At 44.1% G+C, this 72,089-nt stretch overlaps 1 protein-coding gene across 1 annotated transcript; it reads right to left on the reverse strand.

Annotated features, from left to right (window-relative positions):
* Nucleotides 1-329: 329 nt before the first annotated feature.
* Nucleotides 330-16,972, reverse strand: NUDT7 (nudix hydrolase 7; the record flags this gene model as incomplete). The annotated part of the gene is made up of 4 exons (XM_082271040.1): nt 330-731; nt 11,964-12,122; nt 15,405-15,552; nt 16,920-16,972. 4 exons carry the CDS (start codon nt 16,970-16,972, stop codon nt 363-365), a joined length of 729 nt encoding a protein of 242 aa, XP_082127166.1. The 3' UTR covers nt 330-362.
* Between the last annotated feature and the right edge of the window lie 55,117 nt (nt 16,973-72,089).

A 72,089-nucleotide genomic window follows, 5' to 3' on the forward strand; every position in this document is an offset into this window, starting at 1 on the left:
TTTCAGAGCTCAAGTGATTAAAGAGTTAGAATTTCCCAAAACATTCATGGAAGTAGCTCAGTTCTTTTCCTAGAAAGCCACAGTTTAGCATACATATTACATTTACACCGCCCTGGTAATGTCCCCAGAGTAACTGCATCATGGAAAATGATGGTTAGCGCACATCTAAAGGGATGGGGAGGATCCAGTCTTTTACAGCATAGGGTCTGGAGTGATCACAGGAAATACAGAATCTTCCATTTAAAACTCCATGTGAACCTTTTGAGCAAACACACTGGATTGGCCTAGTTCTGGGCATACAGAACACGTGCTGGTAAGAATCCTTGATAAGATTTGGCACCAGTCATTTATCCCTTGGACCGCTACAGCTTACTTAGATTATGATAGTTCAAGATGGTTTTCTCACAAATCTGCAATGTGGTCTCCAGATCAAACTCTGGGTCGAACAATGGACGTCTTTCTAGGAGGATGACTGAAACCAGTAAGGCAAAATGTGCCGTCAACCCCCAAATGTGAAAGCTTTTCTTGGTTTTTGGATCCTGATGCTCGAACTTATGAATGTTTTGCTTTCCAAAAGGGGGTATGTTATATGGTATTGCAGTGTAATGATCCACGCTGATAAACAGATCCAAGGGAACATGGAGGACATCTGTGACCTCATTGGGGTTAGGTGATGGCTGAAAGGTCTCTTCCACAATCCCAACCACTGGAGTGACCAAGTAAACTGGAGACTGGAAGAAAAAAAGAGAGACATCAAAAGGATAGAAATACATAAAACAGGATAGTAATCATTATAGTAATATAAATTCTTGCTGACATCCTTCTAAAATATATTTGCCTGGCTTTTATGTTCATCTTGCAATACTTTGAGGTCTATGAATAAAATATTTTTTTTTAAATCAAGAAAAAGCTTTATTGAGAAAAATTCACACCATTACATTAAATAAAAGAAACATTGTCGGATGACAACAGCAAACCATAAACAATGCCTAGGCCACACCATGCCACTCACCCCCCAAGTTTATCATATATAAAAACAATTCAATCCATATAAAAGAAAAACAGAGCATACGGAAATGCAAGAAACTCTCCCAACCCCGTCAAGTGAACCAAAAATTAACAATTAACCTGAGTGCCACCTCCAGGAATTATAATAACAAACGGTCCAGAACTAGATCATCAGGGGCCATGCCCGGACTATTTAACCATGCCCCCCATACCTTAGAGAATTTCTGTGGCACCCCCCTATGTTGGTATACAACCTTCTCCATACGTAAAGTGGAAGCCATCTGTTCCAGCCACATCCTATACGTAGGTGCTTCTTGTGCTATCCAATGTCTTAGGATAAGTAAACGGGCCTGAAAGAGCGCCTGAGTGGCGGCCATGAATAAAATATTTGATGTGCAGATGTCTTAACCATTCACACGAGCACCACAAATGTTTCTAATGTGATTAGCTCCTATGCTCATCAGCTCCATCTAGTGGCCATAATGTAGTATTTTAATGAGGGACTGTATTTTAGGAAATACTGCATTGCGGCCACTGGATGGAGCCGATAGTTATAGGAGATAGTCATATTACCAACAATTTGACAAACATTTGTGGTGCCAATGTGAATAGGTAAGAAATCTGTAAAGCAAATTTAGAAAAATCCCCGCTTATTCCTATCCTGTCCACGTGGTTAACATGTGTAAGTTGGTCTCAGCCTTGCACCACTCAACACGCCACGTCCTCTGATATGTTTCGCCCCACCCACCGGGGCTTAGTCATAGACTAAAGCCAACTTACTAAGGCCAGCTTACACGTTAACCATGGATAGGGTTGAATGGCGATTTTTCTAAGTATGCTACACACTTTTGGATGTGATATTTTTCACTAGCCCCCCATTCCTGAGTACCAGCGGGACTGCTATATATACACAGTGGGTACGGAAATTATTCAGACCCCCTTAAATTTTTCACTCTTTGTTATATTGCAGCCATTTGCTAAAATCATTTAAGTTCATTCTTCTTCCTCATGAATGTACACATAGCACCCCATACTGACAGAAAAACACAGAATTGTTGACATTGTTGCAGATTTATTAAATAAGAAAAACTGAAATATCACATGGTCCTAAGTATTCAGACCCTTTGCTGTGACACTCATATATTTAACTCAGGTGCTTTTCATTTCTTCTGATCATCCTTGAGATGGTTCTACACCTTCATTTGAGTCCAGCTGTGTTTGATTATACTGATTGGACTTGATTAGGAAAGCCACACACCTGTCTATATAAGACCTTCCAGATCACAATGCATGTCAGAGCAAATGAGAATCATGAGGTCAAAGGAACTGCCTGAGGAGCTCAGAGACAGAATTGTGGCAAGGCACAGATCTGGCCAAGGTTACAAAAAGATTTCTGCTGCACTTAAGGTTCCTAAGAGCACAGTGGCCTCCATAATCCTCAAATGGAAGACGTTTTGGACGACCAGAACCCTTCCTAGAGCTGGCCATCCGGCCAAACTGAGCTATCGGGGGAGAAGAGCCTTGGTGAGAGAGGTAAAGAAGAACCCAAAGATCACTGTGGCTGAGCTCCAGAGATGCAGTCAGGAGATGGGAGAAAGTTGTAGAAAGTCAACCATCACTGCAGCCCTCCACCAGTCGGGGCTTTATGGCAGAGTGGCCCGACGGAAGCCTCTCCTCAGTGTAAGACACATGAAAGCCCGCATGGAGTTTGCTAAAAAACACCTGAAGGACTTCAAGATGGTGAGAAATAAGATTCTCTGGTCTGATGAGACCAAAATAGAACTTTTTGGCCTTAATTCTAAGCGGTATGTGTGGAGAAAACCAGGCACTGCTCATCACCTGTCCAATACAGTCCCAACAGTGAAGCATGGTGGTGGCAGCATCATGCTGTGGGGGTGTTTTTCAGCTGCAGGGACAGGACGACTGGTTGCAATCGAGGGAAAGATGAATGCGGCCAAGTACAGGGATATCCTGGACAAAAACCTTCTCCAGAGTGCTCTGGACCTCAGACTGGGCCAAAGGTTTACCTTTCAACAAGACAATGACCCTAAGCACACAGCTAAAATAACGAAGGAGTTGCTTCACAACAACTCCGTGACTGTTCTTGAATGGCCCAGCCAGAGCCCTGACTTAAACCCAATTGAGCATCTCTGGAGAGACCTAAAAATGGCTGTCCACCAACGTTTACCATCCAACCTGACAGAACTGGAGAGGATCTGCAAGGAGGAATGGCAGAGGATCCCCAAATCCAGGTGTGAAAGACTTGTTGCATCTTTCCCAAAAAGACTCCTGGCTGTATTAGATAAAGAGGGGGCTTCTACTAAATACTGAGCAAAGGGTCTGAATACTTAGGACCATGTGATATTTCAGTTTTTCTTTTTTAATAAATCTGCAACAATGTCAACAATTCTGTGTTTTTCTGTCAGTATGGGGTGCTATGTGTACATTCATGAGGAAGAAGAATGAACCTAAATGATTTTAGCAAATGGCTGCAATATAACAAAGAGTGAAAAATTTAAGGGGGTCTGAATACTTTCCGTACCCACTGTATACTCCCCTCTTTTGCTTAGAGCGGCACTACAAGTTTTAGCAAGTCATCCATACAGCAAATGTTTTATACATAGACCCCACTGACCCAGAACATAGACCCCCACAAATACAACTACTTTTATTGTCAGCCCATTTCAAAGTAGACCATAACCTAATCCTCAGGGATTTAACAGCATTGCAGACATACAATAACACTAGCACACATTGTCTTTAAAACGTTTAAAACTTTGAACAATAGGCAAGCTTGCAGGTTATCAATGAGTTTATCCATTCATTTGAAAAAAAACGATATCAAAAAAACATCAAAATCTGTAATATAAATGTCTTAATAGGAGAAGTCCACCCTAAAACTAAAATCCCTGCATCTATGGATCTCCACATTCTAACACTAACCTATCTAGCCCTGTAAAGAAGAAATCCGTGTACTTTCCTTTTTTGAAGCCGATCCGACTCGATCTCCAGCGGTGGAAGCTCTAAAGAGGACACGGCTGACAACAGCTGTGAAATGAATGACGTCACCCATAGACTTACTATGGAGCTTTCGTTGTTGGCTGTGTCTTCTGCACCCGCCTCCACAGCGAAGCGGCAGCTGACAGGTCAGCGTGGGATCGGGTCAGATTGGCTTCAAAGGTAAGTAAACTGATTTCTTCTTTACAGGGATGGATAGCTTAAGGTGACCAGACTTCCCCGGATTGAGGACACTGTCCCCGGTTTTGTCCCCTGATTCAGGGCCGGATTAATGTAGACAGGGCATCCCATGCTGGCTGAGAAACAGCCTGGTGGCTCAAATACAGACGCCCCCTGCTGGACAATCTCACTACCGCTCCTGCTGCTATTCAGTGGTGTAGGGGCAGAGCCAATAATTTACTGTGTGGAGGGCTGCTGAGAACGGGAGATGAGCAGATGGGTGGGGGGTGTCTGTTTGTACACAGGTGAGGGCAGCGGGGGAGCAGGGGTCAGAGCTGATGCAGCTGCATTGAGAGATGGAGAGTTTAGCTGTTGTGGGGGAAGGGCTAAGAGGTGGCTGCAGAGATAATCTGTGAGAGAAGGGTGCAGAGGTGAGCTATTGATGTGGGGGCAGCAGTGTCCTCTGTGCATAGCAAACCTCTGAACCCTGTACTCTATGCCCAACACTCTCCTCTATAATATGTAGTCCTGTGCCCAGCGCTCTGTGTATTATGCAGTCATGTGGCCAGCGCTCTGTGTATTATGTGGTCCTGTGCTCAGCACCCTGTGTATTATGTAGTTCCTGTGACAAGCGCCCTGTGTATTATGTGGTCCTGTGCTCAGCACTCTGTGTATTATGTAGTCCTGTGCCCAGCGCTCTGTGTATTATGCAGCCCTGTGCCCAGCACTCTGTGTATTATGCAGTCGTGCCCAGCACTCTGTGTATTATGCAGTCCTGTGCCCAGCTCTGTGTATTATGTAGTCCTGTGCTCAGCGCTCTGTGTATTATGCAGTCCTGTGCCCAGCGCCCTGTGTATTATGCAGTCCAGTGCCCAGCGCCCTGTGTATTATGAAGTCCAGTGCCCAGCGCCTTGGGTATTATGTAGTCCTGTGCCCAGCGCTCTGTGTATTATGCAGCCCTGTGCCCAGCACTCTGTGTATTATGCAGTCCTGTGCCCAGCGCTGTGTATTATGTAGTTCTGTGCTCAGCGCTCTGTGTATTATGCAGTCCTGTGCCCAGCGCCCTGTGTATTATGCAGTCCAGTGCCCTGTGTATTATGCAGTCCAGTGCCCAGCGCCCTGTGTATTATGTAGTCCTGTGCCCAGCGCTCTGTGTATTATGCAGTCCTGTGCCCAGCACTCTGTGTATTATGCAGTTCTGTACCCAGCGCTCTGTGTATTATGCAGTCCTGTGCCATTTGCCAATAAGAAAAAAAATAAGTCCCCGGATTTAATTTAAAATATTTGGTCACCTTAGGATAGGTTAGTGTTAGAATGTGGAGATATATAGTTGCAGGGATTTTAGTCTTAGGGTGGACTTATCCTTTAACCAGTTGCCAACCACCCACCGCAGATTTACTGCGCAAGGTGGCTCGGCTGCGCGAACCAATGTAACTGTAGGGCGCCGTCCCCGCGATGTGCTGATTAGGTTCAGAACTGGTCAGTCATCAAGTCCAGGCCAGTGCAGAGCATCCTGTGCCTGTGTAATGTAAACACAGGCACAGGAAATTATGCAATCTTCTCTCCTGGAGCCCTTTTCGGTTCCAGCGTGAGAGAAGAGAGCATCAGACTGTGAGTACACAAGCACTACACTGACACCAGGACACATAGGCACACATTTAACCCCCTGATCACCCCCCAGTTAACCCTTCACTTCCTGTCACAATGTCACTATATACAGTATACAGATAATTTAGTGATCACTGTATTAGTGTCACTTGTGACTTCAGTTAGTGTGAGAGACAGTTAGTGGTAGTTAGAGGCAATCCTAGATAGGTTTAGGGTACCCGCCATATATACCCTTTTTTTTGGTCAAAGCTTAACTAAACAAGCTAAAATTAAAAGCTGTTTGGCTAGAATGCACAGCTGCATCAGATTCTGAGTACTGCCGTTTTAGTAAATACTCTCCATTCTATCCATGTAAAAAGTGTCAGTTCCATTTATTTAGATCACAAAAAAGATCTGCTGAAATAAGGAATTACTCATATTTACAAGATTTTCCCAACAAACGAGATTAACTAATTTCAACAGCTCAAAATCACGAAGATGGGCAGCATTCATAAATTAGGAACCCCCTTTTGCAGAATGTTTTTATTCATATTTGGAAAGCTGTCATTTTATTACTTTACCACTAGATGGAGCTGGTGCTCTACATGTATGCAGTTCTGATAAGAAACAATGTTTCAGTAGCAATATAAAAGGGTTTATTTTTATTTTTATTTTAATTTTTCAAATTATGACCAATTGATGCATAGTGTATTAAAGTGGAGCTAGGGGCAAAATCAAAAATAACATCTATGTGCAGTCTGTCAATAGCATTAACACAGGATTTTTTGTGTAATGGTTTTATTACCAAGTTGTACTGCCAGAAAATGAATTATTTTGCACTTCCTTTAATAGGCCTAGCAAAAGTGACACTTGGGACAAAAAGGGGGCTGCTCACACAGAGCATTGAGATTGAGCAGATTGGTGTGCGGGTACCTGTCTGTTGCAGCTTCAGTGAGCTGGTGATAGGTGGGCGGTGTAATGGGTATTTTACCAAATCACACAGCTCCCTTTTTTTTTTTTTTTTTGGGGACCTTTATGTCAATTGACACTTCATTCACGTCATCATACAGCAGCGTAGTGCATTGCGCTCCTGTACCGTGACATGCAATGCCTTCTTGTGTACTGTGATAAAATACTGCATGTCTTCATTTTATCGCAGCATATTGCAGTGTGATCAGTGTACATAGAAAGCAGCTGTTTTCTGTGTGTCCTAGCAGTGACTGGCATTCTTCCAGTGTGGAAAAACACCAGCCACTGAACTCTGTGTGAACAGGCACTTAGGGCCCATTCACACCTACTTGCTTTGTGGTGATGCAGTCTAATCAATCAATTTCCCATTGTGGTGCACTGCACTAATACAGTCCATTCATTTTCAATAAGGCACCCAAAGCAGGAAGACTCTCTCCGATCCCATTTGTTTCTACCACAATGCATTGCAACATACATCATTCATTATGCAGCTATGTTTTGGAGCGCCATTTCAAATGCATAGCACCATAATGCATCCCAGCCTGCTTGGTGCACTACCACAGTGCTATGGTGTGAAGGAACCCTTATTCCAAGGGTTGCTGTAAATGCTTGTGTTGACTGAAGTTAGCCTTTCATGTTTTTTTTTTTTTTTTTATATTAACCATTTCCCGACAACCCGCTGCCCTTTTACTGCGGCAGGGTGGCTCTCCTGTGCAAACTGACGTAGATCTGCGTCGGTCGTGCGCGGGAAGCTAGGAGGCGAGCGTGCACCGCCGCCGGCGCGCTCCCGCCCCCACTCAGCAGTGGGGAAGCCGATGCGTGTGTCAGTCGGCTCCGATTGCCGCCTGACACCCGCGATCGCTCCCCGCTGAGAGAGAAGGACGGTCAGCTGTTGTAAACACAGCTGACCGTTCTTCTCTCTGAAATGATCATAGAGCCTATATGATCCTTGTATATAGGATCACATGTCTCTATGGTCATTTCAGAAGCCACACCCCCCCCCCAGTTAGAATCACTCCCCTAAGCTCACGTTTAACCCCTTGATCACCCACGGGGTTAACCCCTTCCCTGCCAGTGTCATTATTACAGTAACAGTGCATCTTTTTAGCACCGATTACTGTAGTAATGTCACTGGTCCCCCCAAAAGTGTCAAAAATGGCTGTTAGGGGTCCAATCTGTCCGCTGCAATGTCGCAGTCCCGCAAAAAAACGCAGATCACCGCCATTACTAGTAAATTTAAAAAAAAACTATAAAAATGACATAAATCTTTCCCGTAGCTAGTAGACGTGATAGCTTTTGCGCAAACCAATCAAAATACACTTATTGTGATTTTTTTTTTACCAAAAATATGTAGCAGAAAACAAATTGCCCTAAAATGTTAAAAAATTTTGATTTTTACATATTTTTTTTTTTGAGAATGTCAAATAGCACAATATGAAAAATATTGTTTTTTTTCCCAAAATTATCGCTCGTTTTTTGTTTATAGCGCAAAAAATAAAAATGGAACAGGTGATCAAATACCACCAAAATAAAGCTCTATTTGTGGGAAAAAAGGACATAAATTTTATTTGGGTACAGTGTCGCACGACCGCGCAATTGTCCGTTAAAATAACGCAGTGCTGAATCGCAAAATAGGGCCTGGTCATTAAGGGGGAAAATCTTCCGGTCTTAAAGTGGTTAAAAGGGTCTAGCTAAAAAATAGTTGCCTCAGTATTCACACAGCTGTCAAGAATAATCCTCATAAGGTGTCTAAAGGGCCGTACACACTTGACGAAAATCGGACGAAATATCCTCTGATTTTTCTCTCTCATGCTCGCGTTCACAACCGTTTTTAGTAGACAGTGCATAAATGTTCACAAAATTTCTCGTCCGAATTTTTTTTTTTTTTTGGGGACATTTGTTCCTAGACTTTCGGGTCGTCAGCAACTTTAGATCATGCGCGGCCTTTCGTATCCCATTTTTCACGGACGTACTGCATACACATTAAACGAAAATTGGTTGTCTGGGGACAGACGATAAAAATTTTGGTGTTTGTCAAAAATGTCGGTGTTTGGCTGAAAATCGTACGATTTTACCTCGGACGGGAATTTTCGGCAGATTTTCTACTAGTGTGTACCCCACTTTATCTATGCATTGCCTAAATTAGGTATTTCAGGAAACTGAATGGCCACTGAATGGAGGGGATGATCATAGGAAATACACATATTAGACACATTACGGGTATTCTTTTTATAAATACTGTAGACCCCTAAAGTCAATTTATAATTACACATATATCTAAGACTATCCTGTCCAAAAGGTGACAACACTGCTGTGACGGAACCTCAGACCACAGTCACAACTGCAATGTGATTTTGTTGCAGAACACCCGGCTGTATACTCAGTTTACTGATTGGAAAGACCAGTATGCTCTGTAAATTGTCATGGGATATTTTAAAACCCAAGAGTTTAAAAAAAGTGATGAGAACATTATACACTGCTCAAAAAACAAAACAAAAGGAACACTTTGAAAACACATCAGATATTAATGGGGAATTATATCATGCTGGGTATCTATACGGATATGGACTGGGTAATGTGTTAGCAATGAAAGGATGCCCCATCGTTTGATGTAAATGAACATTTTCAAGCTACAGAGGGCTGAATTCAAAGACACTCCTGAAAAAATTATGTAGCACGCTAGTCTTTTTTGCTGAAATTTCATTGCAGCAACTCAAAATGGTACTCAGTAGTTTGTATGCCCCCCCACGTACTTGTATGCATGCCTGACAATGTTGGGACATGCTCCTTTTGAGATGACAGATGGTGTCCTGGGGTATTTCCTCCCAGATCTGGACCAGAGCATCACAAAGCTTGTGAACATACTGAGGTGCAACCTGGTGGCATCAAATGGACCAAAACATGATGTTCCAAACAGGGCCGCCATCAGGGGGGTGCAGCCAGTACTCATGTATGGGGCCCTTGCACATAGGGGCGCCCGGACAGCAGGAAGATCGGTAGAATGACAGCATACCTCCCAACCTGGGCAGGACTGTCCCGCTTTACAGAGGCTTTGTCCGGCATAATTCTGGTGATAAATGTTACCTTCTAGCTCAGAAGGACCTGCAGCAGTGGGAACATTTAGAACAGCCAGGGATTGGCTAACAAACCAGCTGGGTGTGTACTATGCAGAGACTGCACTTGTCGAATTCATGCTGTGATGTCGGTAATGGGCGGGACTGCTACTCAGACCCGCCCCCTGTGTCAAGCAACACGTGCATAGGGAAGAAGGAGAAGGAAGATATGGCAGCCAGCAACAGAAAGGTATTTTAGAAAGGTAATCATGTGGAAGATGGGGGACCTTTGGGGAAGTTGAGGGCAGAGGAGAGGTGTGTGTGTTGCAGAGGTTGTAGCAGCTGGGAAGAGGTTCAGTACAGAGGCATTTGCGTACATTCGCTACTATGGACAGCTTGGTATGGCACTGCTCCCAATTTTTAACATTGGCCTCAATGGGAAATCTTGGTCACCTTGGTATAGCGCTACTCCCGATTTTTAACATTGGCCTCAATGGGAAATCTTGGTCACCTTGGTATAGCACTACTCCCGATTTTTAACATTGGCCTCAATGGGAAATCTTGGTCACCTTGGTATAGCACTACTCCCGATTTTTAACATTGGCCTCAATGGAGAATCTTGGTCAGCTTAGTAAGGCACTACTCCCTATCTAGCACTCTCCTGAACCCTTTGCATAATGCACTCCAGAACCCTGCATTCTGTATCTAGCATTCTCCTGAACGTATTCCTGACCCCTGCACTCTGTACGTAATGCATTCCTGACCCCTGCACTCTGTACGTAATGCATTCCTGACCCCTGCACTCTGTACGGGGATGGGGTTGTGAATTTGTGGAGGGATTCGAGGGGTTGCGCTGTGAGGAGGGATTGGGGGAGGGGGTGATAATATAATTTTGATATTTTCGGTGGAGGGGGGGCCCTGTCAGGTAGGCTGTATGGGGCCCCAGGATTTCTAGCGGCTGCCCTGGTTCCAAAGAGGTTCTATTGGATTTAAGTCAGGCGAGTGTGGGGGCCTTTCAATGGTATCAATTCCTTCATCCTCCAGGAACTGGCTGCATGCTCTCGCCACGAGGCCGGGCATTGTTGTGCACCAGGAGAAACTCAGGACCCATTGTACTAGCGTAGGGTCTGACAATGGGTCCAAAGATTTCATCCCAATACCTAATGGCAGTCAGGGTGCCAATGTATAGCCTGTAGAGGTCTGTGTGTGCCTCCATTGATATGCCTCCCCAGATCATCACTGACCCACCACCAAACGGGCAATGCTGAACAATGTTACAGGCAGGATAATGTTCTCCACGGCTGCTCCAGACCCTTTCACGTCTGTCACATGTGCTCAGGGTGAACCTGCTCTCATCTGTGAAAAGCACAGGGTGCCAGTAGTAGACCTGCCAATTCTGGTGTTTAATGGCAAATGCCAATCGAGCTCCACGGTGCCGGGCAGTGAGCACAAGGCCCACTAGAGGACATTGGGCCCTCACGCCACCTTCATGAAGTCTGTTTCTGATTGTTTGGTCAGAGACATTCACACCAGTGGCCTGCTAGAGGTCATTTCGTAGGGCTTTGGCAGTGCTCATCCATTTCCTTCTTGCACAAAGGAGCAGATACTGGTCCTGCTGAAGGGTTAAGGATCTTCTATGGCCCTGTCCAGCTCTCCTAGAGTAACTGCCTGTCTCCTGGAATCTCCTCCATGCTCTTCAGACTGTGCTGGGACTGGGAGACACAGCAAACCTTCTGGCAATGGCACGTATTGATGTGCCATCCTGGAGGAGTTGAAATGCCTGGGAAACCTCTATAGGGTCCAGGTACTGCCTCATGCTACCAATAGTGACACTGACCCTAGCCAAATGCAAAACTACTGAAAAACAGTTAGAAAACACGAGAAAGGGAAAAAAATTTCCATGGCCTCCACCTGTAAAACCATTCTGTTTTGGAGGTCGTCTCATTGTTGCCCATCTGGTGCCCCTGTTGTTAATTTCATTAACACCAAAGCAGCTGAAACTGATTAACATCCCCCTCTGCTACTTAACTGACCAGATCAATATCCCAGGAGTTTAATTGACTTGATGCTATACTCTGATTAAAATGTGTTCCTTTAATTATTTTGAGCAGTGTATAGAACATCAGTTTATTACCAATGAGAGTCTAATACTTCAGAACATTTACTGACCCTGGTAACATAGGGAAGAAGCCTGCAAATGACTTCCACTTGGTTAGGACACAGTCCGATCTCCTCTTTAGATTCCCTTAGAGCGGTTTCTATTTCATCTTGGTCTGATGGATCCTGTCTTCCTCCTGGAAAGCAAACATCTCCCGGCATTGTGTTCAGCTGTAAAAAAATGCAAGACTCTTACTTACAGTTTTTTTTTTTTTTTTTTATAATATCCTTATGTAAACATATTTAAATTGCAATATATAGGTTTTTATGTTTCAGCAATGCCACACCTTGCATTATTAGCCAAATATTCAGATTGTAGCTACTGGACCCGCGGTGCAAAATATTAGCCAGAACCCTGCTCCTAACCAATACCACCTACCCCATATATATCCCACTTGCCCAGTACAATCCGTGTGTAGCAGATCTCATCCACTTGGGAGATGAGAGTTGCAGGAGATGATTTTCCAAATTTGAAGGTTAAAGCTCAACGCCAGGCAGATATTACCTGATCTTTCAGGGAACTTAAAGTAGATGTACAGTAAACCCTCACATATATCCAGTGAAGTGAACAGCCTCAGATGATACACAGAGAGGAAAAAAATCCTCCTACATACATTTTATTTGTATATCTGCTGTCTTCTGCTTTTTACACTCTTTAGAAAGTGAACATTGTGTTAGAATTTTTTCTTACTGTTCCAGCACTGGGTGTGGAGTCTTGGCATACAATGTATGACAGCTGATTGGAGGAAAGGCACACACCCCCCTCCACATAGGCAGAGGAAGGAAAAAACATGCAGAGCTGTGCTGTGAATACACCAGCTCTCTGTTAATCTATCTCTATGCTCCCTCCCGACACAAATTTCCAGATGCTTTTATCTCCTGTGTTGGAGAACTTATCAGAAGTTATCATGCTGATAATAGAGGAACGGAGCAGTAGAAAGACACAGGACTTAGGGCTTTGGAAAGAGATAAGTAAACACTACAGATATATGTGCCCAGGTCAAATTTCACGAATGGGGTTTACATTCACTTTAAGGCCATTTTTTGACTATAGAAAGGCAAGAAAATGGCACATAGAACAATGACAATAGCGGAAGTTCCTTTGCTTACACCTGTGGAAAAACATCTTCCAGATATGATAGTATTCATCTGCATCTTCACGTTGGTAGAGTGAAACGCGTCAACCTTCCATGGTCTGCGTCCTTGTCCTGTTGGCAGTTTTATGCATGTTTCAATAAATCTACTGGACAGGCGGAGGTGTGCAGCCAATTTCTTTCCCAGGTTTAAACTTTTGATACCACCTCGTAAGTAGGTAGTGGTCTGGTTGGGATTCAAACCCCTAATGCTGCAAGGCAGGAGTGCTAACCACTAAGCCACTGTGCTGGTTTTCCCTTACTATAAAATATGTAAACATTGTAACAAAGTGGTAGATTTGGCACACATGTTTTCTTTGCCAGCAGTATTTAATGTAGCACTGCCCCCTAGGGAGAATGGATTCCCCTGGGTTACCCATAGCAACAGTCTGTAAAACCATATCACTTTATCGCTTGGCTCAGAAAATTAACAGTCTAGGGGATTTTGTTTTTTTTGTTTTATTTTGGAACTTGGATAGGAGAAGGGATGAGTGGGATACTGAAACTTGAACTATGCACAATCTTGAGGACAACTATCTGTAGTGTATGCGGCAAGGCCGCTGCTTCACTCTGCCACCACACTTTTGATCCACTAGGCCGACCGCCTGTGACCACCTTCCACACTGACAGGAGGAGAGACAGCCATCACCCTCCTCCTGGGACCTGGCTTCCCGCCCAAAGACGCCCTATCACATGTGCCCTTGGCTTTTATCACCAATCCCAGGATGCACTGCGGTTGTGCCCTCCCACTGGGACAGCCACAAAAGCCTGTGTGTCACTGGCTGGGTTTCCTCCACTGTCCAACAGGCTCCCCTATTGGATACAGTGGGGACACTCCCTGAGACCAAGTGAATCACACATGGACACATGCGACAAGCCTAACTAGAAATCCTGCTCCCTAATAAGCAGACAGAGCAACTATGGTTTTCCTGCTGCTTTCCTGTTAAGCAGAAATGCCAAAACTATATCTACTATCTATCACCTGACTAGGAGGGTGCTACATTAACCACTTGCCGACCACCGCAAGTACATATACTGCGGCGGTCAGCCCTGTGCAGGCAAAGTGACGTATGGGTACGTCACTCGCCTGCGAGCCAATAGGGGGCGAGCGCACGCCGCCGGAGGCGCGCTCCCGCCCCCGCTCGTTCACGGGCATCCCCGCACGAGTGGCCGGTGGCTCCAATGTCCGCCGGTCACTCGCGATCTCCCGCTGGAGAGGGAGAAAGGCAGGTGGCTAATATAAACAAAGCCGCCTGTCATTCTCCCTGATGTAACAGCAGAGATCATACGATCCTGCTATGTAGGATCGTATGTCTCTGTGGTTACATCAAAAGCCATGCCCCTTTACAGTTAGAAGCACTCCCCTAGGGACACACTTAACCCCTTGCTCTCTAATAAAGTTAGCCCCTTCCCTGCCAGTGTCATTTTTACAGTAACAGTGCATATGTATAGCACTGATTACTGTAGTAATGTCACTGGTCCCCCCCAAAAGCATCAAAAATGTCAGTCAAGGGTCAGATCTGTCCACTGCAAAGTCGCAGTCCCGCAAAAAAAAAAAAAACGCAGATCGCCGCCATTACTAGTTAAAAAAAAAAACAATAAAAAATGACAGAAATATTTCCCGTAGTTAGTAAACGCAATAACTTTTGCGCAAACCAATCAAAATACGCTTATTGCGATTTTTTTCACCAAAAATATGTAGTGGAAAACAAATTGGCCTGAAATGTTAAAAAATTTTAGATTTTTACATTTTGGAGGGGGGGGGGGAATTTCATATAAAAAAAATGTGAAAAATATTGTTATTTTCTTCAAAATTGGCACTCCTTTTTTGTTTATAGCGCATGATCAAAAAAAAAAAAAAAAAAAAAAAATCGCACAGGTGATCAAATACCACCAAAAGAAAGCTCTACTTGTGGGAAAAAAAGGACATCAATTTAATTTGGGTACAGCATCGCACGACCGCGCATTTATCCGCTAAAGTCATGCAGTGCCGAATCGCAAAAGAGGCCCTGGTCTTTGAGCAGCCAAATCCTCTGGGGCTTAAGTGGTTAACAAACTGGAATTTACCTTTAACTGAACCAGGAGATTTTCACAGCTACACTGCAGATAATCACCTTTAAAGGAGATTATAGAAAAAACGAAAAAAGCAGATGTGCATTTAAATGATATAACTGCCAGTTTCTCACCATAAGCAGCAAAAAGACAATTTGCCCCGGAGAGACGATGAGCAAATTATCATATTTGTGGCAGTTTAGCTGTGAGCGAGGGGTAATGACGCATGATGTTCAGCACACAGTCCCAGAACAAATAGTGAACTTACCTTCATTGATCTGACAGTCAGAAGCAGGTAGAGTCTGCCTTGTCTAATTTGCAGAGGGAGCAGAACTGAGGCTTTCTGAAGAGGAATGTGGTTGTATCGGCTGCCAACATCATATCTGCTTAAACTGTCCTTGATCTTCTTCCTGAGACTTGTAAGAAAGCAGACAGTGAAATAAAATTGCAAATCTTATGTGAAAAGGTGACAGAATTATGGGAAGGAACAATGCATGAAGAAAATTTCTACAGAGAAAATATAAAAACTGCCATTGCTGGTCTCTTGTTCTGAAAATGCCAGCTGCATGGCTGCCAAACTGATCCATAGACCTTCATACACTAACCCAGAATATGTATACAGATCAGGAGCTCTGACTTTACTTTGATTTTCCTGATCTGAATGCTGGCTGCTGGTAAGTATTGAAACCAGAGACAGCCAGGCAACCAGTATAAAAGCCGCCATATTTAACTTAACTAAAGATGGGCATACACAGAATGAATTGGAGACACAGGTGGGCCCCATCTTGCCCAACATCTTTGGAGAGAAGAAAAGAGAAGAAGCCAGGTGTAATATTGTCAGGCAAACAGCATCTGGATCCAGTCAAATGCAGTCACTTTTGGGGTTTTTTGACAGGTGCCAGGAGTCAGAATACAATAGCTGGCAAGGACAGTTCCTGTATCTACACTGTTTAGAATGGATGGGGGGAATAAATTGTTTCAGATCTTACAGTGTATGGCTATCTTAAAGTATAACTAAAGGCAAAACTTTTTGTTTTAATTTTGGACAGAGTGGAGAGGGATTCTCCTGTCATTCTCCTGCTCAGCGGGGGATCGGCAGATCGATCCCCCGCTGAGAAAAGCGGAGTCCGTTTGACGGACTTACTGTGTGAAAGGAGCCTAAAGCAGGCCATAGACAATTCGAATTTCGTACGATTTATCGTTCGATAAACGAAAGCGGCACTCGTGCACATCATCGAGTGTACCATCAATGTGAGCCGAAAATCGTACGACAAAACACTATGTTTTGTGCCTTTTAACCACATCTCTACCGGACACACTCCCTACTGTTCTGTGTTTTGTTAGGCGAAATCATACAACTCCCCCACTAATGATACGAAATTCGGCCGATTTTCACAAAAAAACCCAACATGTTGGATATGTGAATTTTTGCTGTCGTACGAAAATCGAACGTTTTACATACCACACTAACGATACGAAAATCGTTCGATAACACTGCCATTTACGATTTTCGAACGAAATTCGAATCGTCTATGGCCTGCCTTAGTGAGTTTAATTACCACCTTAATCAGCCACAGAACCCGTGTAATTAATGTGTGTCCTGGTTTAAAGGGATGAGGTAGCAACCCTACCTTAGTTCTGCTTTCACTTAGCAAACAGAACTAAGATCAAAGGACACATTAATTCTTTTAGGTCTGTTAATTATTAGCAACATATCTAAATAAATTCAATTCTCGCAGCTTTGTAACTGTCAGCGCTGCGTTAATCTATAAAACAGAATTACCTGTGCTGATCGCTGATCTCATCCCCTGTACAGCCACTGCTGATGGAAGACATGCCTGCTTGTAGCTGACTCTTCCTATTTTGTTCAGTCTCTGCTTGACAGGTCATGTGATGTGATGACGCTGCAGTCACGTGACCGTGCTAGAGGACAGCCGAGGAGAAACAATGCACAGCCAACATTATAACAGATGGTTATCAGTCCTGTATGAGTCAATGCATTAAAGTGGCACACATGCGTGATTTTCCATAACAGTCGTTATCTGCAAATGGTTAAAATTGGAAATGAACAGTCCCCAGGACAAATAGAGTGGGGGAATCTCCCTAACGGGGACACAGACAGCAATAAAAACTGACAGGGGTTCTAATACACCGCCGCAGGTTTTTTCCTTCACTCATACTTTAAATCAGGGGTCCAAATGCTTAACTACAAGGGCCACATCCTATATTTTATAAATATTACTGGCCGAAAAAAAAAGTGTTGTAAAATGAAGTTAAACGAATGAATAACATCGCTCCAAGAAATAACATCATATCAGAAGACCCCCCCCATCACATCAGAAACCCTCCTTCAAATCAGAAACCTCCTCATAATTTTACATACCCTTACATTTTTAGGATCCCCTTACGTCGGGGTACCGCCTTACAACAGGGTCCACCTTTAAATCAGGCTCCCCATCAGAGCCTCCCCCCACATCAGGCTCTCGAATAGAGTCCCCCCTTATATCAGGGTCCCCATCAGAGCCCTCCCACTTACATCAGGCTTCCTATCAGAGTCCCCCTTTACATCAGGGTCCCCCTCAGAGCCCCCCCTTTATATCAGGCTCCCTTTCTGACCCCCCCCCCCCACATCAGGCTCCTTGTCCGAGTTCCCTTTTACATCAAGGTCCCCATCAGAATCCCCCTTATATCAACCTCCCCATCAGAGTCCCCTTTACATTGAGATCCCCATCAGAATCCCCTTTACATCAGGCTCCCCATCAGAGTCCCCCCTACAATCATCTCCCCTTTAGAGTCTCCCTTACATTAGGCTCTTCATCAGAGTCCCTCTCCTAAAATATATCAGGCTCCCCATCAGAGTCCCCCCTTATATAAGGCTCCCCATCAGAGTCCCCCCTTACATCAGGCTCTCCAACAGAGTTCCCCTTACATCAGGGTCCCCATCAGAGTCCCCTTTTATAATATATCAGGCTCCCCATCACAGTCCCCCTTACATCAGGCTCCCCATCACAGTCCCCCTTACATCAGGGTCCCCAATATTAATTTACGGGTTTTATATAGTGGCATCTAATGGGTTTGCTCAGCGCAACCCATTAGAGTCTCCCTTACATCAGGGTCCCCATTAGAAGCGAAGACCAACTGATCTGATTCCTCAGTTTGTGCATTGAGTCTGAGGTTACACCACTGACCCTAGCTGCCGGCCTTAAAGTGGGCCGGATGTAGCCCGTAGGCCATTTGGGGACCCCTGCTTTATATAAATATTAGACCATGCACTATAATGAAATCCATGTATAATACTTTAGTGAATTCACCCAAACGATGCAATAGTTAACGAATGGATAAAGTAAAAACTTCTTTTTTTAGTTTTGCATAGAGTAATGGTGGCCATACATGTAACAATCTGATTGAATGATTCTTCACAGAATCGGATACTATGATTGAATCTATGAATTATTAAAAAAGACACATACTGTCTCATCAATTGATTTTGGGCAAATTGAAATCATTCTGATCAGTCTGGATAGAAAATACGATCATAGGAATGTGGTTAAATCAAAACAAGTGTATAGCAGATTATACGATCTTTGCAATCTTCCTATCATATTTTTTCTCCCAGACAGTAAATTGACAATACAATCATATATAAAACTGTTCCGAGTACTGCCACCATGGAAATTGTTAAACCCGTCAGTTTTTGTTTTTCTGGGAAGATTTATCCTCACTTCCTGTCAAGGAGACACAACAGGAAGAGAGAGGAAATCTCTACAAAGTAGATGAAACGCCTTCTTAGACAGTTGTCACCAGAACAACTCTTTTCCTGTTCTGGTGACAACTGCAAATTTTTGGACTTCCCCTTACATGTTGACAATGATCACCTGGTCTAATAGAGAGGATAAATCTCTGCAGTGGTACACAGATAGCAATCAAACTATGAAAAACAACAACAAGAGAAGGGCGCACCAACCTCATGCATTACTACTAAAAAAGTTTATTAAAATCCAAAAAGGTAGCATATATTGTACTCACAAATGCATGATATTTGCACGCATGTAAGAAATTAGGACCAATCGCCTTCAGGACTACCAGGATGCTCCTATGGTGCTGAATGACGTGTTTCGAGGGAGAATCCTCTTCTTCAGAGCCAAAAGCATTTAGTGTGTTCTCCCTCGAAACGCATCAGCCAGATGTAGCACTGCCCCCTTGAGGACTGCTGGATAACACACTCTCGGGTCCCCCTGCGTTACAATTAGCAATACTGGCATTCACAGATTAACACTTTACTTCTTGGCTCAGCCAATGATCAGTCCAGGCGTATGTAGTTGTTTTTGGTGTTTTATTTTAAATAGGGATGGGAGAAGTGAAGAGTGGGATACTCCAGATTAAACTATTCACAATGGATGAGGACTCCTGTCTGAAGATGCAGCCCGGCTGCAGATTCACCTTGTCACTAGATGAATTTAGGTTAAGTCTCTGTACAGACGACTTAGTTGGGTAGATTATCCTCAGGATACCTGCCTAGTATCCACTTTCACTCCACAGACTGACACCCGTCCTCTGACTATCCTACACCGGGATGGCCCCCCCTCAGGTCAGGCCCCTAGACACGATCCCCTGTACTCACAATACTGTTTTTCGAGGGTCTCCAGTGTCTCTGCCCCTTCAGTCAGTTCTCCTGAACCTCTGGGTTCAGTTCCTTTCCTCTGGTCCCCAGGCTGACTGCCTGTGACCACATGCCACTGCTACAGAGGAAGAGGCAGCCGCCACCATCCTTCCGGGACTCTGCTCACCAGCCAAAGACCCAGCAGCACATGTGCTCCTGGCTTTTATATAGTATCCCATATGTACCGAGACAGCCAGTCTCTACCAACCACTGGGACTGTATCAAAGCCTGTGTACCCATTGGTCAGGTTTCCTCCCACTGTCCAACATGCCTCCCTATTGGACCAGTGTGAAACACTATCTAGACCCAATGAATCACACACTGAGCACACAGAGCAGACCTAACTCACAGATCCTGCTCTCTGGCAGGCAGAAAGCAATATAGATTTTCCTGCTGCTCCTCTGATAGGCAGACAGAGCCAAAACTATACTCTCTCCCTAGCACCTACCTAGGAGTGTGCTACAGAGACATTTGTGGACACTAACATTTCATCCAGCACCATAGGAGCATCCTGGTAGTCCTGGAGGCGATTGGTCCCAATTTCTTACATGTGTGCAAATATCATGCATTTTGGAGTACAATATATGCTACCTTTTTGGATTTTAATAAACTTTATTTTTTTTGGATGAGATACGCCAGGAGCTTAGCTGCTGTTTGCAAAAAAAGAGTTTTTGTTTGGCTTTCTCGTAAAGCAGTTGTTTGACGAGTCGGGTTTGGGACTTAAACGCCGATATATTCTCAGGAGAGGGATCAGTGGAACAAGCATCCGTCAGGGATATTAGTTGGGCTTGTGCATTCTGGAGGAGGGACTGGGACGTTTTTTTCAAGCGGTTAATGAGTCTGGTGAGGGTGGCCCGAACATGCAACTTGAAGGCCTCCCAAACCGGACCTACAGTAGCCAAACCCTTAATAGAGGTAAAGTAAAACAACCACTCGCGGGCCAGGCCCTCCTGATCCTCCAAGGCGGTAAGCCAGAAGAGATGGAGCCACCAAGGATAGATTAAAGCCTGAGGGGCCAGGCGGAACGAAGCCCAACATGGGGCGTGGTCCGATAGAGATCTGGGCTCAAACCCTGTGTATTGTAATAGGGGGAGTAGGGGATCAGAGACAACTATGAAATCTATGCGTGACATTGTGGAGTGCATGACTGAAAAGCATGAAAAGGAGCGTGTGTCAGGGTGTTGGTAACACCAGGTATCTGTCAAGGCAAAGTCCCTAAATAAATGGCCAAGGCGGGTAGGGGGGCCCAGGGATCAGGGGGCAGTGAAGGCGGTCCAAAGTCGGGTCTAATACCATATTAAAGTCACCTAACCACAGGGCCAGGACAGTGGGGTATTGGGCCATAAAGGATAGACCCTCATTAATAACCACTGAGCTATACAGAGGAGGGATATAGAAAGCCAGAATCAAGTACTGTTTTGCATATAAGGTCACATGCATAAAAACAAACCTACCCTGGGGGTCCGTGCGTATAGTTATAACAGATAATTGGGTATTTTTAGCAAAAGAAATGGAAACGCCCCTGGAGTAAGCTGTGTGGGTGGCATGGTAGGCCCACCCTATCTGTGGGCGCTTCAAAGCTAATTGAAGTTGACCTATAATGTGGGTCTCCACCAAGACCACTATGCCAGCTTTGTAGGACTTAAGACAGCTGAAGACAGTGGAGCGTTTTAATCCATACCTGAGACCACAAACGTTCCATGTAAGAAACTTCACGGTGGCCATTTGGGGTGGGTGTAGTGTGTGAAGGGAGGAAATACGTAATGGTGGTCCCCAAAGCAGGTTCGCGCAGGCTGTGACACACCCAAGTAAAGTAATGCACCTGGATCACTAAACATCTCGCCCGATAATACAACATTAAAGATAAAGCAACATAAACCAACAGTAAAAAACTATTCCCTCCCCCCTTGTGCGGGAACATAAATCCAAAACCCAATGAAGAGTAGGCAAACAGGAATAGAGGTAGAAGGGGCCGCAGACAAAGTGCCATCCCCATAGGCAAGGTGAGGGAAGGCCATCTCTTTGTTTAGTCCAGCCGCTAACTGGGGAGAATAATCGCTGGTAGGTAACAAAACGGTAGTACGACTCACAGTGCAAACCAAGTTCAGTTTGTGCATCAAAGAGGGCAACAGTGCTCCTAGCGTAGACTCCCAATGCCTGAGACATGGTATAGAAGGACGCTGGTTGTTACCAGCTAAATGAATGTCAATAAGTACACCGGAAGCCAAGCAACGTGGTGCCCTTAGGGTCCTAGAGTCCAGAAGAACATTACAGATACAGAGGTCAGAAGGGCAGGAACAACGAACAAGACAAGGTCAAGCAAGCAGATAGGGATCAGGCCACAAATAAGGACAGGTATGTCAGCCATAGGAGGCGTCACGCTATCCCAGCAAAGGGGATAGGGCACAACAATTTTCCAAGAGGCACAGCACATTGAAACATACCGTTGCAGGCGGGTGGCAGGGTATATAGCACAGGGGCGGTCCAATCAAGGTATATGTCAACTTACTCCAAGGGTGGTAATCGAACCCTTTCAGGCAGGGCAATTTCTATCCGCATCCCTCTGATCCATCCATTTTGATGCAAGGTCTGGATCCTCAAAGAAATGCGCTCTGTCATCACATACCACTCTCAAGCGGGCAGGCAAGAGCATGGCATATTTCAAATGGTGCACGCGAAGGCACCCTTTGACATCAGTGAAGCGGGAGCGTTGATTCTGGACTTCCGCCGGGAAGTCTGGGAAAGCTGCGATGTGGCCATTTTGGAATGGTATGTTGCCACGTTCACGTGTCAATCGCAGGACTGCATCGCGGTCTCGATAATTAAGAAGGGGGGGGGGCGACGGGCTGGCATCCGGTGGGCACGCTCCACTGCAAAGGGCTGGAGAAAGGCATCTCTTGTCAGTACATAAATTGTGTAGCCCTCTTTTTAGGGGTTTATAAGAAATGGCCCTTCTCAAACAGGATATTGCACTACACTTGTAGGTAAAAACCAGAACCATTGCTAAGGCTAGGTTGGCATCTATGCAGGTAGTGGTTGATAGGTTGATAGGTTGTAGGCATTGCTGGGTAAACAGAGACCGAGGATGACAGGGAGTTAGCCAGCTCAAAGTATGGATATTAGCAGCGGCATTCTAGGCTGCACACGAGGATGACAGCTGTCAAAATACCTGGTGGATGTCGGGAGAGGGTGTGCATGGTGCGTTTCCAGGGACTTGCCATCTTCTTCAAATGCATGGCTAGCAGCCTAGAAGGCCGCTGCTAATATCCATACTTTGAGCTGGCTAACTCCCTGTCATCCTCGATCTCTGTTGCCCCAGTGATGCCTACAGCCTCACACTGGTTACAGCTGCTTGGTCCCAGGTGTTCCCTATCCATGCCGTTTCATGCTAACTTCTATGTAAGTGTGCTACTTATTTTAATAAAGTGGTTTTTATATGACCTCAGCGCCCTGCTATTCGCTTTCTTCCACATGTAAGCTCCTGAGAGCAGGGGCTGATGTGAATGTACAAAATATGCCATGTGCTGCATAAATTGTTAGTGCTAAATACATACCTGATACATAACACAAGCGAGTTCGGGGAACAGGTTGTACCTTGCTTTCTCTTTATCAGTGTTTTTTTTTTTCACTCTCTTATCCTCTTGGTGAAAGTCCACAGCAGTCCATTGCTACAATATGAGAGTTTAAAGAGGAAATAAACTGTGCCCAATTTTTTTTTTTTTTTTTAACAAACCCTGCAAAGTAAAGGCATAATGTGCTAACATGCATAGCATACTAGCACATTATGAAATACCTTAGAACGAAGCCCTGCACTGCTGCACTGTCAGCTCTGACAGACACTTCCATCTTCACTCGGTCTTCCGGGTTTGCATCCTCCGGCGGTCTGATTGGCCACCATGCGCCACGGCCCGTGTCCCGGAAGAGGGGAAGGGGTACCTGTCAAAAACGGGTACCCGTTCCCCCCCCTCCCCTCTAAAAGGTGCCAAATGTGGCTAACCCAAGTCTGCTTTTTTTTTTTTTTTTTAAGAAACCAGTCCAAAAAAATTACAGACAACTTTTTTTTTTTTTTTTTGTGTACACTTTGAAGCAGCAACATTCAACTTTGCAAGTCTCTACTGCCAAAAACTTTGTATTCCTAACTAGGGTTGAGCGGACACCTAGATGTCCGTGTTCGACGGGTTCGGCCGAACTTTAAAAAAAAGTCCGGGTCCGTGTCCCGGACTTTTACCGAACTTTTCCCGGACACCGAACCCCATTGAAGTCAATGGGGACCCGAACTTTAAGGCACTAAAATGGCTCTAAAACACCAAAGGAAAGGGCTAGAGTGCTGCAAATGGCAGCAAAACGTAATTAAGAGCATGGCAAGTGCTCTGCAAACAAATGTGGATAGGGAAATAACTTAAAACAACAAAAAAAAACAGAAAAATAAAACAATGTTCTTCTTCATCTCTGAAGGACGAGGCCCATATGGAGTAGGAGGGAGGTTGAGGTGGTGGTGGATGTGGCGGTGACATAGGCGTGCGCACAGGGTGTGCTGGGTGTGCCTGGGCACACCCTAATCACCTAGGGCACATAGCATTGCCAGTGAGGAGATGGGAAAGATCTCCCTGGGACCTGCTCTGCTCTATTTCTCCTTGCCTACAGGTACATGGCCCCGATACATTACTCTCCCTGCTGGCAAACACATGCATGTGTATTTCAACTTTGGGGTGCACACCTTAATGCAATAGGCTGCGCACACCTATGGGCGGTGTAGGTGGAAGCGGCGGTGGAGGAGGACCAGGGCCGGATTAACAGCATCATGGGCTTGGTGCTGAGGATTTTGAAGGGCCTTAAGGGCCGTGCCTTGCCATGCACCCAGAGGAGGAAGGGTGCAGCCATGCATGCCTAATTCAACATGGGATGCTGTCTCTGAAGCCCATAAACACATCCATGCATCGCCAACTGTCCCTCCTTGTCCGGCCTTCACGCTGTGTGGGGAGGTTCTGAGGGTGCTGCCTGGGGAAGCGAGCATAGAAGCCAGACTTCTGTGTTTACAAGTGACAGAAGAGCGGTAACAGTGAATATGGCCAACCCGGGGCCTATATAAAAGGTAGGGGCCTGGAGCTGCAGCTCCAATAGCCCCTACATTAATCTGGCCCTGAGGAGGAGGACGAGGTAGCCAACACTGCTTCTTTTCAAAAATTTTAAATGAGGGTACACCCCAAAAGAGTGAGAAAGAGCAAAAATGGAACAATGGGTGGGTAAGGTCGGTATCCATTGCTATTCTGCATAAGGTACGGAAAAGTCCCGTGGGATCCATGCCTGGTTCATTTTAATGAACGTGAGCTTGTCCACATTGTCTCTGGACAGGCGGCTGCGCTTGTCTGTTATAACGCCCCCAGCCGTGCTAAATACCCGTTCAGATAATACACTGGCTGCAGGGCACGCCAGCACCTCCAAGGCGTAAAGGGCAAGCTCAGGCCATGTGCCCAATTTGGAGACCCAGAAGTTGAAGGGGGCAGACCCGTCATTCACTACATGTAGGCGTGTGCACACATACTGCTCCACCATGTTGGTAAAATGCTGCCTCCTGCTAAGACGTTCCATCTGAGCTGCTGGTGCTGCTGTTTGTTGTGGCGTGCTGACAAAGCTTTTCCACATTTCGGCCATGCTAACCCTGCCTTCTGAGGTGCTGGCGGTGCCCTGGTTGCGTTGGCGACCTCCTCCTCCTCCTCCTCTGCCTTGTGCTTCCACTGTGGCCCCGCTGTCAGATGGGAATGCCAGCAGCCTGGCGTCTACCAGCGTGCGCTTGTACTCGCGCATCTTGCGATCGCGCTCCAGTGAGTGAATTAAGGACGGTACGTTGTCCTTGTAACGGGGATCCAGCAGCGTGGCCACCCAGTAATCAGCACAAGTTAGAATGTGGGCAACTCGGCGGTCGTTGTGGAGACACTGCAGCATGTAATCGCTCATGTGTGCCAGGCTGCCCAGAGGCGACGAAAGGCTGTCCTCTGTGGGAGGTGTATCGTCCGTGTCCTCTGTATCCCCCCAGCCACGCACCAGTGATGGCCATGAGCTGGCCTGGGTGCCACCCTGCTGTGAACATGGTTCCATCTCCTCCTCCAGCTCCTCCTCCTCCTCATCCTCCTCATCCTCCAGAACTGTGCCCCTGCTGGACAATTGCGTCCCTGGCGTTTGCGTGTGCAGGAACCCACCCTCGGAGCCCCTTGCGAATGACTGCCCTGAAAGCCTTGGAAATGTTACCTCTTCATCCTCCTCCTCCTCCTCATCCTGTGCCACATCCTCTTCCATCATCGCCCGAATTGTTTTTTCAAGGAGGCATAGAAGTGGGATAGTTAAGCTGAGAACGGCGTCATTGCCACTGGCCATGTTGGTGGAGTACTCAAAACAGCGCAACAAGGCACACAGGTCTCGCATGGAGGCCCAGTTATTGGTGGTGAAGTGGTGCTGTTCCGCAGAGCGACTCACGCGTGCGTGCTGCAGCTGAAACTCCACTATGGCCTGCTGCTGCTCGCACAGTCTTTCCAGCATGTGCAAGGTGGAGTTCCACCTTGTGGGCACGTCACATATGAGGCGGTGAGCGGGAAGGCCGAAGTTACGCTGCAGCGCTGCCAGGCGAGCAGCAGCAGGGTGAGAACGCCGAAAGTGCGCACAAACGGCCCGCACTTTCTGCAGCAGCTCTGACATATCGGGGTAGTTTTTAAGGAACCTCTGCACCACCAAATTCAGCACATGCGCCAGGCAAGGGATGTGCGTCAAACCGGCTAGGCCCAGAGCTGCTATGAGATTTCGCCCGTTATCGCACACCACCAGGCCGGGCTTGAGGCTCGCTGGCAGCAACCACTCATTTGTCTGCTGTTCCATGCTCCTCCACAACTCCTGCGCGGTGTGTGGTTTGTCCCCCAAACAGGCAAGTTGTAAAACTGCCTGCTGTCGTTTACCCCTGGCCGTGCTGAAGTTGGTGGTGAAGGTGTTACGCTGTCCGGATGAGGAGGCGGTAGAGGATGAGGAAGCGGAGTAGGAGGAGTTAGGAACAGGAGGCAAACTGAAGCGCCCTGCAATCCTCGGTGGTGGAAGGACATGCGCCAAATTGCTATCCGCCTCAGGCCCATCCGCCACTGCATTTACCCAGTGTGCCGTTAGGGAGATATAACGCCCCTGACCGTGCTTACTGGTCCACGTATCCGTAGTTAGGTGGACCTTGGCACAGATGGCGTTGCGCAGTGCACACCTGATATTTTCCCCCACTTGGTTGTGCAGGGAAGGGATGGCTTGCCTGGAAAAGTAGTGGCGGCTGGGCACGACGTACTGTGGGACAGCCACCGACATAAGGTTTTTAAAACTGTGCGTCTCCACCAGACGGAATGACAGCATTTCAAAGGCCAATAATTTTGAAATGCTGGCATTCAGGGCCAGGGATCGGGGGTGGGTAGGGGGGTACTTCCTCTTCCTCTCAAGTGTTTGGGAGATGGAAAGCTGAACGCTTCCACGGGACATTGTGGAGATGGTTGTTGGTGACCCAGGTGGTGGTGTTGCTGACAGATCGTCTGTTTGCGGGGTGGCAGGTGCCGGTATCACTACAGATGTGGCTGGAGCGGCCGAGACTGCAGCAGAAGAGGAAGCAGGATGAGCCAGAGACGTTTCTTGGTTTTGAAGGTGTGTACTCCACTGCAGCTCGTGCTTTGCACTTAGATGCCTGATCATGCAGGTTGTGCTCAGGTTGAGAAGGTTTATGCCTCGCTTCAAGCTCTGATTGCACAGGGTGCAAACCACTCGTGTCCTGTCATCAGCACATTTTCTAAAGAACTTCCACGCTAGAGAACTCCTTTGAGCTGACTTTGGTGCGCTCGTTCCCTTGCTGCGTTGGGCAGTAGCGGGCGTAGTGTCTAGGGCACGGCCGCTCCGCTTCTGCACCCTGCTCCCTCTTCTGCTGTGCTGGTGGCTCTGTGCGACCACCGCCTCTTCCTCCAAACTACTCAGGTCACCTGCATGACGTTCATTCCATGTGGGGTCGAGGACCTCATCGTCCTCCACATCATCTTCCACCCAGTCTTCACCCCTGCCCTCCTTGTCGGTCTCCACAATGCTGAACGCCGCAGCAGTTGGCACCTGCGTTTCGTCATCATCGGAGACGTGCTGCGATGATCCTTGCATGTACTCATCTTGAGAAATAAGTGGTTGGGCATCGCTGCACTCAATCTCTTCCACTTCTGGGGCAGGGCTAGGTGGATGGCCCTGGGAAACCCTGCTGACAGAGTCCTCAAAAAGAATAAGAGACTGCTGTATGGCTTGGGGCTCAGACTGCTGGCCTGATTTGCAAGGGGGTGAGGTGAAAGACGGTTGGACATTGGCTGCAGGTGCCAACTCTGACCTTTCTGCAGTAGACTGGGTGGGAGACAATGTGAAGGAACTGGAGGCACTGTCAGCAGCAAACCAATCTACTATCGCCTCAACTTGTTCTGGCCTCATCACTTCTAGGGGCGTTTGATGCCCTACCAAATACTGATGCAGGTTCTGTCGCCTACTCACACTTGAGGAAGGTGTTTCACTTGTGCGTGTAGCTGGCACAGATCGACCACGTCCTCTCCTTGCAACAGGAGCTCTACCAGCAGCACCACGACCCAGGCCACGGCCCTTATTTGACGGTCTCCTCATATTTCTGTAATTTAAGATCTTGCCCTAGAAAGGTTTTTATTGAATAGCGGAATAGGAAATATGATCCAAAAAAGTGTATGTATCTCGCACGTACAAAACCACACTAGGCCCCAATTACTATTGTTTCTACCCCTAAAAGGATGGATGAGGAGTAGGAGGAGTATGGAACAGACAGCACCCTCAAATCTTCAGAAGTATGAGATGAACCCCAAAAACTTGGAAAGGTGGATCTCACACGTACCGACACAGACTATCCCGCAATTCAATTGATCCTCAAAGGTTTTTATTGAATAGCGGAATAGGAAATATGATCAAAAAAAGTGTATGTATCTCGCACGTACACAACCACACTAGGCCCCAATTACTATTGTTTGTACCCCTAAAAGGATGGATGAGGAGTAGGAGGAGGAGTATGGAACAGGCAGCACCCTCAAATCTTCAGAAGTATGAGATGAACCCCAAAAACTTGGAAAGGTGGATCTCACACGTACCGACACAGACTATCCCGCAATTCAATTGATCCTCAAAGGTTTTTATTGAATAGCGGAATAGGAAATATGATCAAAAAAAGTGTATGTATCTCGCACGTACACAACCACACTAGGCCCCAATTACTATTGTTTGTACCCCTAAAAGGATGGATGAGGAGTAGGAGGAGGAGTATGGAACAGGCAGCACCCTCAAATCTTCAGAAGTATGAGATGAACCCCAAAAACTTGGAAAGGTGGATCTCACATGTACCGACACAGACTATCCCGCAATTCAATTGATCCTCAAAGGTTTTTATTGAATAGCGGAATAGGAAATATGATCAAAAAAAGTGTATGTATCTCGCACGTACACAACCACACTAGGCCCCAATTACTATTGTTTGTACCCCTAAAAGGATGGTTGAGCAGTAGGAGCAGGAGTATGGAACAGGCAGCACCCTCAAATCTTCAGAAGTATGAGATGAACCCCAACAACTTGGAAAGGTGGATCTCACACGTACCGACACAGACTATCTCGCAATTGAATTGATCCCCAAAGGTTTTAATTGAATAGCGGAATAGAAAATATGATCAAAAAGAAAGTGTATGTATCTCGCACGTACACCACCACACTAGGCCCCAACTACTATTGTTTGTACCCCTAAAAGGATGGTTGAGCAGTAGGAGGAGGAGTATGGAACAGGCAGCACCCTCAAATCTTCAGAAGTATGAGATGAACCCCAAAAACTTGGAAAGGTGGATCTCTCTCACACGTACCAACACAGACTATCCCCCAATTTAACTGATCCCCAAAGGTTTTTGATTAAATAGCGGAATAGAAAATATGATCCAAAAAAAGTGTATGTATATCACACGTACACAACCACACTAGGCCCCAATTACTATTGTTTGTACCCCTAAAAGGCTAGATGAGGAGTAGGGGGGGTATGGAACAGGCAGCACCCTCAAATCTTCAGAAGTATGAGATGAACCCCAAAAACTTGGAAAGGTGGATCTCTCTCACACGTACCAACACAGACTATCCCCCAATTTAACTGATCCCCAAAGGTTTTTGATTAAATAGCGGAATAGAAAATATGATCCAAAAAAAGTGTATGTATATCACACGTACACAACCACACTAGGCCCCAATTACTATTGTTTGTACCCCTAAAAGGCTAGATGAGGAGTAGGGGGGGTATGGAACAGGCAGCACCCTCAAATCTTCAGAAGTATGAGATGAACCCCAAAAACTTGGAAAGGTGGATCTCTCTCACACGTACCAACACAGACTATTCCCCAATTTAACTGATCCCCAAAGGTTTTTGATTAAATAGCGGAATAGAAAATATGATCCAAAAAAAGTGTATGTATATCACACGTACACAACCACACTAGGCCCCAATTACTATTGTTTGTACCCCTAAAAGGCTAGATGAGGAGTAGGGGGGGTATGGAACAGGCAGCACCCTCAAACCTTCAGAAGTATGAGATGAACCCCAACAACTTGGAAAGGTGGATCTCTCTCACACGTACCAACACAGACTATCCCCCAATTTAACTGATCCCCAAAGGTTTTTGATTAAATAGCGGAATAGAAAATATGATCCAAAAAAAGTGTATGTATATCACACGTACACAACCACACTAGGCCCCAATTACTATTGTTTGTACCCCTAAAAGGCTAGGAGTAGGGGGAGTATGGAACAGGCAGCACCCTCAAACCTTCAGAAGTATGAGATGAACCCCAACAACTTGGAAAGGTGGATCTCTCTCACACGTACCAACACAGACTATCCCCCAATTTAACTGATCCCCAAAGGTTTTTGATTAAATAGCGGAATAGAAAATATGATCCAAAAAAAGTGTATGTATATCACACGTACACAACCACACTAGGCCCCAATTACTATTGTTTGTACCCCTAAAAGGCTAGATGAGGAGTAGGGGGAGTATGGAACAGGCAGCACCCTCAAACCTTCAGAAGTATGAGATGAACCCCAACAACTTGGAAAGGTGGATCTCTCTCACACGTACCAACACAGACTATCCCCCAATTTAACTGATCCCCAAAGGTTTTTGATTAAATAGCGGAATAGAAAATATGATCCAAAAAAAGTGTATGTATATCACACGTACACAACCACACTAGGCCCCAATTACTATTGTTTGTACCCCTAAAAGGCTAGATGAGGAGTAGGGGGGGTATGGAACAGGCAGCACCCTCAAACCTTCAGAAGTATGAGATGAACCCCAACAACTTGGAAAGGTGGATCTCTCTCACACGTACCAACACAGACTATCCCCCAATTTAACTGATCCCCAAAGGTTTTTGATTAAATAGCGGAATAGAAAATATGATCCAAAAAAAGTGTATGTATATCACACGTACACAACCACACTGGGCCCCAATTACTATTGTTTGTACCCCTAAAAGGCTAGATGAGGAGTAGGGGGAGTATGGAACAGGCAGCACCCTCAAACCTTCAGAAGTATGAGATGAACCCCAACAACTTGGAAAGGTGGATCTCTCTCACACGTACCAACACAGACTATCCCCCAATTTAACTGATCCCCAAAGGTTTTTGATTAAATAGCGGAATAGAAAATATGATCCAAAAAAAGTGTATGTATATCACACGTACACAACCACACTAGGCCCCAATTACTATTGTTTGTACCCCTAAAAGGCTAGATGAGGAGTAGGGGGAGTATGGAACAGGCAGCACCCTCAAACCTTCAGAAGTATGAGATGAACCCCAACAACTTGGAAAGGTGGATCTCTCTCACACGTACCAACACAGACTATCCCCCAATTTAACTGATCCCCAAAGGTTTTTGATTAAATAGCGGAATAGAAAATATGATCCAAAAAAAGTGTATGTATATCACACGTACACAACCACACTAGGCCCCAATTACTATTGTTTGTACCCCTAAAAGGCTAGATGAGGAGTAGGGGGGGTATGGAACAGGCAGCACCCTCAAACCTTCAGAAGTATGAGATGAACCCCAACAACTTGGAAAGGTGGATCTCTCTCACACGTACCAACACAGACTATCCCCCAATTTAACTGATCCCCAAAGGTTTTTGATTAAATAGCGGAATAGAAAATATGATCCAAAAAAAGTGTATGTATATCACACGTACACAACCACACTGGGCCCCAATTACTATTGTTTGTACCCCTAAAAGGCTAGATGAGGAGTAGGGGGAGTATGGAACAGGCAGCACCCTCAAACCTTCAGAAGTATGAGATGAACCCCAACAACTTGGAAAGGTGGATCTCTCTCACACGTACCAACACAGACTATCCCCCAATTTAACTGATCCCCAAAGGTTTTTGATTAAATAGCGGAATAGAAAATATGATCCAAAAAAAGTGTATGTATATCACACGTACACAACCACACTAGGCCCCAATTACTATTGTTTGTACCCCTAAAAGGCTAGGAGTAGGGGGGGTATGGAACAGGCAGCACCCTCAAACCTTCAGAAGTATGAGATGAACCCCAACAACTTGGAAAGGTGGATCTCTCTCACACGTACCAACACAGACTATCCCCCAATTTAACTGATCCCCAAAGGTTTTTGATTAAATAGCGGAATAGAAAATATGATCCAAAAAAAGTGTATGTATATCACACGTACACAACCACACTAGGCCCCAATTACTATTGTTTGTACCCCTAAAAGGCTAGGAGTAGGGGGAGTATGGAACAGGCAGCACCCTCAAACCTTCAGAAGTATGAGATGAACCCCAACAACTTGGAAAGGTGGATCTCTCTCACACGTACCAACACAGACTATCCCCCAATTTAACTGATCCCCAAAGGTTTTTGATTAAATAGCGGAATAGAAAATATGATCCAAAAAAAGTGTATGTATATCACACGTACACAACCACACTAGGCCCCAATTACTATTGTTTGTACCCCTAAAAGGCTAGATGAGGAGTAGGGGGAGTATGGAACAGGCAGCACCCTCAAACCTTCAGAAGTATGAGATGAACCCCAACAACTTGGAAAGGTGGATCTCTCTCACACGTACCAACACAGACTATCCCCCAATTTAACTGATCCCCAAAGGTTTTTGATTAAATAGCGGAATAGAAAATATGATCCAAAAAAAGTGTATGTATATCACACGTACACAACCACACTAGGCCCCAATTACTATTGTTTGTACCCCTAAAAGGCTAGATGAGGAGTAGGGGGGGTATGGAACAGGCAGCACCCTCAAACCTTCAGAAGTATGAGATGAACCCCAACAACTTGGAAAGGTGGATCTCTCTCACACGTACCAACACAGACTATCCCCCAATTTAACTGATCCCCAAAGGTTTTTGATTAAATAGCGGAATAGAAAATATGATCCAAAAAAAGTGTATGTATATCACACGTACACAACCACACTAGGCCCCAATTACTATTGTTTGTACCCCTAAAAGGCTAGGAGTAGGGGGAGTATGGAACAGGCAGCACCCTCAAACCTTCAGAAGTATGAGATGAACCCCAACAACTTGGAAAGGTGGATCTCTCTCACACGTACCAACACAGACTATCCCCCAATTTAACTGATCCCCAAAGGTTTTTGATTAAATAGCGGAATAGAAAATATGATCCAAAAAAAGTGTATGTATATCACACGTACACAACCACACTAGGCCCCAATTACTATTGTTTGTACCCCTAAAAGGCTAGATGAGGAGTAGGGGGGGTATGGAACAGGCAGCACCCTCAAATCTTCAGAAGTATGAGATGAACCCCAAAAACTTGGAAAGGTGGATCTCTCTCACACGTACCAACACAGACTATCCCCCAATTTAACTGATCCCCAAAGGTTTTTGATTAAATAGCGGAATAGAAAATATGATCCAAAAAAAGTGTATGTATATCACACGTACACAACCACACTAGGCCCCAATTACTATTGTTTGTACCCCTAAAAGGCTAGATGAGGAGTAGGGGGGGTATGGAACAGGCAGCACCCTCAAACCTTCAGAAGTATGAGATGAACCCCAACAACTTGGAAAGGTGGATCTCTCTCACACGTACCAACACAGACTATCCCCCAATTTAACTGATCCCCAAAGGTTTTTGATTAAATAGCGGAATAGAAAATATGATCCAAAAAAAGTGTATGTATATCACACGTACACAACCACACTAGGCCCCAATTACTATTGTTTGTACCCCTAAAAGGCTAGGAGTAGGGGGAGTATGGAACAGGCAGCACCCTCAAACCTTCAGAAGTATGAGATGAACCCCAACAACTTGGAAAGGTGGATCTCTCTCACACGTACCAACACAGACTATCCCCCAATTTAACTGATCCCCAAAGGTTTTTGATTAAATAGCGGAATAGAAAATATGATCCAAAAAAAGTGTATGTATATCACACGTACACAACCACACTAGGCCCCAATTACTATTGTTTGTACCCCTAAAAGGCTAGGAGTAGGGGGAGTATGGAACAGGCAGCACCCTCAAACCTTCAGAAGTATGAGATGAACCCCAACAACTTGGAAAGGTGGATCTCTCTCACACGTACCAACACAGACTATCCCCCAATTTAACTGATCCCCAAAGGTTTTTGATTAAATAGCGGAATAGAAAATATGATCCAAAAAAAGTGTATGTATATCACACGTACACAACCACACTAGGCCCCAATTACTATTGTTTGTACCCCTAAAAGGCTAGATGAGGAGTAGGGGGGGTATGGAACAGGCAGCACCCTCAAACCTTCAGAAGTATGAGATGAACCCCAACAACTTGGAAAGGTGGATCTCTCTCACACGTACCAACACAGACTATCCCCCAATTTAACTGATCCCCAAAGGTTTTTGATTAAATAGCGGAATAGAAAATATGATCCAAAAAAAGTGTATGTATATCACACGTACACAACCACACTAGGCCCCAATTACTATTGTTTGTACCCCTAAAAGGCTAGATGAGGAGTAGGGGGGGTATGGAACAGGCAGCACCCTCAAACCTTCAGAAGTATGAGATGAACCCCAACAACTTGGAAAGGTGGATCTCTCTCACACGTACCAACACAGACTATCCCCCAATTTAACTGATCCCCAAAGGTTTTTGATTAAATAGCGGAATAGAAAATATGATCCAAAAAAAGTGTATGTATATCACACGTACACAACCACACTAGGCCCCAATTACTATTGTTTGTACCCCTAAAAGGCTAGATGAGGAGTAGGGGGGGTATGGAACAGGCAGCACCCTCAAACCTTCAGAAGTATGAGATGAACCCCAACAACTTGGAAAGGTGGATCTCTCTCACACGTACCAACACAGACTATCCCCCAATTTAACTGATCCCCAAAGGTTTTTGATTAAATAGCGGAATAGAAAATATGATCCAAAAAAAGTGTATGTATATCACACGTACACAACCACACTAGGCCCCAATTACTATTGTTTGTACCCCTAAAAGGCTAGATGAGGAGTAGGGGGGGTATGGAACAGGCAGCACCCTCAAACCTTCAGAAGTATGAGATGAACCCCAACAACTTGGAAAGGTGGATCTCTCTCACACGTACCAACACAGACTATCCCCCAATTTAACTGATCCCCAAAGGTTTTTGATTAAATAGCGGAATAGAAAATATGATCCAAAAAAAGTGTATGTATATCACACGTACACAACCACACTAGGCCCCAATTACTATTGTTTGTACCCCTAAAAGGCTAGGAGTAGGGGGAGTATGGAACAGGCAGCACCCTCAAACCTTCAGAAGTATGAGATGAACCCCAACAACTTGGAAAGGTGGATCTCTCTCACACGTACCAACACAGACTATCCCCCAATTTAACTGATCCCCAAAGGTTTTTTGATTAAATAGCGGAATAGAAAATATGATCCAAAAAAAGTGTATGTATATCACACGTACACAACCACACTAGGCCCCAATTACTATTGTTTGTACCCCTAAAAGGCTAGATGAGGAGTAGGGGGAGTATGGAACAGGCAGCACCCTCAAATCTTCAGAAGTATGAGATTGTGTTCACTGTACCCCACAAAGATTGAGTTCACTGCACCCCACAATGATTGTGTTCACTGCACCCCACAAAGATTGTGTTCACTGCACCTCACAAAGATTGTGTTCACTGTACCCCCCAAAGATTGTGTTCACTGCACCCCACAAAGATTCTGTTCACTGTACCCCACAAAGATTGTGTTCACTGCACCCTAAAAGGATGTTGTTCACTGCACCCCACAAAGATTGTGTTCACTGCACCCTAAAAGGATGTTGTTCACTGCACCCCAAAAAGATTGTGTTCACTGTACCCCCCCAAAGATTGTGTTCACTGCACCCCACAAAGATTGTGTTCACTGCACCCCAAAAAGATTGTGTTCACTGTACCCCCCAAAGATTGTGTTCACTGCACCCCAAAAAGATTGTGTTCACTGTACCCCCCAAAGATTGTGTTCACTGCACCCCACAAAGATTCTGTTCACTGTACCCCACAAAGATTGTGTTCACTGCACCCCAAAAAGATTGTGTTCACTGTACCCCCCCAAAGATTGTGTTCACTGCACCCCACAAAGATTCTGTTCACTGCACCCCACAAAGGATTTTGTTCACTGCACCCCAAAAAGATTGTGTTCACTGCACCCCAAAAAGGATTTTGATTACTGCACCCCAAAAAGGATGTTGTTCACTGCACCCCAAAAATGATTTTGTTCACTCCACCCCAAAAAGATTGTGTTCACTGCACCCCAAAAAGATTGTGTTCACTGCACCCCAAAAAGATTGTGTTCACTGTACCCCCCAAAGATTGTGTTCACTGCACCCCACAAAGATTCTGTTCACTGTACCCCACAAAGATTGTGTTCACTGCACCCCAAAAAGATTGTGTTCACTGCACCCCAAAAAGGATGTTGTTCACTGCACCCCAAAAAGGATGTTGTTCACTCCACCCCAAAAAGATTGTGTTCACTGCACCCCACAAAGATTGTGTTCACTGCACCCCAAAAAGATTGTGTTCACTGCACCCCAAAAATGATTTTGTTCACTGCACCCCAAAAAGGATTTTGTTCACTGCACCCCAAAAAGGATGTTGTTCACTCCACCCCAAAAAGATTGTGTTCACTGCACCCCAAAAAGATTGTGTTCACTGCACCCCACAAAGGATTTTGTTCACTGCACCCCAAAAAGATTGTGTTCACTGCACCCCAAAAAGGATGTTGTTCACTGCACCCCAAAAAGGATTTTGTTCACTGCACCCCAAAAAGATTGTGTTCACTGCACCCCACAAAGGATTTTGTTCACTGCACCCCACAAAGATTGTGTTCACTGCACACCAAAAAGGATTGTGTTCACTGCACCCCAAAAAGATTTTGTTCACTGCACCCCAAAAAGATTGTGTTCACTGCAGCCCAAAAAGATTGTGTTCACTGCAGCCCAAAAAGATTGTGTTCACTGCAGCCCAAAAAGATTGTGTTCACTGCAGCCCAAAAAGATTGTGTTCACTGCAGCTCACACACAGAAAAATGGATGTGGATCACTGACACCTGCCTATCTCCAATCCCACACCACACAGCAATATCGATTGTAGTTTGTAGAACACAGTTTCCCTAAAATTCAGCAGACTCTGTCCCTAACAGGATTGAGAAGAGATCGTAGATCAGGATTGAGTGCAGATTCACCCCACCCCCCACACAGCAATATCGATTGTAGTTTGTAGAAGACACTGACCCTATAATTCAGCAGACTCTATCCCTAAAATGCCTACAACTCGCCCTGCCTAAACACTCCGACCTGTCCCTCAATTCTATCCGGACACAAATGGTTTTTTCCTGCCTATCTTTCCCTAATCAGCAGCCAGCACGTTGATGTGTGCTCTGTCCCTGATATAAGCAGCATAATGACGCCGCTGCGGCTGCCTCGAACTTATAAAGACTTGGTCACATGCTTCAGACGGCCAATCACAGCTACTAAGACATTTGCAGGCATGGCTGGGATGGCTTAAGGCACACCAGTTAAACGATTGTTGATTGGCTGTTGAAAGCCCGCCATGAAAAGAGCGCCAAAGCATGCAAAACCCGGAAATAAAACGACCGAACACGGATTTTTACCCGAACATACAGTAAAGTGTCCGTGTCCGTGTTCGGGTACAAAAAATCCAATTATTCGGTACGAACACGAATAATACAGTCCGTGTTCGCTCAACACTATTCCTAACAGTTTCTTTTTTTATTATTACAGGGATTTAGTTCCACTTTAAATTATTTGTATGTTTGTCAGGTTTTGTACCAGAAACATAGTTTTGTGTCATAAAATTCAGATTAAATAATTTTTAAAATAAATTAAAACTAAAAAAAAAAAAATTCAAATAAAAAAGAGATTAAAGAGGGAGTAAACACTCCTCTGCAACTTGTACCGATAGGTAAGCTTATATTAAGGCTTACCTATAGGTACTGTAAATATCTCCTAAACATGTACCGTTTAGGAGATATTTACTTTTCATGCAGCCAGTGACATCACTGGCGCATGCGCTCTGAAGTAACGGCCGCTCATGCCGTTCCTTCAGAGCCCCGTATCGTGACCGTCGGCTCCCGCGTATTTCATAATGAGCTAGTATGCGATGCATACTAGCTCATTATGTGTTTGTCTTTCAGGTGTTGGTTTTTAAAAAAAAAAAAATTCTGAGGTTTACAACCTCTTTAAAATAAAATAGGGACAAACAGCAGACTCCAGGCAAAAATGCACAAGGAACCCTCTGCAAAACGGAAAGTGTTTCTGGGTAATAGAAAAAAAAAGGCCTCTTTTCGCTTTTTAGAGCTTTTACAGTTTCCTCTCTCAGAAAGTAATTTAAAGCTTTCATTCTCAGCTGGACACTCCAGCAATTTGAATTTGTATATTTAAAAGGATGGAAAAACTGTTGGGTAAAATATGACATTTGTAATAGCAGTTGGGCAAAACTACAAATATGGTCCTGCAAAGGTTTTCTGGAAAGAGAAGACCTGTACTCTTGTAAGACCTGTACAACATTAAAACATATTCTTTTTGCAATATTGAGATCCCTTAATAAGATCCCTTGTAATACTGTACTAACCCAGTAAAAGTTATACAGCCCTGCCCTCTGCTGGTAGAATTGCAGACTGCAGTTCTACTAAGCACTAGTCTGGTGTAACTAAAGTCAAAATTTGTTTTTAGTTTTGGATAGAGTGGAGACAGACTGTCTAGAATACAGTCAGGTTTTTACTGCTTTCTGTGCCCCCATTAGGGAGATCCACCTGCTCTATTTGTCCTGTTTACAGTTTAGCACCGAAATTGAAAATAAAAGAAAATCCCAAATTTTGGGTTGTCATCAGAGTAGCAATAGAGGAGAAATGTTTCAATGGGAATATTAGTTCTAGTGACAACCAGGGATTGTATTTCTTTATATGAATTTTTGCTTTTCTTTGACAACCAGAGATTTCTTCTCATGTCCTGTTTTGGCTATGGGCCAGGAAGTTAAGAGAAATCTCCCCAATGGGACATACAGTAGATGGCAAAACAATACCTGATGGGTTATAACACCCCTTATTCTACTTTAAGCAACCAGTGTAAAAAAAAGAGCTAGAAAATATTATGCCACGCAATTAGTGCCTTGATTATCAGTGCAGCCCCATCAATGCAGCTTATCAGTGCCCATCAGTACCGCCTATCAGTGCAGCCTCATCAATGCCCATCAGTGCAGCTTATCAGGGAGGCCACATCAGTACACATCAGTGCAGCCTCATCAGTGCCCATTAGTGCAGCCTCATCAGTGCCCATTAGTGCAGCCTCATCAGTGCACATCAGTGCAGCCTGAGCCTATCAGCCCGATCTTGGTAAAGAGCCAATGACATGGCTCTTTACCTATGTAATAGGTTGTGTCCAATCACAGCCGGTCACATGTAAATGAGGAAGTGCCATATATTGACGCTCCTCGCCTCACACTGTCAGAGTGTGTGGCGAGGAGAGCCGATCAGCGGCTCCTCCTCAAAGGGAAGTCCAGGACAGGTAATCAGTACACTGATCATCAGTGCCCTAATTACAGTAAAGTACAGTACAGTAAAAAACAGTGCCCATCAGTGACACCGATCAGTGACCCTAATCACTGCCCACAGTGACTTTAATCAGTGCCCATTAATGATGCCAGTCAGTGCCCATCAGTGCCTGCTCATCTGTGCTGCCCATCAGTGCTGCCCCTCAGTGCCCACCAGTGCCACCCCTCAGTGCCCATCAGTGCCCATCAGTGCCGCCCACCAGTGCCGCCTATTAGTGCCCATTAGTGCCACCTATCAGAACCCATCAGTCCCACCTCATCAGCGCACATCAGTAAAGGAGAAAAGTTACTTATTTACAAAATTTACTGACATTCCATATTATCTGGTAAGTATGTTTTGCCTTAGGGGAGTGGATCACTGGACACTGCATGAGCACTTTTGGAATTATTTCCGCTATCACAGCACTTTGGAGGAACACTAAGGAATATTTCACGCACGCTTATGAATTTATGGATTGAGGTTTCACTGTTAGCACTGCATATTCATTTTGTAGCAATGTTGAGTCTCCACTGACCAATTGCTGCATGCACTTTTAGCATTTTTTATAAGTGCAGTAGATAATGTGACTTCAAAGGAATTGTGTGAATAAAATAGTCCACAAATTCTTTAAATCAGTCGGGTGTAAAATCTCCTTCTTCCCCTATAAAGTGATCTGTGCTTCAAAATATGTGCCATTGGTGAGTAATCCATGCTCTTCCACCTAAGTAAGTATAGGCAACTCACCAGAGCTATTCAGGCCCCCAGGACCTATAGAGCTGAAATTGAGCCTAATTGGATCTGGATCCGTTTGGTGGATTTATCAAGCCCCTTCAGATAGGTTTCACCCAGATGTACTTGGAACTCAGGGATATCAAGCAAATAATGGTTTCATTGCACTGACATATTTATTAAAACATGGGTGCAGAGTACAGATAAAGCTGCGTTTCCTGGCTGCTATATACAGGCAATTAGAAGTTAGTGCTACTGGAAGAACTACCAAATGTGAGTTACAAGTAAACAAGTCAGATGGATTTTCTTCAACACCTGTCTCCTATTTCAACAATCAGTCCATTTCAACAGTGTGCTAAATACAGGCTTCTTGGGGCTAGGTGAAGAGATGAAATGACAGGCAGTACTTTACCGCACCAAGGGTCACCTATTAGGGCCTTAGGCTTCATCCTGTTCATTCCTGTGAATAACAGTCATCCCAGTTGCTTATCCACCTCTCGGAAAGTTGCTGGATCCTCTGGTACCACCGCTATGCTGCTTTGCCGGTTTTGATATGGCTCCAGAGTGTTTCATACTGGTCGAATAGGGAGGCATATTGGAGAGTAGGAAGAAACCTGTCAAATGAGCGCACAGGTGTTAAATACATCCCTGGTGATTTGGCAGAGCAAATACATAAGTGCATGCTGGGATACTGTATAAAAACCAGGAGCACATGTGCTCGGAGTCTTTTGTCTGGATAGTGGAGTCTGGGAAGGAGGGGGCAGCTGCCTCCTCCTCTGTAGAGGTGCCATGTTGCCTCAGGTAGTCGACCTCAGGGCCTAGAGAGCTAGAGAGGAACTAAACCCGGAGGTCCTGTGGAGCTGACTGAGAGGGGAGACACTGAAGGATCTGACTCTGCAGTACAGTGAGTATAGATCTTGTCAAGGGGCCACCCCTGCAGCTAGAAGAGTCAGTGGACGGGTGTCAGTAAAGAGGATGCTAGAGAGTATTCTGAAGAGAATGTAGATCACCAAGTCTATTGCTGGAGAGAAAGAGCAAGGAGACTTAACCCTTTCCATACATGTGGCAGTATGGTTTAACCACTTCCATACCGAGTCATGTAATATGACGTCGGCAAAGTGGTTGTAAGGATCCGGGCCGCCGTCATATGACGTCGCCCGGATCTCCCCTCTACTGCGTGCCCCCGGGGGCGCGCAGCGCGGTGATCGGGGGTGAGGCTCGTTCCTCGGACATAGCCCATCCCTGATCAAGGTAAACAGCCAATAGAAATTGGCTGTTTACCATGTGATCGGCTGTGTCAATCACAGCCGATCACATGAGCGGCTCCAGCACGAGCCGCTCGTTCTCTCTGCAATGCGCGCCCCCGGGGGCGCGCAGAGCAGCGATCGGGGACGAGGCTCGTCCCTCGGACAGAGTCGATCCCCGATCTGGGTAAAGAGCCAATGAAATTGGCTCTTTACCAAGTGACCGGCTGTGTCCAATCACAGCCGGTCACAAATGTCAACAGAGAACACGGTAACTAGCTGTCACCGTGTTCTCCTCCTCACACACTGATCCTGTGTGAGGAGGAGATTGCGGTAACAGCTAGTTACCAATTACAGTGCACGCTAAACACACTGATTGCCCCCCCCCCCAATAAAGAGCACCTGTCACTAGCCCATCAAAGTACCCAAGTACCTGTCACCAGCCCATCAGGCCATCAGGTACTCAGATGACAGGTACTCGGGTACTCTGATGGGCTGGTGACAGGTACTCGGGTACTCTGATGACAGGTACTCGGGTACTCTGATGACAGGTACTCGGGTACTCTGATGACGAGTACTCGGGTACTCTGATGACAGGTACTCGGGTACTCTGATGACAGGTACTCGGGTACTCTGATGACGGGTACTCGGGTACTCTGATGACAGGTACTCGGGTACTCTGATGACAGGTACTCGGGTACTCTGATGACGGGTACGCAGGTACTCTGATGACGGGTACGCAGGTTCTCTGATGACAGGTACTCGGGTACTCTGATGACAGGTACTCGGGTACTCTGATGACGGGTACTCGGATACTCTGATGACCGGTACTCGGGTACTCTGATGATGGGTACTCGGGTACTCTGATGACGGGTACTCGGGTACTCTGATGACGGGTACTCGGGTACTCTGATGACAGGTACTCGGGTACTCTGATGACGGGTACTCGGGTACTCTGATGACAGGTACTCGGGTACTCTGATGACAGGTACTCGGGTACTTTGAGTACCTGTCAACGGAGTACCCGTCATCAGAGTACCTGAGTACCTGTCACCTACCCATCAGAGTACACGAGTACCTTCCACCTGCTCATCAGAGTACCTGATGCCTGAAGTACCCGAGTACTTGCCGCCTGCTCATCAGTACCCATCACTACTCATCAGTACTCATCAGTATCTATCACGTATCAGTACTGATCATCAGTACCCATCAGTACAGTATCACCTATCACCTATCACCTATCAGTATCAGTACTACTCATCAGTACCTATCACCTGCCTGTCACCTGCCCATCAGAGTACCCGAGTACCTGTCACCTGCCTATCGGAGTACCTGAGTACCTGCCACCTGCTCATCAGTACCAGAGTACCTGTCACCTGCCCAACAAAGTACCCGAGTACCTGTCACCCTTCATACAGCCACCATGTCCAAGTCCAAAAAGGTTTATCTATGTCCTCCGTTTAAACCTAAATACCGGTGTTATGGCAGCAGATAGCTGCCATAACCCTGGTATTTTTTTAAACGGTGGACGGTTGGCTTTCCGATAAGGGTGGTCCCAGCGGCGGATTCACCGTAGGATCACCCTTCCGGGATGGCGGAAGAGGCGCCCCCCCCTCCCGCCGCGTTCCGGTCCTTTTCCCCGCTTACCGGACCCGCCGGCAGCGGGGAAAACGATCCGGTCCCGGATCCTCACAGACAGGATGTCGAGTGAGGGCAAGCTTGCCCTCACTTGACTCTATGGTCTTGGAGGACCGGAGCTACGGAAAATGTTGTTGCCTAGCAACCGGTTTAAAGGTCCTTTTTTTTTTTTTTTTTTTCATTTTATATAATAATTTTTTTTTTTCTATCTTTTAGTGTACTTGTGAGATCTGAGGACTTTTTGACCCCAGATCTCGCAAAAAAGAGGTCCTGTCGTGCCTATTTCTATTACGAGGAATGTTTACATTCCTTTTAATAGAAATAAAAATGATCAATTTTTTTTAAACGGTGTAAAATTAAAAAATAATAAATAAAATAAATAGTAAAAAAAAAAAAAAAAAAAAAAATTAAAGCGCCCTGTCCCCGTGAGCTCGCGTGCAGAAGCGAACGTATACAGAAACCCCGCCCACATATGTAAACGGTGTTCAAACCACACATGTGAGGTATCGCCGCGATCGTTAGAGCAAGGGGAATGATTTGAGCCCTAGACCTCCTCTGTAACTCAAAGATGGCAACCTGTAGAAGTTTTTAAATTGTCGCCTATGGGGATTTTTAAGTACCAAAGTTTGTCGCCATTCCGTGAGCGTGCGCAATTTTGAAACATGACATGTTGGGCATCTATTTACTCGGCGTAACATTATGTTTCACATTATGGAAAAAAATTGGGCTAACTTTACTGGTTTCTTATTTTTTAATTAAAAAAAGTGATTTTTTTCCAAAAAAATTGCGTTTGGAAGACCGCTGCGCAAATACGGTGTGATAAAAAATATTGCAATAATCTCCATTTTATTCTCTAGGGTCTCTGCTAGAAAAAAAATATATAATGTTTGGGGGTTCTAAGCAGTTTTCTAGCAAAACAACTGATTTTAGCTTGTAAACACCAAATGTCAAAAATAGGCCTAGGCAAGTGGCTAGGATGCATGATGATGCTCCTTGGATGTTAGGCCCCTCTATATGGCTAGGCGGTGAAAAAGTCTCACACATGTGGTATTGCCATACTCAGGAGGAGTGGCAGAATGTATTTTGGGGTGTAATTTTTGCTATTTACATGCTATGTGTTAGAAATATCCTATAAATTGACAACTTTGTGTAAAAAAAAAAGGTTTTCATTTGTTTCCCACATTTTCCAAAAACTTGTGGAAAAAAATGACACGTTCAAACAACCCATAATGCCTCATAGAATATACGTTGGAGTGTTTGCTTTCCAAAATGGGGTCATTTTGTGGACTTTTCCATTGTATTGGTGCTCTAGGGCCTTGAAAAGTGTGATAGGTAGTAAGAAAGTTTTATGTGTATTTATGCTCCTAGAACGCCTGAAGGTGCTTCTTGGACGTGGAGTTTTTTTTTTGTGGCCAGGCTGTGTAAAAGTCTCACACATGTGGTATCGCCATACTCGGAAGGAGTAGCAGAATGTATTTTTGGGTGTAATTTTTGCTGTGTACATGCTATGTGTTAGAAATAGCTTATAAATTGACAACTTTGTGGGAAAAAAAGAAAAAAAAATTTTTCTTCATTTTCCCAAGAATTGTGGGAAAAAATTACAACTTCAAAAAACCCACCATACCTCTTACTAAATACCTTGGACTGTCTACTTTACAAAAAAGGGTCATTTGGGCGGTATTTGTACTGTCCTGACATTTCAGGGCCTCAAGAAAGGAGATAGGCAGTCAGTACTTCTGGTGTGATCAATTTTCAGTAATTGGTACCATAGCTTCTAGACTCAATAACTTTCACACAGACTAAATAATATACACTAATTTGGGTTAATTTTACCAGAGACATGTAGCAGTATACATTTTGGCCCAAATGTATGAAGAAAAATTAATTTTTTGCAAAATTGTATAATTGAAACTAAAAAAAAGTGTTTTTTTTTTCAAAATTTTTGCTCTTTTTTTGCATATATCACGAAAAAAAAACCCCCAGTTGTGATCAAATACCACCAAAAGAAAGCTCTATTTGTGTGAAAAAAATTATAAAAATTTTGTTTGGTTACAGTGTAGCATGACTGAGCAATTGTCATTCAAAGTGTGAGAGTGCTGAAAGCTGAAAATTGGTCTGGGCAGGAAGGGTGTCTAACTGCTCTGTATGGAAACGGTTAAGCAGTGTGACTGCTTCCACAAGCAACCTGAGAGTGAGCCAAGTGAGAGTTGTCCTTATCCAATGTACATAGTTCCAGTTGGAGTATACTACTATTCCCTTTTCCCATCCAAGTTTCACTAAAAATACTAAAAACCAACACCCCTTGACCGTTTATTGAGCAACTAGCCATTGGGAGTAAGGTTTAATGTGTGAACTGTACCCTAAGTGACTGTGTGCTGGTAATCAGAGGCAGCCCAACAGGTCATCATACAGAAAGCCCTATGGGGACAGTGCTACACTTTAAATAACCATGCCCTATTAAGTCCCTTTTGCTGTTAACGCAACTTGGCCACACCCACCATTTCTTTTTGTCAAGCAAACAACAGGGCCCAACTTGTAATCTTGCACACAGGCCTGCTGATTTCATGAAACGCCCCTGAAAGGAGGCTAAAGCTTTAAGCTTGCCTAGGTTCTTATTCTGCCCTAATCCTCTTCTGGGTATCATAGCTCTACTTCAAGCTGGCTTTATACCCGCACGTGACAGCACGGCAGTAGGCTATAAAGTGGTTTTAAAGGCTTTTAAAGTGTTTTTTTACCTTACTGTATTGCAAAGACACACAGAGCAGGGCTCAGATGTGAGCATGCATGACTGCCCCCATAGCAAACTGGTTGCAATAGGGGCACTTGGCGGGGGGAGGGGGGGGAAGTCAGAGCGCTGGCAGGGGCCCCTAGAAGAGGAGGATCGAGGCTGCTCTATGCAATGGTTTTGCACAGAGCAGGTAAATATTTTATGTTTATTATTCATAAAAATTTACTTTAATGCTGAGTTGCCACATATACAGTATGCTTAAAGCTGGTGTTGCTGTTCTGTGCTGGCATCCACACACTCAGTTTACGCCCCAAGCACTGTGACTGCACTGTCACTGTTTATGTTCAGGCGCTGTGGGGGCGGGCTTCTGATCACATGATCACTGATAGTCAACCACAGGGATCACAAGACCAGGAAGCCTTTGTAATGGCTCTGGCATTAGAAAATTTCAAAAGGAAGCTCCTGCCATCTGAAAAGGGTTCGGCCAGACATACACAGTGTAAATTGGTTGCAGGAAAGAAATTTGCACGATTCCCCCATCAACACAGACAGTGCTGACAGGGGAATCAGGAATTGCCTCCCCCACCACCGGGAGAAATCAGTGATTATCGCTAGCTATAGGAGCCGCTAGCGATATTCGCATGAGAATCCATCAGGCTTGTTGTACCCAAGTTGAACGATCAATCAACTTGGCACATTCAGCCTGCCCATTAACAGTTCAAATCACGGCTGGTTCCAGCTGAACCTGGATGAGATTCGAACTGTGTATGGCCAGCCTTAAGTGGACAGTGGTGAAGTAGGTAAATTATATGTGTATCAAATGTGGGAACAACAACATTTCCAAAACGAACCTCTCAAAATGAACCTCCCTTTCCCCCAAGCAGGTTTAACTTTGAGTGCCCTATTTCCTAAATCATTTGCCTTGCTTGCAGTCTTCCAAACACTCGGTCACCACTGCAAGCTGCTCCTTGAGCTCATTTTGGGTATACCCCTTTTCCACTTCATTCACTTCATTACAAGCAGTATCCGGCAAACCATTCTCTCCACCATGCTCACAATTTATTTTCCTTTTTCTCTGATGTGTTATTATTGGACATGCCTGACACTCATCCAGATCACCACTATCATCAGAATAGGGCACATACTCCTCATCTGAAGACTGGAGCGTGTCTTCAGGGTTCCATAAAGAGACTCTATTTATAGTCCTGTAGACCGGAGACCACCCACAGGATGTAAATATTCCTGCTGACCACTCACAGGTTGTTTTGTGAGTGATGTCAGCAAGACATAGTTGCACTTCAACCTCAAAACCACATGGTCAATTGGATATGCGGCAGCCATCTTTACACACGACATCAAAGCTCACCAAACCACCTGTGGGTGAGAGATATTATTACACATGTATGGAAACATTTGTCATGAATCAGTTAAAAATATCCACAACTGATACAATATGCTATTGTCAAAGTCCTGGAGGAGGGGATAGAGGTAGAAAAAGCAGTAGAGTAAAAAAAAACTGAACTTTTCCTTTATGGAAGGAAGACAAGCTAAGCACTATCTTATCTTAACCAGCTATAAAACCCCAATGGGATTTTAGAAAAAAGAACAAAACTTTCCTGGAAAGTATAATGTTCACTGGGTCCCCATGCCTGTAAACAACAATGACAAGTTGAATAATTATTATTGAGAAGAAGAGGCATATTGTACTTTTTGTTCCTTACGTCGTTTATGTCTAAAACTTAGATAATCACAATGAGAAAATAAGACACAGCGATAGTGTTTTTTATTCCTGAGGGCTTGTCTCAGCTGCCAAACCCAATGTGGTGTCAGCTCTGCGACCCCAAACAATAGTTTTACCACCACGCTGAAAGTCCCCAGCTGTTTAACTTTAACAGATATAAAGCACCCAAGTAATTAAAATCCCCCTTTTGGCAATTTTAATTAAATTACTTGTCCTGTTTGCATTTCCTTAAAAGAATTGTATATAAATAGTGTCAGTAAGATAGAAAAGTTTCCTTTAGTTAAACTGCCTGTCTTTTATAAATTACATGCACATGCCAACAGTTTGGCCAACACAAGTCAGGCTTAAATTGAGCTTGAAGTAAAAAAAAAACATAATGTACAGAAATTTACATATGGAATACTCACTGTACAAAACCAACCAACTGAATGTCTAAGAAAATGACCAATTTTAGAATTGGTGACTTTTGCCTAAACCCTTCCGTAGCGAATATACACTGTATTGTCAAAGGTATTGGGACGCCTGCCTTTACATGCACATGAACATTAATGGCATCCCAGTCTTAGTCCATGTAGGGTTCATTATTGAGTTGGCCCACCCTTTGCAGCTATAACAGCTTCAACCCTTCTGGGAAGGCTGTCCACAAGGTTTAGGAGTGTGACTATGGGAATGTTTGACTATTCTTCCAGAAGCGCATTTGTGAGGTCAGGCACTGATGTTGGACGAGAAGGCCCTGCTCGCAGTCTCCGCTCTAATTCATCCCAAAGGTGTTCTATCAGGTTAACGGGACTCCGTGTTGGCTAGTCAAGTTCCTCCACCACAAACTCGCTCATCCATGTCACAGAGCATTATATGTTTTATAAAGAAAAAGCACAACAGAAGTTCATTGCTTACAGGCTGTCTCTGTCTAAATGACATTTGTTATGGATGTCTGTAGAGAAAAGAGGCAGGGGGTGGGGTGAGCCACTTATCTGACACTTTCAATTCTATGTGTAAATTTGAGCTTTAAGCCTAGTAAAGACCACTAGTTTTTTTCAGTTGAAACCAGGGGGTTGAACGAAAAGAAACTGACAGCGCTGGTCGGAGCCGGATTGGATTGTTAGTGCAGCGATCTCCCCTGCTGTTCGATTGTGTACTCCTGGTGCAAAACAAAGAAATTGCATTCAAGGAAGTTCTTCCTGGGACAAATCCTGTTTTTCTCCATCAAAGATCCAAGCTCTGCCTTAAGCCGGGTACACAATTATAAACTGCCAGCTCCAGAGGGAGCCTCTGTACTAACCATGAGAGGTTAGTTGAGCAATTGTGTTCTGACAGGAGGACAGCACCCCCCTGCCAGTACACTCTGGTCAGTGCTCTCAACCATTGGCTGAGAACGCTGATCGGGAGCCGGGCAACTGCTGGTTTTCCAGCATGCTTGCCCAACAGAAGTCAGCTGAACGGCCAGCTTCTGTCAGACCAGCTGACATGCACACTTTTTATTGAACTGGGCAATGTCCCTGTGACGGTACTCGCCGTCACTGAGACTGAAAAAGCTATGTGACAGATAAATTGATGGTTTGGACTGCTTTAGTTGATCAGACTTGTAACAGATGCATGCCATCAGCTCAAACACCTGTCTTCCATGGATTGTAAATCATGTTGATTTGCTCATCTATTGTTTACTGTGGGTTCTCAGTATTTACACTATAATATGTGTATTTGTATCTTGTTTTACTTTTGGTGCCGGCAGTCTGGGCTTCCAGGCTGACTTAAGTACGCTGAGCTAATTAGCATGTGAATGGTAACCTTGTCTAGATGGGATTAGCAATGAGTCAGCTGTACCTCATTAGCTATTCATGGTGTGATGCTTTATGTAAATATTCAGGTCATTGTTCATGTAGTGACTGTCATGCTTCTCAAGTGTATAAAAGTCTGCTACTTGTTTTAATAAAATAGTTAGTTGCTTTCAGAGACATACAAGCTAAGTTCAGGCTAGTTTTTGTATGGGGGGCGGCTGGAATATCTCTATATGTCCAGACTGGAGGAAGCCTTATACTGACGGAAGACCACAAGCACGGTGTGGGTCGACGGTTCCGTTACATTGGTGGCAGCGGTGGGATGCTTCCTGCAGTCTGGAACATCCAAACCTCTACCGGGATCCAAGGTTCGGGGAGCAGAAGAGGAGAGGTACAGATATCAGCCGCCATGGAAGAGGAATTTGGAAGGAGGTTGCGAGAGATGCGGATACAGCACAGTGGACCAGTGTCAGAGAAGGTCCTGCTGGGATGGCACGATTCAATCCGATTGGAACTCTGGGAGGAAGCGCTAGCTCGTGAGCAGCGACACCAGGGAAAAATCCTCCCCTCCTTCCAGGAAAGGTACTGGTCGCAGTACGAAGTGCGAATGGTGTTCTTGGGGAGACAACCGCATAATGAATGGAAAGCTGAGTTAAGAAGGCTGGTCCAGGTGGAGATGCGGTTGGATGAGAGCTATAGAGCCCTCCGCTGGTACGTAACCCAAGTGTGCCCATGGACAGCAGACGGCAGCCCAACGGAAGGCTTTTACTACGGCGGCCTGGGGCTGTTATTAGAGAGGCTGTCTGAGGACCCCGACTTTGGGAGCGATTTGGAGTGGCGTTTGGAGGAAATCTTAGAATACAGAGAACAGATGCTGAATGTCTTGGACGTGCACTGGGCACTGGAAGATTTGGAATTTCTAGCCAATCAGGAATGGGAGCTGGAGATCGCCTACAGACGGCTGCTAGACTCTGCTCAGCGCCGGGCCTGGGCTCCCCTTGCCTGGGAATACCCAGAAGTACCAGCTGACAGTCCAGAAATCTTGACTGAAGAGTCGGCAATGTGGCACAAAAATAGTGTGCTTTGCACACCTGCACCCACGGTTTTGGATGCGGAGGTCTTATGGCGAATGCAGCAAGTGCTGACTCACCTTGACAAACCTGTTTCTGCACAGGACGAGCTTAGATGGAGGAATGCATCTGATCAGCCGCTGGATAAAGGTATGGGAGAAGAAGAAGCCATCTTCATTCCCCAAACACAGATCACAGATTTAATTAACTTTCCATCGGAGGATGATATGGAAGATAATTCACCCGCCAAAGTGTTGCCACTGGGCCCAAGTGCCACCAGCCCCTGCCCTGGACTTTCAGCAATTCCGGAAACTGGGGATTTAATAGACTTTTCTGCTGAGGAGGAACCTCCCAGTGAGCCTGCAGCGGAAGAGCGGGCATCCGGGCACAGCGTGGCTGACCTCTGCCTGCAACAATTGGTGACCCAGCAAGATGTGTGCAAAGCCACTGACTTTTCAGTTTATGTTCCTGCAGAAAAGCTGGCATCAGGGCCTAGCATTACTGAGCTCTGCCCAACACCAACAGCAGCTTCAGCCTCCCAGAGAGAAGAGGCAGTTGACCTTTCTGCTACACCCCTGACAGGGACACGGGATTTCAGGCCAGCAGCATGTGTGGAGTTACAAGAAACTTTTACAGCAGAAGCGCTGACAACTGGACAGAGGGTCCAAGACCTCTGTCCCACACCTGCAGCAGTCCCGGAGGCCCAGGGTGAGAAGGTGGTGATCACTCCCCAGCAGCAGATCAGGATCCAGGGGAAGAAGAGACAAGAGGTTGCCGGAACAGATTACGTGGAGTCCCCAGCAGAAGTGCTGGCAACAGAGCAGAGTGCGGCTGGCCTCTGCCCTCAATGTACAAAAGATGGAGTTCCTGTGATAGTGGATGGGACTGCAATAAAAACCTCTATATCCCAGGGATGCTGGGCAGTCGGCCCAGGTCCCCAACAGCACGAGGGAGTGAGTCCAGCCACCCTGTCTTCTCTCCAGCAGCTGAAAGGACTCCAGGGAGAAGGGCCAGTCCACGCTTCTTCCCTACAGCGGGTATGTTCTGCGAGAGAGGCAGAGGTTGGTTGGGTGAGTAATGCTCCCTTTGGGACCATTTGCTTGGGGTACTGTGTGGGTATAGACATTGGGGGGCTGGAACTACAGACTACCTTCAAAGTCAACCCATTTGGGGTCCCCTCCTGTGTTAGTCTCCTTCCAGAAGCAGAGAGATGTGACGGTAGTCACTTTGGTTGGGGGGCCCTTGGAACACAGCTTACCTTAGAGAGGTTGGGAAATACCTCTCTCAACCCCCTAGGCACTTCTTATGTCTAAATCACCCTGTGTCTTTTAGGGACACAGGGTGACCAAAAAGCCCAGTCTGGCCTGCCCAAACCAGACTTCCACAGACTGATTGGCTACGAGAGCTCCATGTGCCTTGCCAGGACAAACTTACAAGCTATGTGGAACTTTGTCAAGGAAGCTGCCATGATGGATTGACTCTTTGGGACTTGTTACCCGATGAACTCAGGCACAGACCAGTTGGGGGTCTGGTACCTGGTTCGTCAACCTTTGGGGGGAAGATATGTGACGGTACTCGCCGTCACTGAGACTGAAAAAACTATGTGACAGATAAATTGATGGTTTGGACTGCTTCAGTTGATCAGACTTGTAACAGATGCATGCCATCAGCTCAAACACCTGTCTTCCATGGATTGTAAATCATGTTGATTTGCTCATCTATTGTTTACTGTGGGTTCTCAGTATTTACACTATAATATGTGTATTTGTATCTTGTTTTACTTTTGGGGCCGGCAGTCTGGGCTTCCAGGCTGACTTAAGTACGCTGAGCTAATTAGCATGTGAATGATAACCTTGTCTAGATGGGATTAGCCATGAGTCAGCTGTACCTCGTTAGCTATTCATGGTGTGATGCTTTATGTAAATATTCAGGTCATTGTTCATGTAGTGACTGTCATGCTTCTCAAGTGTATAAAAGTCTGCTACTTGTTTTAATAAAAGAGTTAGTTGCTTTCAGAGACATACAAGCTAAGTTCAGGCTAGTTTTTGTATGGGGCGGCTGGAATATCTCTATATGTCCAGACTGGAGGAAGCCTTATACTGACGGAAGACCACAAGCACGGTGTGGGTCGACGGTTCCGTTACAGTCCCCTTGACCCATTGGCCCTGGGCTGTTTATCTGACCCTGAACTCTCCCTCTTGGTTCGGGAAATTACCCCCAGAGGGGGTATAGCAGCTATTGCTCTTTTCCTAATGATAAGGCCACATTAAGGTTCCCCGCTGACAGCCGAATGTATAAAAAACATGACGACAATTAAAAAAAAAAAAAAAACAGCCACGCCAAAACTAATCATAAACAAAAATTGGCGTAGAGTCCCCCCAAAATCCATATCAGACCCTTATCCGAGCATGCAGCCCAGCAGTTCAGGAAGGGGGGGGGAATAGCGAGCGCCCCCTTCCTGAACCATGCCAGGCCACATACCCTCAACATGGGGGGGGGGTGCTTTGGGGTAGGAGGGCCTCATCCCCACAACCCTGGCCGGTGCTTGTGGGGATCTGCAGGAGGGGGCTTCCTGGCAAGATCCTAGCCTCCCCTATGTAAATGATATGGGGTTGTCAGAGACCATGAACCAGGCAGAAGAGTCAGAAAATGCAGTTAAAACTCATACCTTTAATCTAATAATAAAATAATACAAAGCAGGACCATAGTCAAAAACAGAAGCCAGGGTAAGGAAGCCAAAAAGGTTAATAAGACGAGCTGGAATCAGGGAGCCAGGAATCAATGTACAGTAAAACCTTGGATTGCGAGCATAATTCGTTCTGGAAACATGCTTGTAATCCAAAGCACTCTTATATCAAAGCGAATTTCCCCATAAGAAATAATGGAAACTCCGATGATTCGTTCCACAAGTCCTTCAGTTTATAGTCTATATACAAAGATTATAGCAATGTGATAGGTTGTGTAACCATAAAATGTCCATCCACAATATGTAGCCTTCCCAAGGGGATTAGAAGCAAAATCTAGCAGAGCTACAGAATATAAGAGAGATGAGAGGCGCCTCTAAGTGTAGCAATATGGTTACATTTAATGAAGGTTCAACATTTAGCAACTCACATGGTTGATGATTAAAATAGGCACACCTAAGTATGCAGGCATCCGGGGTAAAGCTGTCCACATAGACCATCTTCTGAACCACCGGCTCTCACCACTGTCAGTCTGCAATCGTGACCGGGAAGAATAGCCTTCAGTAGAGTGATCTGAAAGTGAGGCTTTGAATCACTCGTGGAGTTCAGCGGGGAAGGGATAATGAAGATGGCTGTGCAGAGGCTGGTCTATGTGGACAGCTTTACCCCAGATGCCTGCATACTTAGATGTGCCTGTTTTAATCATCAACCATGTGAGTTGCTAAATATTGAACCTTCATTAAATGTAACCATATTGCTACACTTTGAGGCTCCTCTCTTCTCTTTTATACATGACGCTACTTGTATATCAAGACATCGCTTGTATATCAAGTCAAAATTGATTTAAAACATTTGCTTGTCTTGCAAAGCGCTCTCAAACCAAGTTACTCTTAAACCAAGGTTTTACTGTACTCAGAAGCCAAAGATCAGGATCAGGAACCAGAAGAAATGTTAGCCAGGCAAAGTCAAACCGGATGAAAAACGGATGAAACATTGGCACAAATATACTTTGGGTGAGTATCCTAAATCCTGATATGTGCATAACCAATTATAGATTTATAAAATACACAATAAGTAATGATATTAATTATGAAAGTGCACGGTGCTGAAATAATTAACTAAATATGCATGTCTTCTAAAGATATGCATGTGATACTACTAAATGGCAATCAAACATTCATCAAACATTCACAGTCCTATGAATGTGCAAATTATGCTGACAAATTCTGTGTGCAAATCTGTGCAAACAAGCTGGATAAATTATCAACAAATCATAACTATGACAAATTCAATGCTAAAATCATACAAAAAAAAATATAAATCATTAGTAATCCTTAAAAAGGCCCAAGAAAAGTCCAATAAGGTGCAAAAAAGATGCAAGAAAATGTGCAAAACGTGCAAGTTGTGACAAATTCTCAGCAAAAATGTGCACCGCGAAGAACCCATTGTGCTGCTTCCACCAGTCTCCCCAAACTGACTCACCAGATGAAGTAGCTGGTAAGATTATAAACCAGCAGTAAAGCTTATTTTCTACATCAAATATGCAGGTTGATATCCCACTTCAATGGATCCTTCTCAGACAGACAGCCACATGTGATCAGGCAGGGATATATAATATAAGTAAACCGTTGGTGAAAGCACCTGTCCCCTGCTCTCTGAGTGGTGCAATCCTCTATCCACCTCGGCTACAAACTTGCAGATGTTGAGAACTATTGACAAGGCAACTCTGGAAAGCTTTGGCCTTGCAGCCCCTTACAAGACCAGGGTAGTCTGGGACCACTATAAACGACAAACAAACACAAGGGCGCACCGGCCTAGTGCATTATCCTTTAAAAAGTTTTATTTAAAATAGTAGAATAAAAATACTCACAAACGAGTTCTTGATAAAATATGCTTTTATCAAGAACTCGTTTGTGAGGGATATATCATATGTTTAGTAGAAACATATGATAGGCCTCCAACTTCCCCTATAGCCAGCCCACCACACGCCTAATAAAAGTACCAGCCTCACACCACCCTATAGCTGGTCGAATACACACCTAAAATAAAAAAATACTGGCCTCCAACCTCCCCTATAGCCAGTCCGACTTGTCTAATAAAAGCATTAACCTCCAACCACCCTATAGCTGGTCCAACACACACCTAAAATATGACAATACTGGCCTCCAACCTCCAATATAGCCAGTCCATTGCACGCCTAAGAAAAGTACCAGCTTCCAACCTTCACCTATAGCTGGTTTACCAAAGCCAAAACAGCCTCCAACTACCCCATATCTGGTCCAACACTCACCAAAAATATAAAAAAAAATACTGGCCTCCAACTTCCCCTATAGCCAGTCAAACAACACGCCTAATAAAACTACCAGCCTCTAACCACTCTATAGCTCGCCCAGCACACACCTAAAATATATAAATCTTGGCCTTCAACCCCCTTATAGCCAGTCCATCGCACGTCTAAGAAAAGTTAACAGCCTCCAACCTCCACCTATAGCTGATCCAACAAATGCCTTAAAACAAGTACCAGCCTCCAACCTCTTCATTTTGCTGATGCAACACACACCTAAAAAGAAAAATACTGGCTTCTAACCTACCCTATAGCCGGACCAACACATGCCTAATAAAAATACCAGTCTCCAACCACATCCAGCACACACCTAAAATATAAAAATACTGGCCTCTAACTTCCTTTATCGCCAGTCCATCGCACACCTAATAAAAGTACCAGCCTCCAACCTCCACCTATAGCTGATCCAACAAAATTCTTAAAACAAGTACCAGCCTCCAACCTCTTTTTTTGGCTGATCCAACACATACCTAAAAATAAAAATACTAGCCCAGTGTTTCTCAACTCCAGTCCTCAGGGCACACTAACAGGCCAGATTTTAGGTATTACCTTAGGGAGATGCAGACTAGAATACTGCAATCACTGAGCAGCAAATGATCTCACCTGTGATATATTTCAGTTTTCTAGCAAACCTGGCCTGTTAGTGTGCCCTGAGGACCGGAGTTGAGAAACACTGTACTAGCCTATAACCCCCCCCTTTAGCCAGTGCAACACACGCCAAATAAAAGTACCAGCCTCCAACCACCCTATAGCTCGCCCAGCACACACCTAAAATATAAAAATACTGGCCTCCAACCTCCCCTATAGCCTGTCCATTGCACGCCTAAGAAACGTACCAGCTTTCAACCTCCACCTATACCTGGTCCAACAAATGCCTGACAACAAGTACCAGCCTCCAAGCTCTTCTTTTGGCTGAACCAACACACACCTAAAAAGAAAAATACTGGCCTCCAACCTCCCCTATAGCCAGTAGAACACACGCCTGATAAAAGTCTCAGCCTCCAAACACCCTATAGCTGGTCCAACACACACCTAAAATAAAAAATACTGGCCTCCAACCTCTCATATAGCCACTCCATTGCATGCCTTGGAAAAGTACCAGCCTCCAACCTCCACCTATAGCTGGTCCAACAAATGCCTGAAATCAAGTACCAGTCTCCAACCTCTTTTTTGGCTGATGCAACACACACCTAAAAAGAAATATACTGGCCTCCAGTGTTAATTTCATCGACTAAAATGTTTTAGTCGACTAAATTTAACACAATTTTAGTCGACTAAAATACGACTAAAACTAAAATAATTTAGATGACTAAAATACAACTAAAAATAAAATGTCATTTTAGTCATAAGAATATAAATAAAACTAAATTAAAAATTGACATCAAAATTAATACTACTCTGCTGGCCATTTCTAAATCAGCAACACAATTCCATCCAGAGCCTGTAATAATCACACATTAAAGTTTAAACATATATTACACCACCGCATAAGCATAGGTAAGGGGTATCTACTAAGCTGCTGAAAGAGAAAAAAATAGAAAAATGGTTTATCTGATATTTTTTCTTAATATTTAATGTTGGTAATATATTCCGGTAATATGTGCAATGACATTACAGCCAATAGAGTTTACAGTTTTTCCTTTTTTTTTGTATTTTAAAGTTGCACTTCTGTTTGTCAAAAAGCAATATTTTTGTTTGTTTATGAAACTTGATTTTATTTATAAAGACGTTATATATCACAATGGCTAAATCTGTGTCTGTAGTGAATACCAGAAATAATAACATATTAGATTTTTACTCCAAGAGTATAATAATTTGTTTGGAAATTCTTGAAAAATGTTTAAATAATGTATTACAATTTACTTTAAGCTATTCGATTTGTAGTTGACTAAAATGTATGAGATTTTAGTCGACTAAAACTAAAACAATTCAGATGACTAAAATATGACTAAAACTAAAATAGCATTTTAGTCAAAAGACTAAAATACGACTAAAACTACAATGGCATTTTAGTCAAAGGACTATAACTAAAATTAATCTAAATTTGCTGCCAAAATTAACACTGCTGGCCTCCAACCATCCCTATAGCAAGTCCAACACATGCCTAATAAATGTACCAGCCTCCAACCCCCTTTAGCTGGTCCAAGATACACCTATAATAAAAAAAATACTAGCCTCCAACCTCCCCTATAGCCAGTCCAACACACGCCTAATAAAAGTACCAGCCTCACATCACCTTATAGTTGGTCCAACACACACCTAAAATAAAAAAATCCTGGCCTCCAACCTCCCCTATAGCCAGCCCAACACACATCTAATAAAAGCATCAGCCTCCAACCACCCTATAGCTGGTCCAACACACACCTAAAAAGAAAAATACTGGCCTCCAACCTCCCCTATAGAGAGCCCAAAACACGCCTAATAAAAGTACCAGTCTCCAACCTCTTCTTTTGGCTGTTCCAACACACACATAAAAAGAAAAACACTGGGCCCCAACCTTACCTATAGCCAGTACAACACACGCCTAATAAAAGTACCAGCCTCCAAACTCTACATATAGCTGGTCCAACAAATGCCTGAAAACAAGAACCAGCCCGCAACCTCTTCTTTTGGCTGATCCAACACACACCTAAAAAGAAAAAGACTGGCCTCCAACCTCCCCAATAGCCAGTCCTACACACGCCTAATAAAAGTACAAAGCAAAGGACCAATGCACTACCAATGAAGTGAATGTGGTTGATAATATGAGGAATAAAAATAAGAATAGTAAGATAGAAAAAAGCTGCCAATTTTACAGTGTCACCACTATAAGAAGAGCAAATAATAAGAAATAAATCGTCGCTACTTTCCAATGAATGAATAATCACAAAAAAAAATAAATCTAAAGCCATGAATCTTATAAAACACACCACAGTGTATAATACAAATCCCAAGGGAGGGATAAATAATAAATATGAATACTTCTGACTGAGAATAATCAAATGCAAATGTGAAAAAATGAATAAATCATGATTTGCATAATAATACCAATGATCAAGAAAAATGTGCAATAGATGCAGCAAATAAATTCATAAATGTGCAAATATGACAAAGATGCTAAAAAAAGTGTATAATCAACAATAAAAAATCAATAAAATTAGAATAAATTATTGCAATTCATATGTGGATGGTGCAAAAAAGCAATAAGGTGCTTAAGTGCGTGAAAAAATATATTATTGAATAATGCACTAAAAAGTGGGTGAATATAAATAATCAATCACAGAAAATGTCCATGTGCAAAATAGTGCAACACACAATTTGCTTCAAAGAATAAACTGTGACTCTTGTGTATCTTCTCAATTATAAAGTGACTCTTGTAATTCTCCACTGTTGTCAGTAGGGACAGCGTGTCACCCAAGTGAGCTAATCCTTAAACAAATGCAATGGCCGCAGATGGGGCTTTACTGGGGCCGGGTCTTCCTCCACAGATGGGTCTTTACTGGGGCCAGTGGGGGATCCCTCTCTCCTTTAGAAAACACTGCCAGTAATATGGTAATATAGTAATCCTCCTACAGCTCTCACTCATGCCAGGGACAATAAAAAAGGATCTCATGGTGTAGTATAGTAAAAAATATTTATTAAATAAAAGTAGCTCACACTTACAGTAAGAGAAACACAAACGAGTATCCGCCGATGCGGTAAAATCCAATACTTCTGGTCTTGGCCATAGACCGGAAGTGACATCATCCGACTCTTCCCTGAAAACAAGAACCAGCCTGCAACCTCTTCTTTTGGCTGATCCAACCTCCCCAATAGCCAGTCCTACACACGCCTAATAAAAGTACCAGCCTCCAACCCCCTTATAGCTGGTCCAAGATACACCTATAATAAAAAAATACTGGCCTCCAATCTCCCCTATAGCCAGTCCAACACACGCCTTATAAAAGTACCAGCCTCAAACCACCTAATAGCTGATCCAACACACACCTACAAAAAAAAATACTGACCTCTAATATAGCCAGTCCATTGCACGCCTATAAAAAGTACCAGCTTCAAGCCTCCACCTATAGATGGTTCAACAAATGCCTTAGCCTCAAACTAGCCTCAAACCTCTTTTGGCTGATCCAAACACACCTAACAAGAAAAAATACTGGCCTCCAACCTTCCAAATAGCCAGTCCAACACACGCCTAATAAAATTACCAGCCTCCAACCACCCTATAGCTGGTCCAACACACACCTAAACTGAAATAAAAAGAGCTGCCATCCTCCCCAATAGCCAGTCCAACACACACCTAATAAAAGTACCTGCCTCCAACCACTCTATAGCTGGTCCAACACTTACCTAAAAAGAAAAAATACTGGCCTCCAACCTCCCCTATAGCCAGTCCATCGCATGTCTCAAAAAGCACCTGCCTCCAACCTTCCCCTATGGTTGGTCAAACAAATGCTTGAAAACAAGTACCAGCCTCTTCTTTTGGATGATCCAACACACACCTAAAAATAAATATTCTGGCCTCCAACCTCCCCTATAGCCAGTCCAACACACGCCTAATAAAAGTATCAGCCTCCAACCACCATATAGCTGGTCCAACACATACCAAAAATAAAAAAATACTGGCCTCCATCCACTCCTATAGCCAGTCCAACACATGCCTAATAAAAGCATCAACCTCAAACTTTCACCTGTAGCTGATCCAACAAATGCCTGAAAACAAGTTCTAGCCTCCAACCTCTTCTTTTGGCTGATCCAACACACACCTGAAAAGAAAAATACTGGCCTCAAAGCTCCACAATCGCCGGTCCAACACACGCCTAATAAAAGTATTAACCTCCAACCACCTTATAGATGGTCCAACACACACCTAAAATAAAAAATTCTGGCCTCCAACCTCCCTATAGCCAGTCCAACACACGCCTAATAAAAGAAACAGCCTCCAACCACCCTATTGCTGGTACAACACATACCTAAAATAACAAAATACTGGCCTCCAACCCCCCTATAGCCCGTCCAACACACGCCTAATAAACGTATCAGCCTCCAAACACTCTATAGCTGGTCCAACACCCACCTAAAATATAAAAATACTAGCCTCCAACCTCCCCTATAGCCATGCCATCACACGCCATAATAAAAGTACCAGCCTCCAACTTCCCCCTATAGCTGCTCAAACAAATGCCTGTAAACAAGTACCTCTTCTTTTAGATGATCCAACACACACCTAAAAAGAAAAATACTGGCCACCAACCTCCCCAATAGCTAGTCCAACACACACCTAATAAAAGTACCAGCCTCCAACCACCTTATAGCTTGTCCAACACACAACTAAAATAAAAAAATATAATCCTGGCCTCCAACCTCCCCTATAGCCAGTCCAACACACGTTAAATAAAGGTAACAGCCTTCAAGCACCCTATATCTGGTTCAACACATACCTTAAAGTAAAAAAATACTGGCCTCCAACCTCCCCTATAGCCAGTCCAGCACACGCCTAATAAAAGTACCAGCCTCCAACCACCCTATAGCTGGTCCAAAACATACCTAAAATATGGATTTTGTTTACAACAGCTTACCTGTAAAAATCCATTTCTTGGAGTACATCATGGGACACTTTACCATATGGGTTATACGCCACCTTCAGGTGAATGGACACTGGCAACCCATCAGACAGGAAGTCCCCCTATATAACCCCTACCTCAGTTTTGTAGTAAGCAATAAAAAGGCCCTATACAAAAGGGGAGGGACCTCTGTGTCCTGTGATGTTCCCCAAGAAATGCATTTTACAGGTAAGCTGTAGTAAAAAATCCATATTTCTTTTTCGTACATCACGGGACACAGAGCCATACTCATTACCATATGGGACGTCCCATAGCAATGCATCTGGGGGAGGGGGACACCATAATTACCACCATCGGACCACAAAAGATCTACACAGCTGCCTACAGAAAATTGCAGCCAAATGCAGACTCCTTCTGGGTCCTAATATCTAACTCGATAGAAACTAGTGAAAGTATGCACTGAAGACCAAGTCGTGGCTTTGCAAATCTGAGCCATAGAAGCTTGATGGCGAACTGCCCAAGAGGCACCTACTGTTCTGGTAGAGTGTGCCTTTACAGGAAAAGGTGGAACCTTCCCTTTCAAACCATACGCCTGGATAATAACCTGGCGAATCCAATGAGAAATCGTAAACTTAGATGCTGCCTGCCCTTTCCTGGGACCTTCTGGCAGCACGAACAAAAGATCGGTCCTAGGAACTTGAGCCGACCTTTCTAAATAAATCTTAAGTACCTGTACTACATCAAGAGAATATAATAACTTTTCCTCCTTTGTTTGAGGATCTGGAAAAAAGGAAGGCAGTATAATGTCCTGATTCAAATGAAAAGCAGACACCACCTTAGGCAAAAAACCTGGGTGTGGACGTAAAATCACAATATCTTGATGTAAAATCAAGAATGGCTCTTTACAAGAAAGAGCTGCTAATTTCAATACTCTTTTGGCTGAAGTTATCACAATTAAAAAGACCAGTTTTCTGCCTGTTCAGAAGAACCAGGGGAATATGCAAAAGGCTGTTTATGTAAAACTGCCAGCACCAAAATTTAGATACTAAAGACACAATGGTGGCTTCACTGGTGGAAGCATGCGTAACATCCCTTGGGTTAAGGTTTGAACCAAGGAATGCAAAATCATCGGTTTCTGGAAAAAAAACCGACAAGGCTGAAATTTGACCATTAATAGTGTTCAAGGCTAATTTCATATATACCCCTACTTGCAAGAAGGCTAGAATTCTCCCGATAATATACTTGCGGGGATGCCAATTCCTGGCTTCACACCAGGCAATGTAGGATTTTCAGACTCTGTAATAAATGCTTCTAGAGTCTGGTTTTCTAGCATTTATCAGGGTAGAAACTGCAGGGCCAGATATAACCCGCTCCTTCAAAATTAAGGCTTCAATAGCCAAGCCGTCATATTTAGAGACTGTAAAGCCGGGTGGAATATCGGACCTTGAGAGAGTAGGTCCGGATGCAGTGGAAGAACCCAAGGTCTTGCCACTGCCAATTTTTGAATTTGTGCATACCAAACCCTTCTTGGCCATGCTGGAGCTACCAGGATTACCGGTTTCCCATCTAACTGGATTCTGCGTAACAGACATGGTAGCAGCTGAACCGGAGGAAAGGCATAGATCGGGGAAAACTCCTCCCAAGGAGTCACCAAAGCATCCATTCCGACTGCGAGGGATCTCTGTTCCTGGACACAAATCTTTCAACTTGTTGTTGAACCTGGATGCCAACCGATCTACGTCTAGGGCCCTCCCAGCGTTGACAGATCAATGCAAAGATCTTGGGGTGTAAGGACCATTGCTCCAATCACATCTGTTGACTACTCAGAAAGTCTGCCTGCAAGTTATATATTCCTGGAATGAAAACCGCTGACAGGCATGGATCAAACTCCTCTGCCCAGGATAGGATGATATCCACCTCTTTCTGGGGTGACTGACCTTTGGTGCCTCCCTGATGGTTGGTATAAGCCATAGCTGTGGCATTGTGGGATTTTACCCTGACAGGGTGACCTCGAAGTCTGGGCGTCCAGTATCTTAAAGCCCGAAAGACTGCTCGGATTTCCAAGATGTTGATGGGGAGACTTTTCTCTACCCAAGACCACTTCCCTTGGACAGTGGCTTTCTCCAGAACTGCTCCACAACCAGAGAGCCTGACATCTGTAGTCACTGCTTTCCAGACTACTGGAAGAAAGGATTTCCCTTTTTCCAAGTTTTTGGTTAACAACCACCAACTCAGACTCTGACATACTCTTGGTATCAGAGACATGCACCAGTCTAGGGACTGGACCTTTCTGGTCCATGCAGACAGAATGTTGTTCTGTAAGGGTCTGGTATGGAATTGAGCATAGGGAATTGCTCCGAATGGGGACACCATCTTCCCTAATAACTTCATGCAAAGACGTACAGAAGGATACTTTTGCCTTCTTATGGATCGAACCAGATCCTTCAGGTATGTGACCTTTCTTGATGGCAAGAATGTCTTTGCCTCTATTGTATCTACAAGGAAACCCAGCTATTCCAGATGCTGGATTGGCTGTAATGCTATCTTTGCCAAGTTCAGGATCCAACCCAGACGTTCTAAGAACTGTACTTTTTAGAAAACATTTTGGCTTAGAGCCGAAGCCGAATGATCCATTAGTATTAGTTTGTCTAGATATCCTATCATTGATATCCCTTGAGACCTTAGAGCAGCCAATACTGGAGCTGGGATCTTTGTGAACACTCTTAGAGCCATGGCAAACCCAAAAGGGCAGGGACACAAACTGAAAATGTAGAAGGGAACAAGGCGCCTCTAAGTGCAATATTGACCATTTATTAAAACTTTAAGGGGTTAAAATAACTTACAAGAAGTTCCTGCTGAGGAAGTCGTGGTTTCGACGTAACGCGTACGGGGGAGGATCCTGCACACGCTGTAGTACATATATCGCTTTCCATGCCCGCACTGGCTTAGTGCCAACTCATGTGAGTGGTTTTCTGTTTTTTACCCCAATAAAATTATACGTTACAGAGAGCACTGAATCGTTGCTTTTATTTTACATATGTATCGTATCATGATGGCGGAGAGAGGAGTGTGAGGAGGCGACCACCCTATCCCCTTCATTTGTGTCAGTGACACTGCGGATCTGGTCATCTTTCACCTGGAGTACCTTTGCACAGAGGGAGGACAGGAGGAAGCTACCCACCCACACCTATTAGCACCTGTGTGTGCACAAAGTGGCTTTGGCTCATTATAACCTGTGAGCCAAACCAGGAGGTGAGCGGCCAGCATTATCATTTATACACCAAGGCACTTTTTAGTTATCCAAGCACTAGCACCTGGTGTCTTGATACCTACACAGTTTAGAAGATCATCACCCACTTTTATGGATTTGGTGCACTGATTTATATTTTTATTTTGATTCTTATTTGCACACTATCGTATGTATATGTGTGACTATTTATTTGCATGAGCACTTATTGTGATATATATTTTTTTATTATAATAATTGTTTTTTCACCACAATAATTTTTATCACCTGGATTTTCTTCCTATCACATAATTCAAGAGCACTTGCACTTTGATTGTGATAGATTTTTATACGTATTTATTCATTTATAGACACAAATGGTTTGTTATTTGACACTCATTGTGTATATTAAATTTATTTATCCTTTGGCGCTACATAGTTTTCATTTTTGGATTATTTCTGGTGTAGGGTGAATGCACTTTTATGTTGGCAGCCATTGGTCCCCATATATGGCTATTTAGCTATTATTGGGGTATTATCTCCTTTTTTTTATCTTCTATTGGTTAGCGCTGAGTAATTACTTTTTATCAACAAAAGCTGGGATCGACCAGCAGCATTTCTTGTAAGCCGGAGGAGCCGATGGTCAGCTATCCAGTGTCCAGGAGGCTGATTGGTGTGTCGGCGTGCAACGATCGCACAGCGTGGTAGGGCTTTTGGTAACCTCGCTGGAACGCACACGGCTGGTGTCAGATGCGGGTGGGAAGTAACATGCGCAGCTCCTTCATCAGACCTATTGGTTCAGTGCTTTGATATCCAAAATAGGTCTCACATCACCAGAAAGAGAGATCTTTTTTCTAGAGGATCAGCAGGTATGTTCGACTTTACAAACTGAGAATGCGGGAACACCCGAAGTTCCATTTTATATCCCTGCGAGATAGTGGAAATAACCCAGTTGTCCTGAATTATTTCTACCCAGACCTTTGAGAACCGTAGAAGGCTTCCCCCCACCCGATTTATTGGGGGCACCTCTTCACAAGGTAGGCTTGGAGGTAGATTTGGTAGATCGCTGGGCCCAGGGTTTCTTTTGCCCTTGCCCTGAAGCCTTGGTTCTACTAGACAGCTGGGGCCGTCGCAACTGCTTGGGTTTAGAAGCACTAGCAGTGTGAGTGCTGGGAATCCTAAAAGAAGGACATTTGGTCTTCCTCTTAACAGGTAGCAACGTACTCCCCCCCCCCCCCCCAAATTCTTTGGATATATTTATCCAGATCATCACCAAATAGGCATTCTTCATTAAAGGGAAAGCCAGCCAGCAACTTTTTACATGGTAATTCCGCAGACCAGCTTTTTAGCCAAAGGATTCTGCGTATATGCACTGTTAAAAGAGCTATGGAGTCTTCAAGAGCATCCACTGCAAAACATATAGTGCTTTTGCTCTTCATGCTCGCTTAATGCGGTCTTATAAAGACTGACAAACTCCTATAGCTGCCACTGCTGGTTGTATCGGAGACCCTGCAACAGCAAAGGAGGCTTTTAGTAAAGATTCCAACTTCTTATCAGCTGGATCTTTAAAAACCTAGGCATTATCCACAGGACAAGGTAAACTTTTGTTAACTGAAGAAATGGCAGCATCCACAGTAGGTATACTCCATTTCTTGGTGAATTTTTCCTCCATAGGATACAATAGAGAAAACCTTTTTTGAGGAACAAAATGCTATCAGGATGATCCCAATCAGCATACATTACCTGCTTCAAGAGCGGATGTAGGGGAAAAGCCTGAGGATTATGAGGAGGGCGCAAATGAGCCTAGAGAGGAAAAATACTTTAGACATCTCTAAAGGAGGTAATTTGTATCCAAACTGGGACAATTTCAGTGAGAGACTAAATTAACAATCTCTGAGTTTGAGAGGCCGAGCATGACTCCTCAGATCCTGACTCCCCAGAAGTAGATTCAGCTTGACCTACTATATGGCCCTTCACAGCTGCTTCTTCCACATCCTCTTCCCAATCCTGAACTGATTCAGGTGGTGGCTCAGGTGAGGAGGATCTATCACGTTTCCTCCCTCCTTGCGATGCTACAATCATGCCAGCAATCTTACCCTCAAGGCTAGCTAAAGCCGATGTCAACTCATCCTTGGTGACATAGGTTGCCACAGAAGCACTAGGAGTAGCTACTATGCCTGACAATCAGAATGCTTACGATTTGGCTTATCGCATCTGGCTTTTCAGGGGGAGTAGACACAGAGGAAGCATGGCTAGGACCTTCACGGCCTGACAGTGGCATCACCTTTCAACTGTGCCCCCCCCCAGCCCTTTTTTTGATCGGAAATTGCTCTTAGGCAAGACACACTTGAGGTACTAACTTTAATTAACTCAAGGCTTGTGCCAAGCTTTACAGCTTATCACGCACTGTCTGTGTCAGTAAACATACACCACAGTGACTCACGCAACCCAGCTGCTGCTGCTGCTCTGCGATCCCTCCAGCCTCTGACAGAGGTTTACGTGCGAAAACCCCTTTTTAAAAATCGTGCCGCTTGTGGTTGTACTGCGCATGTGGGGCATGCTACGTGGCACTCAGCCAAGAATAACTGACATTTTGTTTTTTAAATATCTGACTTTTTTTTAATAGGAACCTTTCTCCTTGTGTGTTATCTTTGTGAATTCAGCCCCTAGGCTTACTATACAGATCTCACATACCAAAATATATATATTTTTTTAATTGAAGTGACAGTTGCTTTGATTGATATTTAAAATTTACAGTCTCATGGCTTAAAAAAAGATCTTTATTCCTATGTTAGCCCTGTGAATTGAGGCGTATCACTTCATATAAAGCTTTCCTACAGGTCAGATATTTCTATCCTGCTTTTATTTAATCATTATTTTTTAACCAATTGACCTTCGGAAGATTTACCCCCCTTAATAACTAGTCCATTTTTTGCTGGCGGTCTGTTTATCTTTGGTGTTAATGTTATAAACAGCCTTTTTACACTAAAAAAAACTCATTCTGAAGAATATTCCAAGCACGCTTGAAGTGTTCAAGAATTATATTACAATAGAATTGAATCAAATGAAACTGCAAGAATGAAATCGCAATCAAAATATTACCAGAGCAAAACAACACGCTTGCACCATATCCTGAGCACTCTGAAACTGGCAGGATCCTACTGAGAGCTTCCTTATACGAGGGCAGCTGATGACATCACAGCAGAACATGGTCATGTGACCTTGTTGTTTTTCTGTTTGGTTTCTTTAAATTTCCTGGTACTCAGCCAAGAAAAACTGATATTTTCTGTGTACTTGGGGGGTCCCCAAAAAATTATCTTAATTTTCAGGGATTTCTTCTCACTTCCTGTTTTGGCTATGGTACAGGAAGTGAAGTAAATTGTCCACAATGAAATACAGATGCCGAAAAAAATCTGAAAAGGGATATAACCCACTCCTACTCAATCAAAAAAAAAATTCCCTATAGTTCTACTTTAAGGTTAATAGTTATCTGTTTCTCAATTGATGGGAGGGTTAAGGGGTCTCCATTAATAAAAGGGGCCAGGTGACAGCAGGAGCTTATCTGATGAGTAGGTGGTCCACATCTTGTAATAAATGGATTAATTGTCATGGATTATTTTTTTACATTTTCCAGGCTTCATGCATTACCATTTTTCTTTCATGGTCTGCACATGTTTTCATACTGACAGCGAATGGATGTGGATCTGGGGAATTGAGGTTAATATCTAACAGTACTAAAACAGATGTCTATCTGCATTATGTAATCAGTAAAAGTAGTGATACCAAGAAAACGTCATTTTATTTTGATCCACATCACCAGTAAATCACAAACCTTATTGCTGACATATGACAAAAATGTTACAGATCATTGTTATAGCATTTAAAGGGGCACTATTATCCAAATTAGCAACATATATAACATGTGGTGTATGTAACACAAAATACACACACACACAAATTTTAATAAAAATCTGTACCTACCGGTGTATTTATTACATATATATATATATATATTTTTTTTTTTTTTTCCAGACAGTTGCCATTATTTTTACCAAGGTTGGGCTTTCATCATATATGTGCTCAGTGCATAGAGTAAATGCACAGTTTCTTTTAAAACTATTGTGCATGATTACCACATAACGTTTTCTACATACGTCATTACTTCTGACCACTGTCTTATCACTTTGACAAGCTTAAGGTGTTACCAAACCCAGGAGCCTGCATTCACTATCTGGTCTGACACAGTACACAGAACATGGAAATGCAATTGTTTTAGTAAATATAAATAGAAAGACCCTATTTAAATGCACTCTAGGCATGTTTTTATAACTTTCACTGTACTTTTAAAAGCATTTTAAGGTCTTTAAACACACTTTTAAAACAATAGAAACACATTTAAACACATAAAAGCAAGAGCAATGGAAAACACAAAAATATTTAATTAACAATGATTTATTTAGTAAAATAATATTAAATAGGTCTTACAGAAAAAAAACGCAATATGCCGGGACCGCAAAAACTGAACCGCGATATAACGGGGGTTTACTATATATATACTGCATACAGTGGGTAGAAAAGAATCACCCCCCTTTACAATAATCACATTTTGCTGCTTTGCAGTCTGAAATTAAGACAGACACAGTTTTTGTTTTATCCAGCTGTATTTACTCAGTGCAACTTATAACATCCAAGTAAAAGATATAACACCAACATGTCAGAAAAAAAAAAATAGAAATACATAAAAAACAGAATCACTGAGTTGGAAAAAGGTTAACCCTTCTTATGTCAGTATTTTGTTGGACCACATTTCGCTTTAATTACAGCCATTAGTCTGTTGGGATATGTCTCTACTAAGTTTGCACAAGTTCAGTTAACCATTTGTGGACTTCAATATTTAAGTCATTCCACAGATTTCAATCAATAAGGTTTAAGTCTGGGCTTTTACCAGGAAATTCAAGGACATTCACCTTTTTTTCCTTCAACCCCTGTGTGGTCATTTTTGCTGTGCGCTTTGGGTCATTGTCACGTCATGTTGAAAGGTAATCTATCTTCCCATTGACAATTTTCTGGCAGAGGCCAGCAGATTATCCTCAAGAATTTGTTGGTATTTTGCCACATACAGTTTTCTTATATCCTTACAAGTGCTCCAGTCTCTACTGCAGAGAAACACCCCTGCCGCCCAATAGCACAATATTACCACCTCCATGCTTTACTGTAGGAATGGTGGTATTTGGGTGGTGAACTGTATTGGATTTCTGAGGCCAAATAATTAAACTTTAGTCTCTTCTGACCACCTTAAATACACCTTGAAGATTCTGAGTCCACATGGAAAAAGGTGTTATGTTCAGATGATACTAAAATTGAATTATTTGGATCTATAAAGAACACAACATTCAGTAGCATGAGGCCAGCTGCCAGAACCTGGAAGACAGAGCCAGCCCCCTGATGACATCACAAACGAGATGATGACGTTGGATGCAGCTTGCCACGGCTTTCTAATGGATGCAGCTGGATTGTGCTGGGTTTACTAGGTGAGTGGGTATGCTACTATAGCTCTACCCAATAGACCAGGTAAGTTGGAGCTAAAAAAAAATTAGCCGCTCGGATGGGTTGGAGGGCTGGTAAGTGGGTGAAGTTGCTCTTTAATTTGGGTATTCTAACACAATCTTGAAGTGAACCTGTGAGTAGGCTATGGACAGCATTTACATATACTGAACAAGCCATAAATGAGCAATTAAGCCATTAAAACCCAACCCCATCTTTATTATTTAAAAATTTTTTGCGTAAATAATTTTTGGATACTTCTTCTGCACTTCTTATCCTGGCGTTCCAACAGGAAATGAGAGGAAATAACACTTAACACTGAAAAAAATGTCTACATACACTTTAAAATAAGCACCCAATTACCTCTGCAGCAGCAGGCAAGGTAAAGCAATTCATCTTAAAAGTTCACAGAAGGAGCACTGAAATAATTTAAGTCATTTTGTACCATGGGTCAGCTCACCTTTCTCCTCGCTCCCAGCAGTGATTTACTCCCTCCCTTAAGTAGGCCTTAGACTTCAGATGTGAATGTTCAATCTGATCGTATCAGGTACTAGGTTAGGGTGGCAGTGAGAGAAACATGTTTAGCTCAGATGAATGTATGTATTTATTTAAATAAAGAGAGGAGGAAAAGAAGAAAAGAGAAGACAGTAGATGTTGCAAACACAGGTTAACAATCTTGCTTTGTTAGTCAACCGTTTCTCTTGCAAGAACTAGTGGCCAGCAGTTGAGATATTATCACCTCAGTGGAGATATGATCACCTGATCTGGCCTTTTTTTTTACATTTTTAGATTCAGTAAAAGAAATTTTAGAAATTCTGTTTTGTTGCTGCTCCTATTTTGGATATTTTTTTCCCCACTTCCTGTCCTCCTACCATTTGACTGGAAATGATTTAGCATCTCTCCAATAGAGACCTACACAAATAAAACATCCTTTTTTTTTTACCTCTATCAAATTTTTATTGCCATGAAAGAGACCTAAGTATGGTGTATATTCACAAGCATGATGATAAAGTATATCTTACTATATACAGTATAACTCGCAATTTCATATTTGTAACATTTACAATGTGAAGTGTAGTTTGAAGAGTAATACATTTACCTTTTTTGATTCCCACAAAATATAAATTGTGCAAAGGTTCCCAGAAATGAACAGGATCCAATTAGAACATCATCACCTTAACAAAAAACAAAACAAAAACATTTACAGTTAAATTCCAGGTATGGCTTCTGCATAGTTGCATTGGTCCAGCTTGGACTAATGTATGGAATATGCATGTGCCATACCTGTGGCATTCTGTGAATGGTGCCTGTGCCGAGCAACCACTGTGTTCACTATGCAATAGGGCAGCCGCACAGCAGGGGTACAGGACTCCAAAAGCAGCAGAAATCACTATAATAGCTATTATAATGATATCATGTACTGGACACATGAAAAGCTGAGGCTAGCCACCATGTTTTTCAGTAATCATAGGTCGGCCATCACAGTCTTGCAGAACAGATGCAGCAATGATCTTACCCCTTCCCTCCTCCTTTAATTCATGGAATGCATAGGTTTACCTTTAGGTTTTACACTTCAAAAGAGCCGGTATCTCAATGCAGAGACATCAGAAACCAGCACTTAGGCCTGTGCAGAGCTGTAAACAGCTAATTGAGTCCTGGCAGGATGTCTGTTTATGCTGTCCAGGCCTATCATAACACTATGACCAAATCCATTAAGAATACATAGCATGCCATAAAGGATACCCAGAACTAATGAGGAGCGTAAAAGGCAATCAGAGACCTCTGCTCAATTCAAAACTTAACAAATCCACACATGATTCATAAACTCAGACAGGAACATGACACATTAATAATAAATATA

Source organism: Pelophylax lessonae (genome assembly GCF_965119305.1).
Source record: "Pelophylax lessonae genome assembly, chromosome: 10".
Lineage (NCBI taxonomy): Eukaryota > Metazoa > Chordata > Amphibia > Anura > Ranidae > Pelophylax > Pelophylax lessonae.